The 53,693-nt window shown below is 47.6% G+C and overlaps 2 protein-coding genes across 7 annotated transcripts; one reads left to right on the forward strand and one right to left on the reverse strand.

The window, feature by feature from the left end:
- Nucleotides 1-2,061: 2,061 nt before the first annotated feature.
- UBE3B (ubiquitin protein ligase E3B) lies at nucleotides 2,062-35,684 on the reverse strand. Of its 2 annotated transcripts, none has more exons than XM_044989729.1 (29): nucleotides 35,662-35,684; nucleotides 35,201-35,313; nucleotides 35,009-35,104; nucleotides 33,846-34,014; nucleotides 33,616-33,736; nucleotides 32,402-32,461; nucleotides 31,931-32,035; nucleotides 31,734-31,830; nucleotides 31,403-31,488; nucleotides 29,538-29,620; nucleotides 28,340-28,445; nucleotides 26,729-26,849; nucleotides 25,042-25,219; nucleotides 24,630-24,799; nucleotides 23,663-23,830; nucleotides 21,876-22,047; nucleotides 20,922-21,040; nucleotides 20,463-20,577; nucleotides 19,957-20,056; nucleotides 18,381-18,500; nucleotides 14,431-14,607; nucleotides 14,201-14,311; nucleotides 12,286-12,423; nucleotides 11,416-11,481; nucleotides 8,876-8,934; nucleotides 6,907-7,089; nucleotides 6,333-6,444; nucleotides 5,517-5,609; nucleotides 2,062-4,926 (listed from the first exon to the last, which is right to left on the reverse strand). In XM_044989729.1, the coding sequence occupies exons 3-29, from the start codon at nucleotides 35,049-35,051 to the stop codon at nucleotides 4,735-4,737; spliced, it is 3,264 nt and encodes a 1,087-aa protein (XP_044845664.1). In that variant the 5' UTR covers nucleotides 35,052-35,104; nucleotides 35,201-35,313; nucleotides 35,662-35,684; the 3' UTR covers nucleotides 2,062-4,734. The 2 variants fall into 2 exon arrangements, with proteins under 2 accessions (XP_044845664.1, XP_044845665.1); XM_044989730.1 differs by having other exon boundaries at nucleotides 35,201-35,310; nucleotides 35,662-35,680.
- Nucleotides 33,936-51,092, forward strand: KCTD10 (potassium channel tetramerization domain containing 10). Of its 5 annotated transcripts, none has more exons than XM_044989731.1 (8): nucleotides 33,936-34,322; nucleotides 35,181-35,297; nucleotides 39,983-40,196; nucleotides 46,100-46,269; nucleotides 47,449-47,538; nucleotides 49,123-49,175; nucleotides 49,908-50,103; nucleotides 50,758-51,092. In XM_044989731.1, the coding sequence occupies exons 2-8, from the start codon at nucleotides 35,181-35,183 to the stop codon at nucleotides 50,974-50,976; spliced, it is 1,059 nt and encodes a 352-aa protein (XP_044845666.1). In that variant the 5' UTR covers nucleotides 33,936-34,322; the 3' UTR covers nucleotides 50,977-51,092. The 5 variants fall into 5 exon arrangements, with proteins under 5 accessions (XP_044845666.1, XP_044845667.1, XP_044845670.1 ...); XM_044989732.1 differs by having other exon boundaries at nucleotides 47,452-47,538; XM_044989735.1 differs by lacking the exons at nucleotides 33,936-34,322; nucleotides 35,181-35,297 and adding an exon at nucleotides 37,185-37,282.
- The last annotated feature ends 2,601 nt before the right edge of the window (nucleotides 51,093-53,693 follow it).

Below are 53,693 nucleotides of genomic sequence, written 5' to 3' on the forward strand. Positions count from 1 at the left end.
GCTGGTTGAAAATATTCCAACTGAACAGTATGCTGATTCCATGGCAATATATAGCTTGTCCCTTTTGTCAACAAAATCCCATTGAAACATTTCCTTTAGACGAGTTCCAAGCACTGGGTTTGATTTGATAAGGCAGATAATATACAGGTAAAAGTCGAAACATTAGAACACAGCACTCTGAGGTCCTTTCGATAGTTCCAAAACTCAACTTCTGTTGAAATTTAGTTTGTGGGAAAGTTCAAAGTTCTGATTTTTTGGTCCCTGTGTGGGACGAAATTACATTACAAAGTGTTGGAATTTCACAGCATGGAAATTGTGCTTTTTGACCCACGCTAGCTGGAATACAGTCATGGCAGCAACTCACGCACCCAGGGCGATCAGCTCAGGGAGCAGCTCCCTGGGCCAAGCGTCGGGTATCTGCTTCCCCAGCAAAGCTCAGCTCTGAGAGCACATCCCTGAACCACAATTGGTGCCCCAATGCCGAGCAGCATGGAGCCTGCCAGGGAGTGGGGCAAGCACCAGGAAGGGAAGAGAGGAAGGATGGTTGTACACAGCAGCTGTGGAATTGGAGTCAGGGCACTGGGGTCAGTTCAGTTCCTGGCACTGCCAGAGACTCACTGTGTAACCATCGGCAAGTCACTTCACCGCCACGCCTCAGTTTCCCTGTTCCATGGGGATCGATTGTGAAGTGCCCAGCTATTGGACTGACGAGGGCCAGAGCAGAGTCAAAGGTAAGTGAGTTGAATAAGGGACACTATCAACACGTGGTATTGTGGCCAACAAGGCATGAAACGCTGCACGGGTTGGTGCTGGTGCTCGCAAGCCTGCAGATCTCCGGCCTGCGTGGCAATGACAAGCAATAGTTTTGCTCAAGGCATGGCTGTTTCTTGCCAGCTCTCTGCCTTCGAAGCTACTGGAGCATCTGCTGTGGGCGTCCTTTTTGCAATTTCTTACTGTGCCATATGCCATAATGTCAAAACAATACCATTTGCACACACACTCAGGCCTCTTTCCAATTTCTGCCCTGCCTCGCCCCCCAAACGGAGCAAGTGTTCCCGGGCGCCAGGTTAGCTCAGTGCTTAGCACTGACTGCAGCACAGTTAGCAATAGCCAAGGGGGTTGTATGGCAGTGAAGAGCAAAGGAAAAGGAGCCTTAGAACAGCTCTTGAAGACTCTTGGTAAGGCCCATAAATGAAAAGCTATGTAGCTTTCATACGCTGCCACCTAGTCAGCCAAAAATTATACATCAAACTACTAGTATCCCTCTACCCAGATAGAACACGAATTCGGCTAGAACGCGGTAAAGCAGCGCTGGGGGGGGGGGGCTGCATGCTCCGGCAGATCAAAGCAAGTTTGCTATAACGCAGTAAGATTTTTTGGCTCCCGAGGGCAGCGTTATATCAGGGTAGAGGTGTATATTTAAATATATGGTATGAAACGCGGAGCAGCCATTCTCTCTCTTGGACCAAGGCTGTTCAGAGCCAGGCAAGAGGAATTAGGAAGTGTAAAATAGGGTGACCAGACAACAAGTGTGAAAAATCGGGACGGGATGGGGGGGTAATAGGGGCCTATATAAGAAAAAGCCCCCAAAATCAGGACTGTCCCTATAAAATCAGGACATCTGGTCACCCTAGTGTAAAAGCAATTGGTACCTTTCAAGTATTCCCTGTTGTTCACTGCACCGTGAAGCCTCTTGAAGGCTGTAGGCAACTCCCCATGACACTAGTCTGTTGGGGGAACGATTATATACCTTGAAGCCTCTGAACACACTCTGGTTCCATTCGTTTCTAACAGCACATGATCTGAATGGGTCACCTGCCCCAGCAACCACAGACTCCCTGTGTGACCATGGCCATTCCTCTGCCTCTGACCCAGTCTTAACAATGGAGTCAGTGCCTTGATTCTGCCTTCTCCCTCTTGCCCCCGCAACCTCCACCAGCATCAGATCTCACGGCAAGTGTGCCCATGTCTATAAAGCGTCTGCCTTTGCCCCAAGCAGAGCTGGAACACTGCTCTGACACAAGAGAGGTCTGCCCCCAAAGAAAGAAAAGTGCCCAATGGTCTTATTCAACACGTCAGGTTTATTTAATATCTTTCTGCATTTTTGACACATGGGATGTGCCAGGATCTCAGGACCATTAAGTCTTATCTATAGAAAAAATAAACTCATTAATCTCCTATAGCAAAAAACTCTCTCCTCCCCACACAGAACATACATGCAAAGTACAGACATCCAGGGCAGGACCTGTCACATATTCATAGCCTTCTACTCAATACAAATGTAACAGAGCCTCTCAAAGTCATACAGAAATCAGTTACTTATGAGAAATGCTGTTATCCATATAGCCAACAGGGTGTGTGTAGTTTATTACACAATCACAATTGATACAATAGCTACAAAATTATAGATGTAGTGTCTTGTATAGTGCAATATTTCCAAACTTTTCAAGGAAACTTAAAGGGGAGCAGAGATTTGTTGTTTAACAAACAATTTCAGGCTTGTGATCTAACTGGACACTGTGTTTATCTAAGAAAAAAGATACTGTGTCATATCTGAAGCTACAATAATCTGTTACAGGTCAGTGTCATGGCCTTTCAGTCTATAGGATGGTTAACAAGTGTTAAGTGATCACTTACACAAATCAAAAACGGTATTTACTGCTCTCTATAAATTCTCCATATTCACTCAACTTAGCAGACGCTTCTTCCTTCATTAATAGATCAGTTCATTCCTACAGAATAGAGTTCACACAGAAAAAGTCCCTAACATAGGAGGATTTGAGATGCATTTTCCAGCAATAGTTCTCAAGTAGAGGAGGCTTATTCCCTTGAAATTCACTGTCGATTAAAATGAAAGAAGAGAAAACATGACAGGCATTCGGATGCTCTTGTTTGAGGGATTCCAGCTGGGAGCATTTTCTGGTCTGCTTTCTACTTCTTGTCTCTCACCAAGGATTCAGAGGGCCTGCCCAACACCCTGGGGACCATTCCGGTGCTGAGACTTGTGCTATGCAAAACATGCCTGGGTTTGGATCCCCTGCCATTCATACCTATTGAAAAGATCCTGAAGATGAGGTAGCCTTGCATGGTAGCATCTGCTGCTGGGTGACTTGCACAGCGATGCTTTCATTGGATCCGCCTAGGTATTGCAGAGAGTAGGATTTGTTAAAACCACAAACATACACACACACCCCTCATATGCTAAGAGAGGGAAAGGAAGGTGAGGGGGGAAGCTGGCAGCCTCGGCACAAGCTCCTTTTAGCTGGGTTGCAATAGGCAGAGTGAAGAAGTTAAATAAAATAATTATGTTCCTGAACATTAGAGCATACGGTGCTTTCCAGAAATCCATGCAGCACAAGGGAACACCTGAGAGAAAGCAGCGTCCTTTCTTGATGGAACATGGAGAACTGCTGGGCTGAGACAGGATCCACTCTGGCTGTAAAATGTCAGAGGTGCAAAGCAGCAGGCCTAAACCAGGTTTGACAGGACAGTCTCTATATTTTGTCATTAAAAAAGAAGTGGAAATGGCCAGCAGGTGGGAATCTCACACATACACACAAACACACTCCCTCCCTCCTGAAAAAGACCCTTCATAACCACCAGCTAAAAAGCTGAATGCAGCAGGTGAGCAGAAGCTAATAAAATAAGGCCAAAAATATTACAAATAAATAGTTTGGCAAGCAAACATCACTGGGCTTTGGAGAGGCCAAGTCGGGGTTGCAAATGGGCTAAAGCAGAGACCTCCATAAGGGAGAGAGAAGATAAACTGAAATATGAAATTTACATCTCTGAGCAAGAAGTGAACTTCCCAGCTGAGGCGTTTTAAAACGGGCTGTTGGCAGCTTGATGCATTCCAAGCATTAAAGATGACTATGGAAGATGCATTTAATGACACTGACGGAGTCGAATGCTATACAAGTGCCACTGTGCTTCCTGGTCACTTGTAAGATGAAAATAAAATAAAGTTAAATCTTGTTCTAATTTGCTTAAAAGCAGAGTGGTCCCTCTCCTCCAACATGCAGAACTGGCAAGGAGCCAGCAGCAGTGCGACTGCCTCTGCCTTCCAGCCTCTGTGTCGGTTCTTTGAGCTCCTATTCTACAGCATTTTGAAACGGTCTTGGAGAGCGGCGGGTTGATTTTTCTGCCATTATGGCAAGCTGTTTGTTTTCACGGGAGATGAGCACGCCGGCCTTGCCTGGTGCACGGGACCTCAGAACGTCATCACTGCAAAGCTTTGCCAGAGCGAAGGGACTAAGGGAACACGCACAGTCAGTGCAGCTGACTGCCGGCTAGCCCCCTAGTACTTCAGCAACGCTTCCACCGTCGCCTTACTTCGAATGGCGCCACCCAAAGGAACAGCTGGGCCATCTCCTAGGAAAGGAAAAAACCCTCCTGCACGACAGCAGCTAACTTGGATTCCACATCATGGCCCAGGCCCGCGGGCTGCTGGATCCAGACTGGGGTTTTCAATGCTACTTTAATGCTTTCCCCGGGTTTGATTTTAAAAAATAGTTTACATGACGACAAGCGTATTGGATCCGACCCAGCACTGCCCTAGTGCTGCAGGAGAGCTTGGGCAGATCCCGCAGCTGCCTAGCCCAGGAGCTCTCCCTGTGAACCTCTAATACCATTTGCATATATTTGTCTTGGAGCTGACCCACCCGCTTCGCACGAAGGGCCGTGTGTCCTGCATCAGCTAGCGGCTCTTGGAGCCGACCCCAGGCGCCAAAGCAGCTACGAGAGCTCAAAGCCTGTGTTCATGCTGATGGCATAGCGCAGCTTCTCTCGCAAGATGCTCTTCTTGCTGTAGTTAGGAAGCTTGAGCAGGTTAAAACACGTAGAAGAGGTGGGGAGCCGGCCGCCTGGCTCTTTCTTGCGTATGGTGAAGAAGCCCCTTAGCACGCTGCCCAGCGTATCGCCAGTGTCCTGGGAACAGAGGGAGAGGCATGTTACCTCGCACTGCTCTGGCAGAGCACTGTGCAGCCAGGCACAGCATTAAGGAGGGAGGCATTATCCTGACACCAAGGCAGGGAGACTAATACACAGTAAGCCTGTGGCGGAAGCAGGGGGAATCGGAACCCAGTAGAGTCCTGGCTCTCAAGGCCCCATCTAGCACTAAGGGGTAACTTCTCCTTGGTGAAAATTCAACCGTGATTGACCCTGCAGACAACACAAAACCCAACAGTAGCAAAGACTCAGGAGGGAAGCACCAAAGTCAAGTGACCCAGAGCAGCTGCAGACCACAAGGGGAGGTACTAACCTGCAGGCAGGCAACAGGGGCACGGGCACGAGAGGGTGTGGGGGGAGCTGAGTGCACCACGTTAAAGGGCGTGTTTTCATCTTGTCTCCTGAACGCTGTCTGACGGACACTTTCTATGCACTGGTGCTTTCTAGTTGCTGCAGGGAAGGGGTGGAAGCAGGGCAGGGATGGGAGGAGCGCTGGAAAAGGCCTCAGGAGGGGATCTCCAATGCATAAAGGTTGGAGAACCGCTGTTCGGACCATTCTGGCCGCGTACCTGATCGTCTGAGACTTCTACGCAGCGGATGGAGAAAGGAGGCTTGAGGTAGGCAAAGCCCAGAAGCGGAGGCCGGGAGCAGCTGGTAACAAACTAAAACAGACATGGTTAAAGACTGGCAATCATTGATCGTTAGAGCAACGCGGCTTGGAAACTAAAACCAGACGTGTCTTCTAAAGGAACGGTTCGCTCATTGCCCTGCACCATTCGACTGACTGTTCTAATGATAAATCGCATTTAAGCTACTCTGGGAGTTGATGTCTGCAGCATTCACTCCCCACCGCAGGTTACAGTGGCTCCTCATCGATCCTTCTTCCCCTGAGACAAGTGGCGATACCTAAGCAGGGATATTCCCCGCAATACAAAATCATTTAAAGGATCCCTCCTTCCACTGTGTGGGGGAAGAGGAGAGTGTCAGAACTCCAGGGCTCAGGCCTTTCATTGTTCTCTCTGCCACTCAGGCCATGTCTACACTTACTGGTAGATGGCCTGCAAGCGATGCAGCGGGTGTCGATATAGCAGGTCTAATGAAGATCTGCTCTATCGACAGCAGAGCGCTCTCCAGCTGACTCCGGTACTCCACCCGTACGAGAAGAGTAAGGGAAGTCGACGGGAGAGCATCTCTATTCCTGTAACTGGAGTAGCGTAACTTAAGTCGACTTACCGCGGTCGTGTACACAAGGCCCCAGGAGAAGGGGTTTATGAGCACAAAGCAGTTTTGCTTGTCTAGATGATAATGGAAAGATGACCAGCGCCCCCACTACAAGGCGCCAGGTCGGGTGCACTCTACCAGGAGGGGAGCTAGGAGACATTTACCTTTAGAAACATCGCTCTCTCCTCGGGGCTGAAGTCATTGGCTAGGATGTCCCAGAGCCAGATAATGACCCTGTGACTCCCATGGAAGCCGCCATAGTACACAGTGTGTTTCCTGAGGAAGGACAGAATGCAACATGCTTACGCTTCACTGCACCAAACATATCACAGCTTCCTGCTTAATGAATGGCTGCATCTCGCTCTAGACAGAGCTTTAATCCACAGCTTAATCACAAAGGGGGCTTGAATTGCTAGCGTTCCCTGAAGCCTACATCCACCATTTACTGCAAACTTCTTCAAAAGCATTGGAGAGGATAGAATGAAAGTCTTTCTAATCCTACGGTCCTGTACTGGCTCCTGGGAAAGACTCTTCCCTTGCTCTATTTGCTAGTACTTCCTCCAGTCGTCTCTGAAATGACATCCATCCAGTTTGTCCCTCGCCTTTTAATTTGAAGAAGTTAATAAAAGGCTGGAATGGAGCTAATTTCCATGCACCAAACCTCAGAATAACATTGCTCTCTAACAGCATAACTGGCCTGTTGGATAGCAGAACCAGGTGACTGAATCGCTCACTTACTTTAAGTCCTCTAGGTCAATTTCAGCATTGTCACCAGATATGAGCCGCTGTAACTCAGGTGCAGAAAACATCCGAATCCATTCGGGCTTAATTATCGACCTGAAGCCGCTAATGAGCGCAGCCGTCTGACTTTTTATCTGCGTGTGCATCCGAAAATGAGCCATGAGATGGATGTAGCTGATTCTGTCCAAGGTAAGGAGGAAGGAAATCAGAGGCACCAAGCAGCTGAGAACACCCAGCACACTAGCACTGGCCTGGCACTTTTCTAGTTTACAATGCACGCTTAAAAGGAACGCGGGACCTGATCCAGGGCTCACTGAAGTCGATGGAAAGACTCATGACCTTTGACTTCAATGGGTGGTCGGTCAGGTTCCTGGAGCACATATCACTCCTATGGGTGAGCAGCAACACAAAGACAGAGACTTCTTCCAACTCAGCTTTTGTGCAGAACTCTCCACAATTTTTTCAGCCAAATGACTGACACCCCAAATCATTTAATCCGTGTGTCTGTGCAAACCCTGCAGAAGCAGGGTATTTGTAAGGTTTTACAGCAGCTGTTTTCCCCATCCTGTCGGGGTCTGACAGCCCCTCTCAACACTGACACAGGGCTTTCAATAATGCTGAGCACTTACAATATGCACATGGTCAAAGCACTGGCCATATATCATCTAGTTGCTGTTGAACAGCTCCTTAGAACGACTGGGTTTATTTTTCATAAAAACAATTTTCCTCCAAGCATTGTAGATGCCACAAGAGACTCATAAGACAAATATAGCCTGCTTTGGAGAGCCCTCATCTGGAGTCCAAGGGATCCAGATTTAGCAATATCTTGAAACAGAAGTTTTCCGAGATGCAGTAGTTAGTGAAAGGGGGGAGGGGGGTCTATCTGAACCCACCAGAACCACAATCTCTGCAGATATCCAGCCAGCCAGCTATTTTACTGACATTCCCTCCCCCGCCCACGTTAGACACCAACCCTCCTAACCTGGCTACCTTGCTAACCCAAGCTAACTCAAAGACTATGACAAGAACAGTCCTGGATTGCCTCCACTAGTGCATTTTTTTTTTTCAGTTTTCTTTCCCCAGCTGCCTCTGTGTGTTTGTTCAAAATTACGTGCGTAGTGAGCAGAGTGACACACAGGACTTTCGACTTTCTTCCTGACCAGCCTTCTGACAAGCAAAAAGATATTCCTTTCAAATGGGGACTCGCTGATCTGATCTCAGAGGGAGATAAAGATTGGGGACACTCAATTGTGAAGTGCAGCTGAGGCAGATGAGTCTTCAGGTTGAACACAGCCCCGACTTGCTGTTACAAAGAGCACGCTGCAGATTAAGAGTTTAGACACACATCTGCATAATAGAGATTTAATCGGTGAAGGGGGATGGGGATTGGGGAACAAAAGAGCTGGAGGGGGGCTTGGTTTTTAGGCTTTCACAGCTGACGTTTATGATAACTATCTAAAGCTGGTTATCTGTGAAAATAGCTCCAGGGCTCTGGTCTCCTCTGATTTCCTGTGTCTAAGCACCACTGTCTACTGCATTTGAATTCATCACTGTGTCTTCTGAAGAACAGCGTTTTATACAACTGCCATATGCTATCATTCTGAGAGAATCTGCCTGCTCCAAGGTGTCTTTGAGCATCTGTGCCCTCTGTGCTCAAGACCGTGTGCCTGAATTGCTTTGAATCCATCTGTCTGTATCTATAACCATCAGTAAATCCCTACGAATATCACGGACTGTGTGTCTTTGACCTCAGAAGTGCTGTTTCAAAAACTAAATAGTCAATTCTTATTTTGCAAATCGAATTGAATACAATTTCTGCCGATGAAGTGTAACCAGTAAATTCTATTAAGATATTTATGGGCGCTTTCTACTCCAATCCATCTCAATCTATTCCAGATGCAAGCCCAAGGAACCAGAATGAAGTATTTTACAGTGATGACCTTACAAATCTAATTGCCATACTTACTTATTTTCATTGGTAACAGGAATGGTCTTCCCTCCAGGAATAAGTTCATGGCAAACAAGCTGAGGGAAGAAATCATTATATTGCTAATTACTGCCTGAAAACTTCACTGGACGGAGAAGCCTTTCAGAAGCTGGGACTTACCATAAAATAATTACTTACTTTTACAATAAAACATTAGGATTTAAATGTTAAACAATAATCCCGTTTCTACTCCCAATCAGCATTTCATTTCAATACGAGCACAGCACCTGAACAGTAGGGAATCTGCCGATGGAGCCAGCTTGTCACCTTTCCTCCATTACCATCTACCATGAGCATTCCATACAAAACACATTCAAAGAACCATAAGGTGAAAAGCGAAGCCATCAAAAGCCAGGAAATGGGCCAGCTTAATTCTGTCTCCTTCCAGTCCAGTCTGTAATCATGATCACAAATTCTTCTGCAGGTCCCTCCTCTCATTCAGGCCCTGATCCAAAACCCAGGGAAGTTAATAAAAAGTCTCCCATTGAGTTTGATGGGCTTTGGATTGGGCCCTCAAGGGACAGGATGAAAAGGGTTCCATGATCAAGGCTGCCAGTCAGCATTTTTTACCGTCCATAGTCACTGCATGGTCCAATGCCTGGTTTGCCACACACCGGGCAGAGGAGAAAAGAGGGACACTCCTCTCTCTTTAGGCCCATCACCGTAGCATCTGGGAGCTTCACACACTCTAAAGAATTTATCTTGGCCACACCCCTGGGAGCTAGGGGAGTATTAATCCTATAGTACAGATGGGGAATGCAGGCAGAGAGTGAATAAGGGACTTGCCCAATGTCACACCGGGAGGGTGGCAAAAGGAAAGAATCAGATCCTCCTGGCTCCCAGCCCAGGGCTTTAACTTCAAGAACATTGTCCCTCTTCCAGCAGACACCAGTCTCATTCACAACACATCACACAACGGCAGAGAACGAGGCCAAGATGCTCAGGACCCCAGATGGATTCATGAAACACACTGCCTTGTTCTCTGTCCAACGTGCAAAATGAATGAGGCCTGGGTCCGGTGGAAAAAAACATGGTAAAAGATCATACAATAAAACTTTACTATAATGCATTCAAACAAAGGGGCAGCGTTAAGGTTAAGGTTGTTGTTTCTGACTTCCAAATACTTTACTTTGCAACCTTAGGTTCATTTAATGTAGGGATTTTGTATGGCATTTCCTATTTTTTAAAATAAGAAAAAACAAATTAAAAAATTAAATCATGTTTAAATATTTGCTAGGCAGCAGCAGAGCACTCAGCAGCAGAGCAACAGGAACACAGGGCCTCCTGCCATGCATACCTTTCCATAGCAGGTGGAAGGAACAGCGCCCACCTCCTTCCGCATGCACCCATCTACCTCCTCTCACACCAAAGGAGCAAGACTGCTTTGCAGTCCTGCTTCCTCTCCATTCCCCTTGACTAATCTTAGGGCAAGGCAAAGTATTGTCAATGAATGTTACTAAGCTAAACATGGCGGGCAGCATCACTGCACCACTGGCAGTCCAGTAAGAAGCCGCATTACAAAATCCAGTGCACAGGTTCAAAGTCATAAAAAAAACCCAAAACTTGTAACAACTGATATTATAACCAGTTTTCAACAAACCACCAAAAGGCATAGGTGCAACCTAGTGACCACCATCTCCCTGCCAAATTTCAACTTTCCACCAAAAACTTGCTAAATAAAAAAGTATACAAAGGAAAAAAAGTCTCTCTTTTTCCACTCGCTTGTTTCTTCAAACTGGGGGAATCCTTCTGGATCACACTTTCCAAATAATTCACTTTCAGACCGGGAACAAGCCTGCCATATTTCAGCCATAAAAGTACCAGGCTAACAAATTTAGAAGCAACTGAAAGTGACTCCTTTGGAGGATCTGCGTCACAGATCTGAAACGGCCTGTAAGAATCCAAAGGAGAAGTATAACAGAATAAAGTGCACCTCATGTCATCAAGCTGCTATGCAAACAAAACTTGGAAAAAGTGGTTGATTCTAAACAACCACAGACACCTCTTGGGAAAACACTGAGAATATTCCATGTAGAGTGTATTCTGCCAGCAGGTCAGCTTGCACATGGGTTTCCTTCCTCTGTCCTGCACAAGACACTATCAGTAAAATAAGAACATAACTCCTCAGGAGCCAGTCTGACCCACACTGAGGAATGCCTGAATTCACAATCCTCTATTTGGGGCACCCGAGGATTTCCCACAGTAATGGACAGTGATGTGTTTGGATCTCCAGAACTGGTTCCAATTGAAACCTCTCCCTGGAAACATCAGACAGGCAGGATGAACACACCAGGTGAGCTGGAGTCACTCACTCAGGAGAGCTGCTAGAAATTTACAACCAAAGGCTTGAAATCTCCTATCCCAGTCACCAAGGAAACAGGCTGCCTGGGCACAGAAGCCTGCTTGTAACTCTGTGCAGGTCTGAGGAAATTAATAGAAAAAGAGAGAGAGAGAGAGAGAGGAGCGGAAAGGAGGCTAAATATGAAGGGGAAACTAGCACAAAGACGTGTATGGCCTACCTGACCCATCACATCTTCGTCATAGGAGAGCGTTAAGCCCAAGTCGCTGATATCTCCATCGTAGCGCTAGTGGAATGACAGAGGGGATGAACGGGGGTCAATGCACAATCACTGAGAACAGCAGCTTGGCACTTACAGACCACTCCCCGGGAAGGGATCCTCGCAGGTGCTCTACACTGAGGCAGAGACTGTCTCAAGGTAACAGAGGGCGTCAGCGCATGAGCTGGGACTAGAAGGCAGGAATTCCTGGCTCCCGATCCTGTGTTTAGATCACTAGAGCACCTTCCCCTCCCTGCTTTACATGGAGCAAGAAATCCCACACCCTCCACTGCCACCTACTTTTAGACTCAACATTCACTCCTACAAGCGCAAGTATTTTCATAGCTAACATGAGCATTGGCTCACAGGAAGGGGGCATTTATTAGACACAGCAAGCCCAATATTTCTAACAGCAGCCAGACAGAGAAATACCTCTCCTGAACACAGGAGGAACCAAGTGTTTTCGTGTCTGTGGACATTATTAATACTCAGCTCCTATATAAGTGCTGCTCATTCACAGATCTCAATATGCTTTACAAAGGAAGTCACTCATCATCCCCAGTTTACTGACGGGGAAACTGAGGCACAGAGCAGGGCTGTGACTTGCCCAAGGTCACCCAGCAGGCTGTGGCAGAACTGGGAACAGAATGCAGCTTTCCCAAGTCCCAGTCCAGGGCTCTAGCCATTAGGACACACTACCTCATTTAAAAGGGCTTTTGGAATTAACCTGGCAGGCAAAAAGTTTACATCCACGCCTGCTGGCATCACCATTTAGACCTCTGAGCAGCACGTTACAGTCAAGTGGGGACGTGGGGAACATATTGTGCAAACCTTAATCGAGGTGAGGTTTTTGTAGAACTCAGAGTCCAGAGAGGGAAGTTCATCCACAGAGCTGTAGAAGCTACTGTGACGGTGCCCAAGCAGCTGACTCAAGAAGAAGGAAGCAAAGGGAACATCCACAACTATCCCCTGCAATTAACAGGAGAGAGAAGATGTGAGCACCCCACTTGCACTAGCTCTGTGCAACGTCTCGAGTCGCCAGTCCTCCAGGACAAACGACAAGCTTCTGGCTTGTACACAGGCACAAAGTACAGCTGGCCACCCAAACAGCTCACATCCTCTTCAGAGACCCATCACTCTGCAGCCCCTTCCCTAAGGGGTATCTCTGGGATTTGGAACATCATCTCATGGGGGGAAGGTCATGTTCTGCCTCTCTATAAGCTCCTGGCATGGGAAGTTCTCAAAACACTTTACAAATATTAACGAACCCTCAACAACAGCCCCTTGTGATAAGCAGCAGAGACTGCCCTACTTTCCAGATCAGGAAGTGAGCAGGGAAGCAACATGCTGATGGTGAGCCAGTGAGACTCTGGTGTAGAAGGGAAGAGAACCCAGGAATCCTGACTCCCACTGTCTTGCTCTGAACACTGGCCTGGATACACTACTCCAAGCATGGATACAGATTCAGAGAAGCTCTGCTCACACCAACGCCGCTTCTCAAGCAGGTTATGGGGACTTCTCTATGAGTAGAGTGGCTACAGACTACCAGCCCCATGGGATGTACCTATCCCTATTCCTCCCTACACCCATGAGCTCCTGGAGAACATGAATCCATCCTGTTCAAAGAGATGGCACTGTGGGTATGGAGATAACGGATGGCTACAACGGATGCGTTGGCATTAATGCAGCAGCTTGAGCTGTTGCCACTCACCATGCACAGAAATGAAGAGCGTCAGAGCAGTGCGTGTGCAGAGGGGCGAGAGACCAGGACATGGCTAAGTGCTCTTCTAGAGCTGCAGACATTAGAAGTGGCTTGCACCAGTCATCTAACCCTTCCCTCAGCGCCCAGCAATCACCTCCCATCTAGTCCCACGTCATTTAGGTGCTTCCACCACTTCGTTTGGGAGATGATTCATTCTCCTTATATTTAGCTCAAGTTGTCCCTTTAATTCCACCTCTTGGCATTCACTTTTAAACACACTCGCTTTTGGAAGTTAGAAAGCAAAATTTGTTTCCCTCATGGCTCCATCCTTTTCCAGCTGGCAAACACCATGGTCTGGCCTGTCTTTGGAAAGCAGTGCCACATTACTACTCCTCGGCAGTAGATCCACCAGCAGCAGCAACAGTGGCAGCAGAGGGAGCCCACGTACTCTGACTCTAGCCATTTCTTTTATGTTTTGTAGCTACAGAGTGAATTTTTCAGTTGGATATTTAGGCATATTTCACCTACTCACCCCCTTGCCATTGCAGGGGCCTCGGGCACTGGTGGCACCTGTCTCCCCTGATCTCTGCCTGGGGCACACAACAGTTCAGAGTCCCTTGAAGACTAAAATGCCTTGGTTTAACTAAAGTCATTGGGCTCAATCTCGGGGTACCTGGGTGAAATCCAATGGCCTGAGACATATGGGAGGTCGGATCTCCTGGTCTCCTCTGGCTCTAAACTGCACGAAGCAAGGCCATCAAAGCTGGCATTTTCAAAGGAGGCCAAGAGAGCTGAATGTCAGTAGGATTTGGGCACCTAATTCCCTTTGAGAGTCCCAGCCCAACCGGTCTATTGCAAGACAGCATTCCTCGTACACGTCATTCCTCTAGGCCATTCTGCCCTCCTCACCCTGCCAGAGCACACCAACAGAACGCAATGCCCTCCTCCACTTTGCCTGCACATCCCCAGGGCTGGGACGAGGTGTGTGTGAGCAACGCTACCCCAAAGTGCGAGACATCCACGTGCTGGCCTCCTTCGGCTTACCTCATACACAGCCTTCCCGAGCATTTCTCCCACAAACTCAAAGAGCTGGAGATAGTTCTCGTGGATGTAGGATGTCGGGGATGGATACAGCCTCTCGTCGCCGCTGGTCGTCTACACAAACAAAATGATGAGACAAGACATCAGTATTGTGAACAACCAGAGCCAGTTTTCACTCGTCATTTCAGACTGGGGAGTGGTCAGAGCCTATTTCTTCAGCTCAGCATCAGTACCTTAAAGAGGTTGAGCGCAGGGTCAAACACCTTCTTTATGATCTCCTCCAAGAACTCTTTGAAAACACCATCTTGATCAATACCAGCTTCATCGACACCCAGGTCATTCACAAACTTCACTCGGATAACTCCCTTCATGAGGTTCTGGGTCAGCGGCCTTAGTTGTTCGTATCCATCCTGCCCAGGTGAGAATTGCCACACATTAGCCATGCAGAAGGACACACATGTCTTCACAAACATGCAACACTGACAGGTGGTCGCACTGGGATATAAATGGTATACCGGCATGTTACGTGGGAGTTCACATTCACAAAGACAGTGACAAACTCTTGTGTTAATGCCACAGATTTGGGGTCAGAACAGCAACGTGCTAAGTTTCCTGAACATATTGTTTCATACAAAGACCTTCTCTTTGAAGCAGCATTTCAGGCCTGGTCTATACTACGACTTTAGGTCGAATTTAGCAGCGTTACCTCGATTTAACCCTGGACCCGTCCACATGACGAAGCCCTTTTTTTCGACTTAAAGGGCTCTTTAAAATCAATTTCTTTACTCCACCTCTGACGAGGGGATTAGTGCTGAAATCGGCCTTGCCAGGTCAAATTTGGGGTAGGGGGACGCAATTCGACGGGATTGGCCTCCAGGAGCTATCCTAGAGTGCTCCATTGTGACCGCTCTGGACAGTGCTCTCAACTCAGATGCACTGGCCAGGTAGACAGGGAAAGGCCCACGAACTTTTGAATTTCATTTCCTGTTTGGCCAGCGTGGCGAGCTGATCAGCACAGGTGACCATGCAGAGCTCATCAGCATGATGTGCACATTGCCGGGGCACATTGCCTGGCCCATACTTTGTGAGAAGTCTATGACCATATCTATGTCCTCATCACTCTTGTCACCGCGCTGCCGTTGCCTCCTCACCTGGTTTTGCGTAAAAGAATTGTCTGCTGTTGCTCTGACGGAGGGAGGGGCGACTGACGACATGGCTTACAGGGAATTAAAATCAACAAAAGGGGTGGCTTTGCATCAAGGAGAAACACAAACAACTGTCACACAGAATGGCCCCCTCAAGGATTGAACTCAAAACTCTGGGTTTAGCAGGCCGTTGATTTCACAAAACAAATCGGGTCAATTTCTTGTTTTGATCCACTCCATCTATCTTTTACATCTTAGGCTGGCAGCAGACGGTGCAGTACGACTGCTAGCCATTGTCTTCTCCTGGGTGCTCAGCAGAAGATGGGAATGACCTGGCTGAGTCACTCCCATGTCTACCCAGGCGCCCCTAACCAACCTCACCGAGGTCGGCTAAAAGAGCACCCAGGAATATGACGACGATGGCTATCAATCGTAATGCACCGTCTGCTGCCAAAAGGCAATGAGCTGCTGCTGTGTAGCAATGCAGTCCCACATCTGCCAGCACCCAGGAGACGTACGGTGACGCTGAGCTCAGCGGGCTCCATGCTTGCCGTGGTATGGCATCTGTCCAGATAACCCAGGAAAAAAGGCACAAAATGTTTGTCTGCCGTTGCTTTCACGGAGGGAAGGAAGGAGAGGGGGGTCTGACGACATGTACCCAGAACCACCCGTGACACTGCTTTTCCCCCATCAGGCTTTGGGATCTCAACCCAGAATCCCAATGGGCAGTGGAGACTGCGGGAACTGTGGGATAGCTACCCACAGTGCAGCGCTCCGGATGTCGACGCTAGCCTCGGTACTGTGGACACAGTCCGCCAACTTAAGGCACTTAGAGCATTTTGGGGGGGGGGGGGGGGGGAGACACACAAATCGACTGTATAAAAACGATTTCTGAAAAACTGACTTCTATAAATTCGACCTAATTTCGTAGTGTAGACATACCCTCAGAGATGGGACAACTCATTGTGTGGAAAGGGAAACCACCACAGCTAGTGCATTATGGTGTATATCTACAATTACAGCTGTACACAGCCCACACTACAGTTACCTATAGAGGCAACAAGAGGGTAAAGGGACAAAGGAATAAAGCAGGAGGCAAGAGAACTGACATGATTATTCAGCAGCTTTGCTAAAACTCTTGTTTGACAAATGCAGAGAGTTTTTTAGTGTAGCACAGAATCAGTTACACGTTATCTTATTGTCCATGTGCTCACTAACAGACAAATAAGAGACCTGTGCCTTAGAGAAGACAGCAAATCCTACAGTTAGTGAGATTCTAGCACAAATGTGAATTCAAGGGAGCATGAAGTAAAGAACCAAAGCAACTGAGTGGGACCAACTGGTCTTGTATGCACGCCCTAGGCCCCTCCCTCCGGGTCTCTGCTCCAGCACATGAGAACATGGCACATTTGAACAGACCCTGACTCAGGGGAGATAAACGTGGGGACACAGCTACGTCACTAATAAATATGTGAGAAAATCGCAATTGAAATTGTTAAAAAAAAAAAAAAAATCTGTCGGATGAGGCGATCCCGAGCCAAGTGCTCTGTCTGTTACTGCAGGTGAAGGCAAGAGATACCACCCACCCCAGAATCTAGCAGGTTCTGCTGACCCCCACGCTCCAAAGGGGGTATGCGCTGCTGCCTGACTACGCAGGCATGTTTTCTCTCTAGCAGCGATCGGAGTTTGACATCGAGCTGCAAGCCCGTCACTATGCACTGGATCACTCAGCAAGGAGCAGTGCGTGTACAGAACACAGATGGATGTCAAGTCCCGGGTCTGATCAAGGCAGAAAAGGGAAACTTTCACAGTTTGTTACGGTTTAGTGGAAAAATGGGCAGCACTACCAGAGTCTCCACTGGGGAAGGAAGAGTTTTTGGTGCCTAAAAGAGCTTTCTACATATGATGCATCCATGACAGCAGAGAATGAGCCCTAATCTATTTAAAATGGAAATGAGCATAAACAATGCTGATTCCACCTTTCAATCCTTTCATCTTCTGTGAGTTGTACAAAGCATGTGTCTGGGACGCAGTACAGCCTTGGCCTGAGCTCACCATTTCACCCATGGTTGGATATTCTGAGGCACTTATTAGTTAACCTTCAACCCAGTAAGGAACAGGACGCCCCACGCTAGATTCCACCCTATCAAACACTAGGGCGACCAGATTGGAGAGAGAAAATATCAGGACACAGGGGAGAGGAGCGAGTGCTGCCGGCAGAGCGAAATATCAGGACAAACACCTAAATATCGGGACGTCTGGTCACCCTATCAAACACACAGCACCAGCCAGCCCAGAGCCTAGCCTCCTCAGCACCTAGATGAAGAGCAGCTGGCTAAGCGAACCCACGCAAGTCTGAGGTGCTGCTGAGAGGACAGAGGAAGCACTTTGAAGAACTTGCCTCCTCCCCCCAGCATCTGTTCTCATTGCTACGTCAGCCCGGCGCGGCATTGGGACTCCCCACTACTACTGGATGCCCAAACACCCAGGGTGGCAAAATATGTCCACTCCCATTGGCAACTGGCCAGAAAGTGGTGCTCTACCAGGCCCAGACCCAGGCAAGGTGATCCACGCGTTCAGGAATCGCCCCACTCAGTCACTGCAGCTCTTCATACCTAGAATGAGCTCCATGCTCACGCCCTTCCCCGACCGTTACAGTAGGAGGCTCAGGAGTGCACGAAACAGAACTTCCCAGGAGCAGGGCCTAGGCAGTGGAACTCTCAGCCACAAGAACGATCAGGAACCTGACTGCGATCAGAACTGGATACCAACTCATTCCTTGGCCTTAGCTGTCCCTTCAAACACAGGCAGGCACAACACAAACACACTCAAAATGCTCCTGCAGGCTGGCAAAGAACAGACAGACAGACACTGTTGCTATTTCTATTGTTAAACATGTCCAGAGGCGATGGCAAGGGCCCCACAGAGGTACCTCGATCAAGACCCGGGCAAGCACTGAACCACACACTCACAACATAGTCACCAACAAAACCAGGTTTCTGGCTGGCAGATTTGCTTCTGAGGGCTGAGCCACTCACCTCCAGCATGCGTGAGCGGCGGATAGTTATGTGTGTGACGTGAGGTGACGCAGAGCTTGTTTCAACCAGCCCAAGCTTCTCCTTCTCCTTCGTCACCATGTTTCGGAAAAGAAGAACCCTCTAAAAATAAATAAATAAATCCAAGAGAGACCAACAGCGTCAGGGTAATAAATCTCCGCACTGCACCTCGTGAAAGTTACACATGCTGCTCACCCACCTGGATGGATATTCAGTACTAGACAAAGACAAACGGAGCAGATAAATACTGCTGCTTTCACAACCATCTGCAGTGTAAAGGGGGAAAAATTAGCTAAAGAAAATTATACCCAGGCCTGAATCCTACTTGCCCTACTCATGTGAACAGACCCACTGAAGTCAGCAACACCTACCCACATAAGGCGAGTGGGATCTAGCCCATGATACCTTTTTTGACATTACGCCCCATGTAATTAAGCGACAACCTTCTGTGTTTTATTCAGGAAGGTTCCCACTTAGCGTACGTAACGGCTGCGCAGAGAAAAGCCCTCCCTTGAATGCCAGATCCAGCGTGATGCAGTCTAGAAAGGGACAGCTTGGTAGGCCTGCATATACCCTGCCCATTGGGCTGACTCCTGCAGCCAAATGGGGCATTGCTACCAGCTTGAAGCAGCAGGGATGAAGGACCTTCCTTCACAAACAAGACCCTCTCTAATGGTAAAGAAGAGACGTTTAACACAATGGAGCTACAGTGGATGCTGGTTATTAGCGATCCTGATATTGACAAATTTTGGTTATTAACAACATTTTGCTGAGAACTGATCCCATTCCACTGACTTTAATGTTAATGGGATTTGGATATTAGCAACTGTCATGCCTCTTACCGACACCTTCCTTTTTCTTGCTGTGAGGCCTCGAGGGCCCCCGGCTCCCCCAGTCGCAGTGAAAAGCCCCAGCTGCAGGGAAAGCAGCCCCTGGATATGCAGAGCTTGGCCCGAGCTGCAGCTGGGGCTTTGCTGGGGGCTCTCCCTGTGCTCTCTGGGCTGCACCCTACCCTGGCACATTCCAGAGCCCCCAATCCCATGGAGAGTCCCGTATATGGGCAGGCTTGTGTGAGTGCAGCCAGGGATTGAAGCACTGGGATGTGCCAAGCCTGGGCTCCCGGTGCCAGGGCAGGGAGCAGCACAGAGAGTGCAGGGAGAAATACCATACAGCCCTGTGGGCCCCCCAGCACCTTCACTCCCCGGGCAAAGCCTCAGCATCCAGGCTGCAGCCTCCCCTCCCACTCTGCAGCACTGGGATTCCTGCATTACCTCCTGTTGGGCAGCCAGTCCCTGGCCACGGGCTGCCCCACGCTGCTGTCTCAGGCATGGGCCTTTCGCCTATGGCCAACTTTTGGTTACTAGCAAGTTTTTGCTGGGAAATGAGAGATTGCTAATAAGCTGCATCCCCTGTATTTTTAAATGGGCTTTTGGGGTGTGAATTCAGCACTGGAAAACCTTGGAGACTCAAGTCCCTTTCATTCACCCACAGGATGGGCAGTAGCAACCACTCTCCTGGCATACAGCACTCAAAGCCCTCCTGCCCAGGTCTCACTCACGTTCTTATGGGGGATGACATGCGGGATGTACTGCAAGAGCAGCTGAGCTCGCTTCTTGTCTTTGTCCAGCTCTTGGAAGAGCACACTGGGTTTGAGGTCCCTGAAAAAGCAAGACACGTATTCAGAGCTCCCTGAGAAACACACAGAGAAAACAGAGCTTCGCAAAATCAGTGGGGAATCACATTTTTAAAAGCACCTAAGAGATTTAGGAGCTTAAATCTCTTCTGAAAATGGGACGTAGGTGCTTTTGAAATGTGTACCCTGTACAAGTAATACTGAGAATAATCGCTCTACAGAAGAGAGGGAAGCGCCATCACCAGGGACTTTAAATTAAACAAGGTAAACGGAGCATAGGGAACAACCCTGGCAGGGGGCTGGCAGAGAGGAACAATAAGGAAGTTCCATGTCTAACAAAGTGACAACGTCCAAAATGGTCAAGACAAGAGCCGCTGTGCTGAGAAAGCCACACGATCGTACACGGCCCAGCGCGAGGATCCAGCACTCACTTCCGCAACCAGTGGTCCTCAGGAGCAAAGCGCCGGCGGCAGTCTCTTTCATACAAGATCATCAGCCAGCCATGAACAGAATGGAACAACTCCAGCGTCTCTCCTTTGGCATTCTCTACAAGACAAACACGGAAGCAGCGTTCAGGGCCTCCTATATACTAGTGGCCGACACGAAGCAGAGAGCCGCTCCTTTCCCCAGCACAAACAAAGGGGGCTAAGCGTTCTCCACTTCCACTGGCTTTAGGGGAATTAAAGGGTCTCAGCCTCTCTCACAAGAAGTGCCCAACATCTGCCAGGATCCAGGCTTGAATCCCTCGGCCCTAAGAATTTGTAACACTTTCTGTGCACAGCATTCAAGTCATACTAGCAAACTGGCTGAAGCCTCTGGATGAATCGATTCACTACTACTTTTTAAAATAATTATCATGGTCCCCTCAATGAAGCTGCTGACGCGCTTACCCACAATTCCATCCCAGATCATCTTAAACACAAAGGAATTCAGGAAAGAGGAGATGGTAACTAGCTCTTCCAGTTTGAATGAGATCTGTTCTTCATAGACTTCAATTTCGTCGAGAATTCTGGAAGAGGAAAACACAGGTTGGTTATTTCCCTTTTGAGAGGGCTTGCAGAGCATGCATTTTGCCTGGCACAGCTAGTGGGAGTTCTCATTTCCTGTGACGACTAAAGCAGGAGCTAAACCCCTAAACCAACAGTATGTATTTACTGATTCTGATCAATATCTGAGTTTAACATAAGACAGCACAAAAAGTCTGAGAAATAAACTACACCCAATACAGTATCGCATTTAGAACATAAGAATGGCCATACTGGGCAAGAACAAAGGTCCATCCAGACCAGTATCCCATCTACTGACAGTGATCAATGCCAGGTGTCCCAGAGGGAGTGAACCTCTCCCTGCCATCCATCTCCACCCTCTGACAATTTAAAGGGCTTTTTACTGGTAGATTGCAAAGCACTTGAACAAGGTGGGTAAGTAGAATTATCTTCATTTTACAGATGGGAAGACTTTCTACATAGGCAAGGAAGTGGCACAGGGTCACATAGCGAGTGGGCAGTGGAGCTGGGAATAGTCCTGCCAGCCAGCCAATGCCCCTTCTTATAGCATGATATGTACCTTTGAAGAATTTGCCCTGTGTTAAGACACAGCTGTTGCACACAAGCATTAAGAAAAATTATTCCTAGAGCACCCATTGCTGTAATATCTAGTTACGTCTCCTGTCACATGTCCATCCCTTACACAACACACTCTTTGCAAAGCATGCCCTTTTGCTCTTGCATTTTAGTTATTTATATGTAATTGCAGCAGCATTTCGGCTCTCCACCCTGGCACTCAAAGAACATTCGATCTGTATATTTGAATTCCGTAGGAAGAGCCATCTGCTAGTAACCTACGTGATAAGGTGTCGAGAACAGTCACAAAACAGCATCAGCATAGCCAGCAGCCTCTTGGATTCCTCTGTGTCATTGTTCAGGCATTCCAAGAAGAGTTTTAATCCGCCCTGGGGTCCCAGCTCACAGATAAATGCCCACAATTTGGGCAACAGGTCATCAAGATAAGTGAGGCCTACAGGAGGGAAAACAGAAGAAAGCAAGCCTTAATGCAGCTCTTTTCCCTGCATGCAGGGGAAGATGACTATGACCTGTTGCAGATAACAGTTCATTTTGCAAACCTATCTGCTGGTGAAGAGGAAAGTCACACAGTGGGCATGGGTGCAATTCACGTGAACAAGTATTCTACAATCACAATGAGACCAGAAGGAAGCCTCTTAGCTAGCTAATAATACTTTGCACACCTACAGCACCTTTCAGTTCAAGATTTCACAGCACTGCACAAGCATCAGTTAATGAAGCCTCTTGTGATGCAGTCATTATGATCCCCATTGTACAGACCAGGAAGCAAGGCACGAAGGGCAAGGTCATGCAAGTTGCTCAAGGTTGCACAGAGTCAACGGCAGAGCCAGGAACAGAACCCAGGAGTCTGGACTCCCAGTTTCCTGTCCTTGCCACTAGACCAGTGATGGCTTACCTCCTCCTCCCTCCTTTCTAGTAAGAGGGATCATTTGTTCTTAATATAACCTAAGATCCCTGTAAAGTGCGTGGCTGGGTGGCCGCCCAGCAGGCTATCAGGTGTCCCTCCTCCCACTGCTGTGTGCTGCCCCTGCCCTCTGCCTTAGAGCTGCTCCCAAGAGCCTCCTGCTTACTGTGCAGAGTGTGTGTGCGTGTGTGTGCGCGCTCTGATGTCAAGGTGTCCCCCTCCCTCCGTCCCACACCCCATCTCCACAGAGCAGGGGAGAAGACACACAACAGGGCTTAGGACAGAGGGAGCTTGCTGGCAGCTGCTGCTGTGTCTGAACTTGCTGATCTACTTAAAAGGGCAGCACACTTAAAGTGGGGTCAGGGTACTGAAAGGGACAACGCGCGTCTCTGTCACACACACACATGCTGTGTGTGTCTCACACACACACACACACACACACACACACACACACAGTATTTCACACTCACCTCCCAACACATACTTGTATTGTTGTTACTTCTTGATACTTCTTTCAAAGTGTGTTATTTTAGTTTTTTGACTGGTCTATGCATTTCATAATTTTTATTTCTCTTTTGTACTTAAATTTAATTCTTTGAGTAGTGAGTTCTAAAATGCCTAACCTGTACTGCCTGGAGTAATTATCCCTATAGTAACTTTTTAAAAAATATACATTATATCTAGGTTTTTGGTTTCTACTGGTGGTGCACATCTGCACATTACCTCGATATGATGCCCATAACAAAATTCATTCCACACATAGATGGAAAAAATTAGAGGGAACACGGAATATAACGGAAGCATCCAACGGGCTCACCACATAAAGACTGGTATTACTGGGTATTACTCAAAGACACTGGGCCAGATTCAGTCAATAAGAAGTGAGCAGGTTTCAATGGAGCAGAACTTGCTTTCATTTGTATTCTAGAGAGCTAACATTTGATAAAGCAGTGATGAATGCTATTGATCAGACGTATGATCCAGGATAGAACAAGCTTTGCATCCAGCTGGTCAATAAACAGCCCTGTGTAGTACAACTACCAGCAGAGTCAAAGGAATCAGTGAGAGGCACAAATTTAGATCTTTAGAAGATTCCTCCCCAATTTTAAAAGGTGCTTTGAAGAAAAGACAAAAACCAACTGACCTGTGAGTATCTGCAGCCGGATCTGCGTCAGAGTCGTCAGTGTGGTTTGGTACAGCACACAGATGCTGCAAACCTTCTGCACCTCTGCTGAATCCACCCGCTTGCCTCCAACTGGCTTGAGGATGTTGCGAACAGAGGCAGACTTCTGGAAGGCTCGCTTGAAAAGATCTGGTGGGAGATAAAGGGAGACACATGCACATGGGTCTTGGAGACTGAGACATTCATCACCAGGTGAAGTCTTATCCTGGGTCACTGTGCAGCCCCATATCAATGGGGGTTTTAGTAAGGACAGTAACCGATTGAGTGGGTCATACCACAGAACTGCAGAATCAGTGAATTCCCCATGGCAGAATGCTTTATAGGAACATTCTCCATTCCATAAACACCAAGCCGTTCTCTGGTGACACAGAGATCATTCACAAGTCATTCTCTAGTTTCAAACGTTATCCAAATGGAATAGGAGTCACTAGTTGTGCTAGAATATCTAGCACATATCTACAGTAGACTGAGTCAGCACAGTTATAGGGGGCTAGAGCAAGAGACTAGAACCTAGAAATTCCAGAGCTATAATCCAGGCTCTGCCAATGATTCCTTGTGAGACCATGGGGAAGTCACTTAACCTTGCTGTGCCACAGTTTCCACCTGTGAAGCTGGGATACTATCCAACCACGGTAAGGTACAGAGACCCCCAGCAACAGACTGTGTGGTAAGGATTACATCATGCTTTTCATCTTCAAACCACTTGAGAAACAATTCAAACCCTGCTTGGAAACAGGCAAGCGTCCCCAAGATATGTGACTTGCCAACATCACAGAGTAATGTGAACGGGGATCAGACCCCAGGAAGAACTTGCCTCTAGCTAGGTAATAGCAGGTGCTGCAAAAAACTACTCAAAGCCTTTGACTAAAGGGAAGAAAGTCAAAGAGAGAAGACACAGAGCCCAGGCCCTGGCCCGTACTGAACTGACTTTTCATAGGAAGGCTGTTCTGGGGGGAAGCAGTTTGCCCCGACGGATAAGTCGGATCCTGAGTCTCCACCAGCTTCTTGCTGAGAACATCACTGAAGAGGATGCGAATTAGGTGGACTCCCCAGAGATGCTGCAACTGCTTTGTGAGCAGAGGCATGGACTCATTTAACCTAGAAAAAAAGTCAGGGGCGAGGGAGAGAGAGAGAGAGAGAGAGACAGGTTGTAACAGTGGCTTTATCGCATCTAACAAGCTGCATATGAATGCAGTGTTAAGGTTGCACAATTAAAATACAATTCAGGAGTTATGGTGGCCACACTGTCCATCCTAACAGTGACAGAAGGTACTGCATGTGTAACCTGGCCAAGTTATAAATCTCAAGAGTTACTTGTCTCAGAGATCATGCTCACTTACCCATAATCCACAGTCTGGGAGAACCAACCAAGGACAGGGTGCCAGTGCGTGAGGTTGGATTTCTTTTGCGACACATACTTCTGGCAGTACGAGAGCATGTGGATAAGCACACTCACAAAGTGAGCAGTCTCGTCCTCTAGCACTTTGTCATTCAAGGAGCCCAGATAAATGAGGTTACCTGAAAAAGAACCAGCAGCAGCCCTTTGAAGAGGAGCGACATTTGTATGAGAATTACTATGACACCTTTACTGGAGACAGAAGGGGGTTGAGATCAGTCTCTCTCCACCACCTCTCCACTCCCCACCAGTGCAGGGCCGTACCCCACCCGTCTGCTCCCCAGTGCTCCGGCCAGTCAGTTCATAATCCCTCCTTGTTTATTTGTTAACGCTACACTGACTCAGTGCCTTCAGCAGGAAAGGGTAACTGTAAAAACCATCAGTATGGGCTGCATCCTGCTCCCACTGAATTCAGTGGCAAAATTCCCCATTGACTTTGATGTTAACTTTGGAGAATCACTGAGGTCCTATGTCTTAAAACGAATTGGGGGACTGAATGGGTTAGAGAAACCAGGCCAAATTCAGGTCTAGCATCAGCAGGTTCAAGTAACAGAGTAATTAACCATTGGAACAATTTTCCAAAGGTTGTGATGGATTCTCCATAACTGACCCTTTTTAAATCAAGACTGGATGGTTTTCTAAAAGATCTGCTCTAGGAATCCTTTTGGGGAGCTCTATGGCCGTACATAAGAGATCCGTCTAGACAACCACAATGGACCCTTCTGGCCTTGGAATCCATAACAATTTTCAAAGTCAATGACGCTCAGTGAATACAGTGTTTTCACTGACACTGCCCTCACTCACACTGGGTTTGGATTAAGCCTGAAGAACAATTCCTTAAAGAGATTCAGATCCAATTCAGTTGTCCAGTGACCAAAATTTGTCTCTTCTCTGATGGTTGTTCACCGACTCTTTTCAGAGCAGTCCCTGGTTTCAGCCCAGTTTCCAGCACACACTTCCCACACCAAGGTGATGCTCTGTGCTAGCGCAGGACATCCTCCCATAGCCATCTCATTTGCTTCCCGCCAACACTTCATGCACAGCAGTATATGAAATAGAGAGCTCCTAACAGTAGCCAGGAGGCCGTTCACGAATTACAACAGTTCCTCTGACTATTTCCACAGAGCTGATGTGAACTCAGCAAGTTTCAGTAGCATATCAACGTAGGCAGGTAATTTTCGTGTTTGCTGTATCAGTGTCCAACTGGAAAGCAAGCTGAGGTTCTGATTTCCTGTTAGATCAAAACACCACATCTGTAGGAAGGGGTCTCTTTTTGAACCGCCCTCCTCTGTTTCGTGGGTCTCTTAGCACGACCCTCTACATTCACTTAGTCCTGCCTCAGCGCAGGGGGCTGAACTGGTTGACCTCTTGATGTCCCTTCCAGCCCTACATTTCTATACCTTACATAAAACCTGAAGTTAAGTGTCCTTCCAAACACATTTGATGCAAGCTATTTTAGAAACCACCCAAATGGTTGTTTCAGAAAAGGTTAGACTGTAAAATCCAGAGTCCTTGACCCCAAGAGAGGAATTCAGATTTCACTCCCACGGGGCCCTCTCCTCAAAGCAAAGAAGGACTCCTAAATTTCTCCTCTGATGTGGAACATGCTCAGACTCCGGACACATGCTTACCCAGTAAACAAAGAGTATGGCTTCCTTCTAAACACACGCAGACATCTCGGCATTGAGCCTCACGACTTAAAAATAAGATGAATTTGCGGAAAAGGTCATGGGATTCTAGCACTGCGAGACGCTGAAAGACAGAATTGTTTTTAAATGATTGTGAAGTTGCAAATTAAACTAACAGAGCATCACACAAAAGCCACCAGACCTGACACCTCATCAGCGATTCAGGGTGTTTGTTCATTCTTGTGAGCAATCACTGCGTTCAGGGGCTGCACAGGCTTCATGCCAAAGAATTACTCTAAAGAAGAGATCTCACAAGAAGATCACAGGCACGTGGGGGGAGATCTGCAGGTGAACTGGGCATATTCTAACCAGTCACAAGGATAACCTTCACCTGTCCTGAGCCTATGGCAGTTAAAAACGCCTGCATTCCCTGGAATTCACCGGCAATCGGCCCATGCTGTGAAAGGGAGCAGACAAACCACATGGTATTAGTGGGCAGTATATCACGGCTCAGTGAAGATCCTGCTCTATGTGATAGATGATTTTCCATCTCTTTGTTCATTCGCTCCCCTGTCAGAAATCACCATGGGGATGGAAGGACAAGGACACAAAAAAATAAAATGTCCAGCCTAAAAACAAAGAGAAGCAGAGTAGCCTCAGATCACACACACAGCTGAATACGTTAAGTAATAATTTACACCCAAAACTGTGCCACTTGCAGTTTCTCTAAACCATAGAGATGTCCAGAGTTGAGCGGATAAATCTCCATAACAATGTCCTATTCATTTGCATGCCCAGCTGAGCGGGGAGGAGGCTCTGCATTTATCAGCTGTTGCCACAGTATCTTATCTGGTAAGAAATGTGCACAGCACTCTAAATACCAACACAAAGCAAACCACTCTAACGGCTACTAAAACAAAGACTCAAACCAGTTTTGAAAAACCAGCACAAACAACATTCGGGCTTGCTGCTATTTAATATTTCTCTGATGAGAGGGCCTAGCAGTACCATGAGGTGTGGTGGCTGAGTGGCTAAGGTGCATAACTACAATCAGGAAGGTCGTGGGCTCAAGTCTTGTTCGATCTCACACCAAAAGGCCACCTTCAGTTCACCCAGCTGCAGAATGGGTACCTGATCCATCCGGTTAGGGCTGTCAAGGTGGTTGGATGTGATGCTGGTCATGTCACACCCTTGTGTACCACAGGCTATGAAATGATGTGCCTTAAGAGCATCAGCCCAATTAGCCATTGGCATGGTGGGAAGATTGACAAGAGGCTCCAATAGAAATCATGGCTTGGGTGTGCTAGGCACTCTGTAAGAGTCTCTGTCCCAAAGAGTACATGGTATACACACAAAAAGACATTTTACAAATGGGGAAACTGAGGCATGAAACAATTAAGTCAGCTTCCACAGCATTAGAAACCCAGGCTATGAAGGATGGGGGAGGAACATGTGTTTCCATTAGAAAAGGATTACATTTTGCTGTCAACTTTTAAGAGGCTGATCCAACTCTTTACTCGCCATTATTTGTAACTGTAGAGTCGCTGATGACTAATTACAGCATATTTGATATGCCAAAGGGCTCAGGATTCTGTGATGGAGTAGCCCACGTACCTCAGGTGTTAGGGTAGCAAGGTGAGTCACGATAGCAGGCACTGACATGATATGGATCAGGAATGATCTCAAGAGATTGTCAGAAAACTGAGCAGCAATCACAGGGCTGAAGAGAGAGAGAAAAAAAAATACGTCAAACCTCACACTTTGTGTTTCCTAAGAAATGCAGCCCATCTATCAGAGAGTTTCAGAACTGGCTGCTGCTTCTGTTCTCATTACAGAGGCCAGTTTAAAAAGAATCAGCCCCCTATGGCTTCTGCTATCATGGCGATTTAACAACATCCATCATGACCCCAGGGAATCAAAGCCAGAGGCAGGAGGCAACATGGAGTCTTATTCCATAATACACAGCACCTCCCATGTTAGCGTTTATGGAGCTCTTTAGAGACTAGATTAAACCTCACAACACTCCCATGAAGTAGATAAATAAATAGTTCCCATTTACTCAGGAAAAGCTTAAGTGACTGATTCAAAACCAGTTTGAGTCTGGGGCAGGGTGAGAAATCACTCTACTCTTGCTGGAATGATCATCAGAAAATCAGACCTGAGCCTGTCCCATGATCCCAGAAATGACACTTATGGAAGGAAACTGGTTCAGAGTTCGCTCATGAAAGTCTTTAGGGATGCTACTTGGGCACCGTGGTCTGACACCAAGTGAATTTCCCGTGAAGAGATCAGGGCTTTGCAGATCTGAGTTTGGATTGTGCCTGGACTTTATTTTGAAACGTAGGGGGGTGTTTCTAGCTAGTCCCTCTTTGGGTACACAATTTACACATGCAAATTGAACTGTGAGCACAGATCTGATCATCTGCACCTCTACCTGACATGCATCCATAATTATGTAGTTAGAGGCGCACTGGCAGTTCATTGTGAGATGCGAATCACACTTGCAGAAAGAGGGCCCGTTCCTTCAGACTATTTACCCAACACACAGAAATCCAGCATTCCAAGTTTAACCCCACAACTGAGCTTTACAGCTGATTTATAAACACTTGATTTTAGGGGTACCGAGTAGAAAAAAAAATCAAGCTCTCCACCTAAATTAGCATCATGCACTAATACTAATACACTAATACTAACTCACAGACAGATACAACGAGAGAAACACAATGAGAAACTGGCAGGGCAAGAGGTCTTCAGACAGACACTGAAAGCAGCTTTGGCTACATATCACCCCAAGCGGCTTTTGCTGCCTTACCGCAATGCAAGAGAAAAGACTGCAGTTAAAGTGCCTTTGGACAGGGATGGTCTGGATCTTGCCAAGCCATTTGTTAGCAAAATCTGAAAAGAAAATTGAAACTCTTGTTAGAGGAAGAATCCAGCTGTGTTCTTGAAGGACACGGTCACTTTCAAGAGATATAAAAAGAAATCAGAGAGAGTGTTGCTTTAATGAGGTTGTTACAAGTCACTGGCCTGGATCAGAGCGTTTCTGTTCCAGGTACTGGGAGCACAGAGAAACTGCATTCAAAGAGGTATACTGTGATCACACTTGCTATTTTTATAGGGCTTTTCTTCAGAGGGTATCAAGGCCCTTTATAATCCATAAACAAGCCTCGCAACAACCCTGTGAAAGATGGACACCCCCATTTTACAGATGGAAAAAAAGTGAGGCACAGAACGGTGAAGAAACCTGCCTAAAATCACACACAAATTCAATGGCAGGGCTGGGAACAGAATTCAAGACTCCTGACTCCTAGTTCTGTATTTTAACCAACTGCACTGCACTGCTGCCTTCCATCTCCTAATGAGATTATGAAATGGTAGTTAGATTAACTATTGCTCACGGAAAGGAGGGGAGGGCGAGTTTTTTGGTTTACCAACTGTGACACTCTGTACCTTGGTGGAACACCCAGCACCCCCATGTTCATCCTTGTAAAATGACTGTGTGGCATCCAATGCAAAGTTTGTCGTGTCAGTCGTCTTCAGAAGGCTCATGATGCACTGAGCATTGTTGTTACAGTAAGGCTATAGGTTATAATTTCATGTATGTAGTTATGAGGCTGAAAATGTATCCTCATAGCTTAAAATAAGCCCAGGCAAAAACTCTCCAAGAGCAGAGAGGCAGTTCACACCTCATCAGGGCAGGTATGGGACAAACCCAGCCCAGTCTCACAGGAACAAAGGACGCTGGCCTAGACAGCAACAATAAATTCTGTTAGACTCTCGAGGGAGTTACCCCCCTTCCTTTGGTCAGTTTGGGACTGCGATGAGGTGCTGCTCACCTGACTCTCAGGGCGGGGGGAGGCAAAGCCAAGAGGGAAGAAGGGACTTGATAAAAGGGAGAGACATTTGCCAGGCTCTTCCTCTCTCTTCCACCTCCATCTACAGACACTACACCAAGCAACTTAAGCACTGATCAAAGGGGAGAGCCTGGCTGAAGAGCAACCAGCCAGCCTGTGGTGAGAAGCATCTAAGTTTGTAAGGACATTGAAAGTGTTAAGATCAGCTTAGAATGCATCTTCTTTTATTTCGTTTGACAAAATCTGACTTGTTATGTTTTGACTTATAAATCACCTAAAATCTATCTTTATAGTTAATAAATCTGTTTGTTTATTCTGCCTGAAGCAGTGCGTTTGGTTTGAAGCATGTCAGAGGCTCCCCTGGGATAACAAGCCTGGTACATATCAATTTCTTTCTTAAATTGACTAATACAAGCTTGCAGCATCCAGCGGGCATAACTGGACACTACAAGACGGAGGTTCCTAGGGTTGTGTCTGGGACCGGAGATATTGGCTAGTGTAATTTGGTTGCAAGTAGCTGGGAGCAGCTTACATGCCAGAGGCTGTTCGTGAACAGCCCAGGAGTGGGGGTTCTCACAGCAGAGCAGGGTAAGGCTGACTCCCAGAGTCAAGTATTGGAGTGACCTAGCAGATCACCGGTCCAGATAACACCAGATGGGAACGTCACACCGACCATAAGCAAAGTATTCTCAGAGAGAATCACTGCCAATACCTATCCAACCCAAACATGAAACAACACGTCCAGAGAATCTTAGAACTTAGTTAAGGCAGAAAACACTTCAGGGTTTGCAAAGCATATCAACTATTATAATCACGAACAAACCTGCAGCACAGAATAAAATCCCTTCTGATTGAGATGTCCCATGATATTTGCACAGATGTGGTTCATGGCAGGTCGCAGGGTTTCTCCTGCGAGGGCAAAATAATGACATTTCTGAGAATTATTTGTGTGTCATATAATCTATATGAACTGTAGTCAGACACTGTAAATTATGACAAACTTCTATTATCATAATCATACAGCTTGGCAGCGCATACAAGAGAAGAAAAATATTCCCTTTCTGCAGCTCAAGCCGGAAGACTTTAAAACAAAGAGAGAGAAGAAAGGTCTGGATGGGTGGCTACAACAGGGTTTTGGAAAGAGCCACACAGACCTTTTCCCCGAAGTATTTTCCATGTGGAAGTGTCTGTGAAGGTAACAAGCATCGTGAGGTGCAAATTGACCAGTTTAGAGTCTTGTAGGATGTCAGGCTGGAATAACAAGAACATCAACATTAATAAACCAAGTCTACAACACTAAAGTGTGAAACTACAAGACACACAGAGCTAAAACCAAAGGGAGATCTTTTACCTTAAGCTGTTTGAGAAACTCACAGCAAAACCACAAGATGTCCTTGATCTGTTTGATCCACAAGAGTGTAAGATCCTTAGAAAGTGCTAATGACACATACCACACCTACAGGCAAAGAGCAGAAGAAATTTGTGGTACCTTTTTCTGCTCTGTTGCTTATCCAGCAAACAAGCCCAGAAGTGGTGTAATAAAACTACCTCCACAGGCCATGCAGATCCCAGCACTGGACCAAAATTGCCCCACCCACGTAATAACCAGGTCAGTTGTAAATCGTACCATGCGGGAAATGCCCTTTTGATCTTATGAGTCCATGTAGCTTTCCTGGGTTTTATTATGGGGTTTATCAACATATCAAAACAATCCACCATGGAATATAAGTGACACCTGAGTGTCTCTCACTCTTGATATTTCAGATTAGTGAACTTTAAAAAAAATAAACCTAAATCCCCCTAACAAAGTTGACCTGCTGACCTTGGGCTCATTCTCAACATCCATACTATTCAGGATACAGTGACACAACTTTTCAAACCTCTGTAAAGAAAGAGAGACACGTTAGTGTACTTCCCCACAAGTACAGTCAGTTACTTGGGAAAAACTGTTAAAAATGGCAGATTACAGGAAGCAAAGGCCTTCCACACTAGAAGCAACTGAAGCTCCACTGAGACCAGCATCTTGTCTTTGGCAGTGGCTAATACCGGTGTCCTAAGAGGAAGGAAAAACCCATTGATATATATAATTGCTCCCTTTTAGATTACAGATTGATTTTGATTACATTTGCCTTGCTTGCAAGTTACACAGTAAGACTTCAAACCACTCTAGGCTCTATGACATCACTCCCAAGATTCTCAGGAAGCAGAATGGAAAAGAATCCAGATTACTCCTTGGCCTGAGAAGGAATCAGTTTACTCCTAGGGGTAACACTTCAATGAGGTAATTAGTTACAGTAACACAGGGGCCAACCAACACTGTGGCACCAAGGGCTGACGGGGGAGGAGAGAGAACATGGCTGGAGTTCAGGGAACTGTACGTCACACTAAGTATACATTTAAAATCAGATATAAGTACAACAACAACATTTGATGTACTTGTATTTCTCCTGACAGAACAGAAATTGCTTGGGAAAGAGGCAACTGGGAACAACATACAGCCAAACGGATTTAATACAACTTAATATGGCCACTCATCCTTAGCGTGCTTTCTCCCTGACCGGTCTTCACAACTCCCCTGGGAGGCAAGTATTAATATTAGCTCAATTTTACAGATGGAAAAACGGAGGCTGGGCTATTAGGGCTCTGTCTTCACTGCAAAGTTAACTCGGGTTCTTATTTGAGTGTTGCCCCAACCAGAGACCCAGGAACACACAAAACCCTCTTGCTTGAGTGTGGTGGTGCTTTACACTGGAGCTAGCTGGCCCATTGGGTGTATTAGTAAATGACTTGCTCAAATGAACCAAGTGTCAGAGCCAGGATTAGAACTCAGGAGTTCTCGGTTCTCAGTCCTGCTGCCTCCCCACTGTCCTCACCATGGCATTAAAAGACAAAAGGAGCCGCAGGCCACTCTCTGAACCCTCCATGCTGTAACAACCCATTTGACAAGCCAAGTAACAGCTCATACATATTAAACATATAGAATACATTACACATTTTTAATCTGAGGGGGGAAATGTGTCAGAGGAGCAGCTTTACCTCTTTGTCCTCTTTAATTCTGAAAACGAACAGCAGTTTCCTGGAAATTTTGAAGATGGAAAGTGCACTTCTTTTACTGGAAGCAGATTCATTTATTTCAAAGAAATCCTCCACTTCTCTCCTGGGAAGGAGGAGGAATCAAACGTTGAGCATTTTAAAAAGCCAGTAGTCTACAGAAAGAGCTCAGTTCACAACACGCAACAAAGCCCGGGGGGTGGAATTTCACACACCTGATCTCCCTCTGCAGCCAGCATCGACAAAGAAACCTCCTGACCAGGGCTTGGATCTGAATAGCAGCTCTCTCTCTCTCTTTCAGCTCTCTCCGCTCCTCACGGGCCTGACGCGCTTTATCGAGGAACTGAGCTTTGGATGACTGTGCTGTACCGAACATTTTGCAACCTTCCACAAAGATGAGATCGGGGGAGGGAAAGGAAGGAGTTACCTGGATGTTAGAATACATGCAACAAGTGTGTTTAGGGAGCTGGGAGTGATATGGACACAACCTATAGCCCCAGGGCAGGTGTGCATGGAAGGACAATTCCCTGCATCGCTCCAAGAGACCTGCTTTGGTTGGTTTGGACAGACTGTGTCCACCTTCAGACAGAGGAAATGAGATGTCCACAGAACACAGAGCATGAGATGGGGCGCCAAAGTACAACGCACACAAGGGCGCCAAAAGCACAATGTGTCAGCAGCACAGTTAACAGGTCTGGTACCAGAACCCCCATCAGCCAGCACATTTGCCTCTCCTACTTCCAAACCTCCATCATCCCCACCAGCTCGTCATGTTCCCACATCAACTTTAATTAGTGTTTATAGAAAATTCTGAAGGGCAGGGGAACAAGGGTGGATAACAACAAAACTGTCTGAAATAAAGGAGGTGATGGAAGGGCCCAGTTTATCCAAGTGGAATCACCCCAGTTTAGACCATGAAACAGCTGTCAAGCATGTTGGGAACCTCCCAGTGTCCCCTTTGGTAAATGGGGACTATATATCATCTTTCTTTGTAAGAAACTTCCCTATACTTCATCTCCCTGCAGTTGATTGACCTGTCCCTCTAGTGAGGGAAGGCTGGAGGCTAGTCCTTCCAGAAAGCCACTTTTGGTGGGGATGAGGTCACCATGCTCCCAGCCACGGAAGAAAGAGGCTGAAACTGGTCTTGAACTCAGCTTCCTCAATGTGATAGCACATTGCTCTGCCCCTAAGTCATCTAGACTGGCCCACTCTATTGCATCTGTAACAGGTGAATTGCTCGGTAAATATTTAGAGACAGTTTCAATATTTATGAAGCAACAATCACAGCCCCAGAGCCTTCAAAGCTCAGATGAATACATTTCTACGGTGTGACTATTAAAGGCAAAGAATTTTTATAAAAACTTTACATAAAACTCACCTGAGGATTTGCTTCTGCAGATGAAATACTGATACTCATCCATATACAAACATGATCCACATCTGCTCTGACTTCAAATAGAGTCTCCCTTTGTTTCTGTAGAGATAAACCAATCAATTCTATATCCGGGGGTGGGGTGGGGGTCATCTATTAATTTCATTTGTTGTTCTAGATGTCTTTGGCTGTACTCACCTACCCAAATCACCCAGCAGCCACACAGAGACAAATGTTGGACAAACCTCAAAACACAGAAAGGTGCATCATGGTTTTGGTCCACCTGCTGCAAGTGGTATGTCTCAAACCTGCTTCGGGGAAGTAAAAAAAAAGTTTCTCTCTCATGTAAAACTCTTCTGCCAGAATTTCCTCATCATTACATTTCATAGCAGAGCTTGACAAATACCATAACAAGAACAAAACACCAGGATTAAGATTATTATGAATATTAACTAATTTATTTCACTAAATCTCCCTGTATACATCTAATCCACCTATCATCATATCTGGCTACCCTGAACCTCAGTTTAACAAGCCTTTTAACAGAGTTTCCAGCTAAGAGAATATGTCACACAGAATCAAGTGCCCCTCCTCCCAGACATACCAGCTTTTGACCCCTCATGTTCTTAGCATCAAGTACCCCCAGATTCTCTACTCACATATGCTCCAACACACAAGGTACCTCCCTGCCTCCAAACATAGCTTCCACCCAAATGTTACAACTCTACCCCCGGGTCACCTCTTTCGCCCAGCACCAGGTCACCCTGCCCCCCGGATCCCCCAGCACCAGATCACCCAACAGAACTCCCCAGACCAGGTCAACCCTCCCTCCCCCACATCCCCCAGCACACTCCTTTCCCTCCCAGAATCCTGCAGAACACACCAGTCCCAGCACACCACTTTCCTCGCCCCCGCCGGGATCCCCCAGCATGCCCCTTCCCCCCACCCCCGGCCAGGATCCCCCAGCGCACCGCCTCCCCCCCCCCGCCAGGATCCCCCAGCGCACCGCCTCCCCCCCCCCCGCCCCCGGGATCCCCCAGCACGCCCCTTCCCCCCCCCCGCCAGGATCCCCCAGCGCACCGCCTTCCCCCCCGCCCCCGCGATCCCCCAGCACACCGCCTTCCCCCCCGCCCCCGCGATCCCCCAGCGCACCGCCTCCCCGCCCCGCCAGGATCCCCCAGCCCACCGCCTTCCCCCCCCCCCCCGGCCAGGACCCCCCCGCGCCCCGCCTCCCCCCCCCCCCGCCAGGATCCCCCAGCACACCGCCTCCCCCCCCGCCCCCGGGTTCCCCCAGCGCACCGCCTCCCCCCCCCCGCCCCCGGGATCCCCCAGCACGCCCCTTCCCCCCCCCCGCCAGGATCCCCCAGCGCACCGCCTTCCCCCCCCCCCGCCCGGTTCCCCCAGCCCTCCCCCTTCCCCCCCGCCCCCGGGAGCCCCCAGCGCACCGCCTTCCCCCCGCCGCCGGGATACCCCAGCGCACCGCCCTCCCCCCCCGCCCCCGCGATCCCCCAGCACACCGCCTTCCCCCCCCCCCGCCCCCGGGATCCCCCAGCGCACCGCCTTCCCCCCCCCCCCGCCGGGACCCCCCAGCGATTCCCCAGCGCACCGCCTCCCCCTACCCCCCCCCCGCCCCCGGGACCCCCCAGCGCACCCCCGCCAGGATCCCCCAGCGCACCGCCTCCCCCTACCCCCCCCCCGCCCCCGGGATCCCCCTTTCCCCCAGGATCCCCCGGGACACGCCCCCCCCGCACTGTCCGACACCCGCTGCACCCTGGCCCAGGGCCCCCCAGACCCCGGTGAGCAGCCGCCTCACATGCCCGCCCCTCAGCGCAGCCGGGGCCGCCTCCGCGAACGCCCGGGGGGGGCAGCACCACCCCCGCCGAGTCCCAGGCCGGGGCAGCAGCCGAGCGCCGTCTGTGCGCCGCGCTTAGTCCCCCGCCCGGGAACGCAGGCCCGGCTCAGCCGGGGCCCCGCTAACCGCTCCCGGGGGCGCCGGGGCCCCGCCAGCCATTGCACGCGGGCACGCCGCCTCCCGTGCCCCCGCGGGCGGGCGGGGGGGCCGGCCGAGGGGAGCGGGCGGGCCCGCGGGCCCCGCGCTTTGCGAGGGCCGAGGGGACATCGGACGGGTTTGGGCGGAGCGCGCTGCGGGGCGGAAGTGAGGTGACCCTGGGACGGAAAATAGGCCGCGAGCGAGGGGCGGAAGTTGCCCTTCCCGCCCCGCCCCGGGTGCTTCCGGTTTCTCCGCGGAGCTGCCTCGGGGACTCGCTTGGGCTTTTCATGGTGAGCGCCGGGGCCGGGTCTCCGCGCAGCGTCGGACACCAGTCGGCCCAGCCCCCTGGGGCGGGAGGGGGCTCCCCGGCGGGCTGCGACTGGCGCTGGGCTGGGCGCGAGGCCCCGAAGAGCGCGGGGGCTGGGCTGGGAGGTCGGGGACGAGGGTCGGGGCGAGGCCCGGGGGACGAGGGTCGGGGCCCGGGCTGCAGTGGGGGGCGGGGCCCGGGCTGCGGTGGGGGGGTGAGGCCTGGGGGGGGGGGAGTCCGGGGGTGAGGCCCGGGGGGGGAGGTCGGGGCCCGGGCTGCGGTGCGGGGGGGGGAGGCCTGGGGGGGGGGGAGTCCGGGGGTGAGGCCCGGGGGGGGAGGTCGGGGCCCGGGCTGGCGCTGCTGGGCAGCGTGGGGCCAGTCGCTGTCTCAGCGCCCCGCGGGGGGGGGGTGCTGCCCCTGCCCCCCCCCAGGCTGGTGCGGAGGCGGGCAGTGCAGTACAGGGGCTGGGTCTATTGTCACTGTCACTCTAGCTGGGGTGGGGGGGTCTCTGCCGGCCCCGCCTCTCTCCTCTGCTACCAGTAGCAAGGAGACACCTCGCTATGCAAAATGGTCCCCTCGTGCCCTGCTGAGCTGCCGGACAGCCTCTGCCCAGGTCCTGCCTGCCAGCTGCAGCCAGCTGCCTCACAGGTCTCGGCACGGCAGCGGAACATGGCGGATTTAAGAGGTGGCTTCTAGCCATGTGTGCAGAAGACTATTTGCCCCAAAGGCTGTAGGACCTCGATGGGTCTGAGGTGACTGTACTTTAGTCATCCCATCCTGGTGCCTTGTAGGAGCCTGAGGCTAACCACAAAGAGGTGATTTGACAGAGGCCTGGTCATGAGTGAGTCAGAGAGCGATATATATATTATGTGACTAACATCTCCTTTTCAGAAGCAGCAAAGAATCCTGTGGCACCTTATAGACTAACAGACGTTTTGCAGCATGAGCTTTCGTGGGTGAATACCCACTTCTTCGCATATAAATTGCACTGCTGCAAAAGGATGCATCTGACGAAGTGGGTATTCACCCACGAAAGCTCATGCTGCAAAACGTCTGTTAGTCTATAAGGTGCCACAGGATTCTTTGCTGCTTCTACAGAACCAGACTAACACGGCTACCCCTCTGATACCTGATCTCCTTTTCAGTCTTTTGACATACAAAAATGCAACTGTATTCAGGTACCTGGAGCAGCTGTCATTTAGCATGTGAGCCCTTCTGCTCTAGAGCTCACAGTCTGAGTCTTATTAGATGATTGATGGGGAAGCTTCTTATCTTAGTTCTCACATATCCACATTTTAAAATGATCTCACAATGTTGCCTCTGCTCAGGAGGGTTCATGATACAGCCTGGATGCTACAGGTTAGGAGAGAGAGGTAGCTCAATGGAACAGTGTGTGGAAAATCTCAAGGCAAGAATAGTAAGAGATTACACTCCATCCTAAATGCATTGAAAGCACTGTGAGTGTAGGGAGATGGGAAGGCTGCAGTCACAAACGCACACACCCTCTCAATTTCAGGAGCACTAAATTCACTTACTAAAGATTTTTTTTCTTGCTGAAATCACAGCCAGTGAGATTTGTAATAGTTTTATGGATCATCCAGTCTGACTCCCTATACGGGTGTGAATGTACTCAAATGCCAGATGATGCCAGAACTAAGCCACTTCCTAGAAGAATTTAAATCGTGTGAGTTTTGAGGTGGAGAGATGAATGCACTTTTTCATCCTTCTACTCAGTTTAGCCACAGTAGATAACTTACAGTTGTAAAATGCTGCCCAGAGTTCACAAAACTCTGCATTGGTTTAGTGTATTTACATTCTTTAGTTGGCTTGTCTAACCCTCAGGAGATTGTATGCAGGGTTTCTTTGTGACTTTAAGTAAAATATTTAAAGCTAGCGAAGAGGAGGAGCTGAGACTGAAATAACACCCACTATGGAAAGTTAAACAGTGGAACCCATGTATAGTGAATTCAGATCAGCTGAAATTGTTTATAGTGAAATAGCATGAAAGTCCAGAATCTTCCATGCACAAGATTTTGTCTCTGGTGCTGTGAATTGAGAGTAGCTGTTTAGTGTGGAAAAAATGTTGGTTTTAAATGCTTCCATTGGGTACAAAGCCATTGTAAACTTGAAGTTAGTTCAGAAAGGGGAAGTAACCTGCTGCATTTAAAAAAAAAAAAAAAAGGTTAAGCATTGGACAGGCAGAGTGAATGCTAATAGGCAATGCTCTGGATTTCAGTTTAGCTTAACTTTGTTCTGTTTGCCATAGGTGCAGGAAACTGGTCAACATGGCATTAAACTACTTACAGGGCAGGTCTCTAGTAAAAAGTCCTGAAACCGTTCCTTAGAGTTTTCCATCTTTTATTACAGAGACAGGCCTAGGAGAAGCAGTTTTCATTCAATGGGAGGGTGTAGGGCAGGGGAGTGGGAGCCAAAACTCCTGGCTTTATTTCCAGCCCTGCCCCTCTCATGTTGTGAGTTTGGGCAAAACATTTCACCTAGGTTCCACCAGCTGCAAAATGGAGATAAGCCTGACAGGATATCGGGAGGCACTGTGAGTTTCCCCGCTGGGGCTATAGAACAGCAGGGGATTAGTATTACCTACATAAAATGTTACAAGGGAGCAGTACATTGTGTGGTACGCAGTGCAAAAGCAGGCCTAATTGGCAACCTCCTTTGTTTTCAGGAAGAGATGTCAGGAGAAAGCGTGGTGAGCTCAGCAGTGCCGGCAGCTGCGACTCGCACCACCTCCTTCAAAGGGACCAGCCCGAGCTCCAAGTATGTCAAACTGAATATTGGTGGAGCCCTCTACTACACCACAATGCAGACCCTGACCAAGCAGGACACCATGCTTAAGGCCATGTTCAGCGGCCGCATGGAGGTTCTCACGGACAGTGAAGGTAAAGAGACACTGTTCACATCACTTAGAGACTCGTGGCAGGGAAAAAAATAACCCTTCAGTCAAGATTGATCAACACATTAGAAAACTGACCGTTGTAGTGAACAAGCTTATCCTAGCCCCAGGCTTCTCTAAGGCATTTGTTGTTGTTTTGTTACTATGGCTAGCAAACTATACAGCTGAGAAAAGCCACGAAACAGGAAAGATTTGAATCTTACTTCTCTGAAGCCATGACCCTCCTCTCGTTAGATTACGGTAAAGTCAAAGGCTCCGGTCAGACCCAGTTGAATAAACTTTTGCTTCCTTCTGAAACACTGAGATGAAAAGTACTCTGTTAGAGGGACTGAGTAGTGTGGTTAGCACAAGGCTTAGGAGTCAGAACCTGCTTTTTGACCTTGAGGCTGAAAGGTTAATTGACGTGTTTGATTTCTCTGTCTGTAATATAGAACTAAAACTTACCTTATGAGGGTTGTGAGCCTTAGTGTATTAAGTGCTTTGGGGATCCTTGGATGAAAGGGGCTATAACTTCATTTTTCATGTGAGGTTACATATTGTTGAATTCTAGAAAACAAACCAATTATGAAATGTAAAGAAGCCACCTGTACTGAGGTTACTGACACCTATTTATGAATTTCTTGCATCTGAATAATTGTGATGTTAGTAATTTACTAGGACATATATGAGACAAGCAAAAAACTACAAATCTGTAAAAGCAGCTAGCAAATGGATCTCTTTAGTCAAGTCCATCTGCAAAGGGATAATTCAGAATGTAATGGGAGAAAATTTGATCTTTTTACATGTACTAATTGTGTGAAGATGCAAGAGAAGTTTCTTCATCTGAGGGCTGTTCAAAACTTTTAGCCCAGTTAAATATCAACATTCCCACCGTGTGGGAGTACCACTGACTTTAATTCCAGGCACAGCTTTCTATTTGTGCTTTGGCATTTTGCCCATTATCTGACCGCTCCCATGTTTGCAGATTTATACACACATTGTCTTTAACAATAGTTCATTAGTAGACTGATCTTAGAGGTTGAAAACTCTTTTCTGTTGATTAGCTTGTTAGTGTATTGAATGTTTGAACTTGTCTTGAGGATGGATTGTGTATTGCTCCTCAACTGGAGCAACTGAACTTAGTTTTCAGTGCCATAGTACGTCTAGTGTGTGTCTAGCGCTGGGGGGAAATAAGTTATGGTTTAAATAAGGCCCTCCGGACGGTTTTCTTGTGAGAGCAGGAAGTGGATTCCCAGCCAATCTGTTTGAAATACAGCACAATTCAATATTTCAGTATTACCATTTTAGCTAGAGTCCCATCTCTAAACAGTTGGGGAAAATAGTCGAGTTTGGTACAGTTTTTGTAGTGGCTTTTGTAAGTATCCAAGTACTATACAGAATTCTAAATTCTTAAGGGATCAGTCTCTTCATCACAAAAAAGTCAGGGATCTCTGCAGTTGGACATTACAGCTATTTAACAGTGCACAACTACTCTACCTAACAGTTTAGGGTAGGAAGCAGAGAGAGTCCCTCTTGTATGGAAAATACAGGGGGAATTATAGGTAGGTAAGCAAGAATATAATTATCCAAGTTGGCCATGATTACTTTTGAAAAAGTCTCATGGGATCATTACTAACCATAGGCTGTTCTATTACATTTCATCTAACACTCTGTACATCCAGTGTCACAGCCCATAATGCCAGTGGAACATTGATTCAGTGCTGATCAAGAGGGAAACGTGCCAGCTACTCAATCATCATTTACTTCCTGTTTAATGACAGCACTAGAATGCAACCTACTGAACGTAATTCATCACCCTGGTTCTTTTGCAGTGGTTTCAGAATTTCAGCCGTGGCACTGAATCAGAAGAATGCTTATAGTGTTAGACAAACATTAATCCTCCCACTATCCCTAGGAGTAGGGAGAGCCCCTTAACTTCTGTTTCCTCATCTGTAACATAGGTGAGTTATTTATCCAAGGCCACACAGCAAGTGAGTTAGAACTGTCATTAAAACTATGCCCTTGCACTGTCCACTCACTACTAAACAAATGCTGCCCAATGCACGGTCTCAGAGCTTCACCCAGAATGCTCTGGGTCGATACAGTACAAGTGCTATTACAATGTGTCCTTAAAATAGGAAATCCACTTTTCTATGTGTGGACAGATTCTCTGCCCTGCCAGCAGGGAAAAGTTGAAGGTACTACTGCCAAGGGTATAAGGCCATCTGGATCTGACCCTGTTAAACACCATGTTTGCTTTGCTGTGACTGTCACAGTTTGTGGTGTAGGAATGCCTCATTTGCCCGTTTGTGCTGGTGTTTCGGGGGATTTTAGCATTTCTTGCACGTTGAAATGAGATCCTCCTGCTGCAGTAGCTAATGTTTTATCTTCCACTGCCTGGTTTTACTTGGAAGTGTTAATGGAAACCAGGACAATAGCATCATGGTGTTTAAAGGAAACTACCCTTATCTCAAAGCCTTCAAATACTGTGTTCTTCAGTCACACCCAAAATCTGGCACAAAATAGGAAGTGTTTTTCAGGAAAAGCAACTAGATTCTTTGAGGAAAATTACAGAGTAAAGTTTTTAAACTTGTGGAGCATTTCACACTGAGAATCCTGTTCTAAGTAAATGATCATATGGCTTCTGTCACCATAGTATGACACCCCTCCCCCAATTTACAATAGAAATAATATACATCTTCTCATCCTGGAGGAGAAATAGCTACAGTGTAGATTCTTTTCAGTTTCCAGATTTAATCTGGAAGCTAAAGCAACTTGTATATTTCAAAATCTACATTTTACTGGAGTAGCAGGATAGAGGTTGGGGAAAGACACTAGTCTCCCACAAAAGCCCCCGGAATTCTCTGTGCAACATGAATTCCTAGTCTCCCCAGCTGTTCTAAAATATGTTTTTAGATTTTAACGAGAGACCAGATTTCATTAGTATGCTTTACACAAGAGCCTCGTGAATACCCCCAAGTAATCTAATGCCAAGATATGATGTTATTTGTTAAGACTTGGCTAGAAGGAGCTGCTTGCTTTAGTATTGGTGTTTGGGAGCTATCACTTCAATTCTTTGTGTAACAAAAGTTAAACTCCCATGCTTCCCGTTGTGTCTATTTATGGTTCCTGAGGATATTTATTCCTGCCTGATTAGTGGATCCCAAAACATTTTGTAAAACAACAATTATTAAAATAAAGCTTTATAAGACTGCAGACTACAGATGAAACCTGCTTTCTTAGCTCTGCAGCAGCCAAGCTGCGGGGGTGGCAGTGGGGCTCACTTTCCTGGTAAATCTCTCCTTTTTGCAGCACATTTCAGCTGATTAGTAAGAACAAAAGCACCTGTAAGTCAGTGATGGAGTTGTTAAATGTGGTGTTTAGCAACCCAGCACCATTTTGCACTTTAAAGCATTTTCTCATCCTTGCTACAGCTGCCTGGGCCATTAGGAAGGTAGCATTCCTACAGGTTTACGGCTAGGGAAACCAAAGCAGAAGTTAACTTTTCCAAGTCCAGAGAAGGCATCACAGCTGGGATGAGAACCGAGGAGTTATTGACTGCCAGTCCTGTGCCCAGAATGCATCTGTTCTCCCTATACCATCCCCCCTACGCAATTCCAATTCATCAAGTCACTGGCTCCATTTGGTCTGTGATAGCTCTCGGGTTTTGGGAGGATGGCGTTTTCTGTGCCCTCTCCCCCTTACAGCGGAGTGCAGCCGTTCCCAAGACAATGCCAGTGGCCAGTGGTCCTCATTTCTGCCGTGGCCCCTATATATGTTGTACTAGGCCCAGTAATTTGGGACAATGGTAGTTTGATTCCTTTGTCAATTTGCAACAAGCATCTGTAAATCAGGTCTGTGTAATCACCCTAACTTCCTAGTACATTCCTCCCACGCCCTCTGACGCTGCAGTCCTAACCACGCAGCACCCCAGTGTAAGGGGGGGAACAGAGAAACGTGCAGAGTAGAGGGCTAGTGACTCTCTTGCTAATTAGGCCATCAGGAGGAAAGGCCTACATTCAGCTCGGGCTGGAGAATTAACCACGTCATCAGAGTTTTAGCAGTAATTTCATTAATTGAAGCCATGTGGTACATGCTTTACCCTACTTTTCCCTTATTTGTCTAAAATATGAGTCCTTCCCCACAAGCGTTTCCTGAGTACATTCTTGAGTCAAAGCCCATAAAAATGGCCGCCTGTTTATGGAAACTTGAGCTGGACATTGCATAATGCCTTTCTGGGCCCTTTGGTCGGCTTCAGGAGATGCACTGCTGTTGCGTGGAGATGAAATATGAACTTCTTATTCAGATTACGGGTGCCGTATAGTCTATTCTAAATTCTGCTGAAGCTTTGTTTCCCTTTCTCTCTGGTATCCCTATTCAGTACTGGTGAGTAATGTGCCTTTTAGCAGGTGGTCTTGTAAAGGAAATGCTACAATGTGTAGGACGATCTCACGCGTCACTCGTACTGCTCACATACTCCCGTTACATCTTCAAAGCACTTTAAAAACATTCATCTGCTAATCAATTTGCTGTTCCCATTGAATGTCAGTTGGGAATAAGGAAGATGAAATGGGACTTGCAAGGATTCTGCTGAACTCCGTAGTATCCGTGTCTTACTCATCTCTTAGCTTCTTTCTCACCCTTCTTGCATGAATGCTGCTTGGGGGCAGCAGGATTATTTCCAATGCAAATCTGCCATTGTTTTTAAAAAATAAAGCATCTGAAGGGGCAGGCACTCCCAAGCCCCCCTTCCGTACCAGTGTGCGGGATGCGGAGGGGAAAGCATTTCATCAGGGTCCTGCAGGGGATGGGAGAAAATAAATGTTCTTTAAAACAACACCAGTCTTTCCTGCATGCTGGGAGGAGTGGTCTGTCCCAGAACAACCACTAAATACCAGCGTGATGGGGATTTTGCTTAGGTTCACCATTCTCTTGTTTGTGCACAGTAAGGGCTCTAAGGCATGAGAGAGCCAGCTGTAACAGGTGGGACTCCTGGGTTCTGTCCCTGGCTCTGCCCTTGACTGACTGTAGGTCCCTCAGGGTAAAACGCCCAGGGCTGGCCTGGGTCAGCTGACTTAGGCCGGGACTGTGGGGCTATAAAACTGCTTCCTTAGATGTTTGGGCTAAGGGACCCTCCCCGCAGGATCTCAGAGCCTGGGCCCCAGCCAAAACCCAAACATCTCCACTGCAGTGTTATAGCCTCACAATCTGAGCCCCACCGGACCGAGTCCGCTGCCTGGGCCAGCCGCCGATGGCTTAGTGCAGTGTAGACATACCGCTAGACTCCAGTTAGCTACCTGGGAATCCTTGGTTTTGCCCTATTTGGCTGTCTCTTAGCTGTAGTTATAGAAAATCTGCCCTGGTGGGGGTGTGGGTGGGGTTGGGTGTTTGAGGGCAGCAGGGGCAGTCCAGGGTTGAAGTATGCTAGCAGGTCCAACAGAGCAGACAGGATTCCAGGAAAAGAAGTTGCGGGGGGGGGGGAGGGAAGAGAAAAACTAAGTTTAATTTGATGGTGGGAATTTTGTTTTGCTACCACTTCAGCTAACTGATGGTCAGTGGCTTGGGAGTTGAAAGATAGAGTGAGCTTCCTCCCTCCACCTCCCCCGCACCCGCTTGAAGACATGTTGGGGGAGATAGAGACGCACAGAGAATTCCCTGTAGAAGTACAGCCTGCTGCTGTTCCAGCTGCCAACTCAAGCAGAGAGATGGGGGATTTTGGAGCCTCTCAGCAGGATGTGCTCAGTGCACCAGCATGAGGCAATGTTCTGGGGAGAGGCTCCTCTGCGCAGAGCTGCAGCGTGTTGCACCACGTTCTGGCCAGCTGGGGTTGGGAAGAGGGAGGGTGGTGGACTCTTTGCCTAAGTCTTTCCCTTCCCGCTGTTCAGCTGTACTCTGCTTTATCCCTTCCAGGCTGGATTCTGATTGACCGCTGTGGCAAACACTTCGGGACAATATTAAATTACCTGCGTGATGGGGCCGTGCCTCTTCCCGAGAGCCGGAGAGAGATTGAAGAGCTGCTGGCTGAGGCAAAGTATTACCTGGTTCAGGGTCTGGTGGATGAGTGCCAGGCAGCTCTACAGGTAGGTGTGCAGTCTTTAGCATGGAGCTAGTGAGACGCCTGGTCACCAGCCAGTGCCAGTGGCTTGAGCTTGTTCCATCAGCCAGCCTTTCCTTACGCCCTCCGAGTATTTCCTCTGATTAATCCCACTTCCTGCCCTGTCCGCAGGAAGCAGTGAAAAATGAGTCCCTGCTCCTTTGCTTGATGTGGATTGTTCAGGCTGTAAGGGGTTAGGAAAGAGCAAGTATTTTTCTGGACAAATAATTCCTTTCTCTGTGTCTAGTGAACTTTAAACATGGCATCATGGGGTTCCAGGTGTATGTACTTGTCAGATCAGATCAGCTTACAAATAAAGATTGTTAAAACTGCCAGCACCACGAACACCCTTGGGATCCCACTGTCAAGCTGGGCTCTTTCCTGCTTGCTCATCACCAGTATAAGATTCTACAGGCCTGTTCTGTGACCCTAACACCCTCGTGGAGTGCTGATGGCAGAGAAGTGTAGTCAAAGGCATAAGGTGCTTTGCTCCCCCAGGAGCAGCAGCAGCTGGGGGGGACCCCAGCAGCCATTGCATGGTTGCTTAGGGTCTTCTGCACGCATCTCTTCCTGCCCAAAGTCTTTGGCAGGGGTGGAGTAGGCCTGTCAAAGCAGTGGGTCTTGGAGTTAACAACCTGTTGAGATGCATTAGACAGTTAACTCCTCTGAGCCATTGTTTGTTTCAGGCTCTCTGCAGACTCAGGCAGGCATCATTACATCAGTTATGCTCAGATCACATTTTTCCATAAATGAGTTAGGAACCTTTTTAAATGAAGAAGTTGGGCATCTAGAGTCACATGACCCCAGAAGGCAGGGCCTTAGGCACAGGCCTATGGCGCATTAATGCGGTCCTGGGGATGGAGCCCAGGCTCCCCAGAGCACCTCAGCAGCTGTTCATGTACCTCTTCCCCTCATGGGGGAGTATCTAATGCCCCTGTTCCCAGCATGCCTACACAAAGGAACATAGCTATCTCATCCGGTCAGCTCACTGCTCCATCAAGTCCTCTTCGCTCAGACAATGGTGAGTCACCACTCCATCTGCATCGCAGTAGCTAACCCCAGGCTTCAATATGAGAGAAGGCTCGATGGTCCCCTGCATTTTGTTCAAAGGCCCTACCGTAGATTTCCATTCACCTGCTGCATTTGACAGACTGTCTTGTTTCAGCAGAACAAAGATGCATACGAGCCATTCTGCAAAGTGCCAGTCATCACTTCTTCTAAGGAAGAGCAAAAACTTATAGCAACATCCAATAAGGTAAGGAGGAGCAGGCTGTGCTTGGTCCTTGGGGGAAGTTTGCACACATCCCGATTACAGCTAGGCAGAGCTCACCAGCCAGAGTGACAGAGATCTTGGAGTCATCGTGGATAGTTCTCTGAAGACAACCATGCAGTGTGCAGAGTCAGTCAAAAAAGCAAACAGGATATTAGGAATCATTAAAAAAGGGATCGAAAATAAGACAGAGTATCTTAGTGCCCTTATATAAATCCATGGTACGCCCACAGCTTGAATACTGCATACAGATGTGGTGGTCTCATCTCAAAAAAGATACACTGGCATTAGAAAAGGTTCAGAGAAGGGCAACGAAAATGATTAGGGGGTTGGAACAGGTCCCATATGAGGAGAGATTAAAGAGGCTTGGACTTTTCAGCTTGGAAAAGAAGAGACTAAGGGGGGATATGATAGAGGTATATAAAATCATGAGTGGTGTGGAGAAAGTGAATAAGGAAAAGTTACTTATTTGTTCCCATAATATAAGGACTAGGGGCCACCAAATGAAATTAATGGGCAGCAGGTTTAAAACATAAGAGGAAGAAGTTCTTCACACAGTGCACTGTCAACTTGTGGAACTCCTAGCCTGAGGAGGTTATGAAGGCTAGGACTATAACAGGGTTTAAAGGAGAACTAGATAAATTCATGGAGGTTAAGTCCATGAATGGCTATTAGCCAGGATGGATAAGGAATGGTGTCCCTAGCCTCTGCTTGTCAGAGGGTGGAGATGGATGACAGGAGAGAGATCACTTGATCATTACCTGTTAGGTCCACTCCCTCTGGGGCACCTGGCAGTGGCCACTGTCGGCAGACAGATACTGGGCTGGATGGACCTTTGTTCTGACCCGGTACGGCCGTTCTTATGTCAGCTGACTCTTTGGAATGTGGCCCACTAGTTTGCAGAATTGTGCATGCTCAGGAACCCATCTGTTAACTTGTGAGTCTGAAAGCTGGTACTTGGTCTCTCTGCAGCCTAGTTATTCCGTCTGAATTAGAAGTGAAACAGCTTTTCAGCTAGGTCTTTAAATGGGTCTGTATTTAAAAAAAAATGCATCTTACAGTGTGGGCCTTCCCTGCCTCACGTATTCAGATCAAGTCGGTAGGGAGGACAGGTTGACTTAGGGCATCAGTAGTGGGCTACAGAGCCTTTCACCTGTCTCACCAGCCCAATAGTCACTGATAGCTGCCTGCCATGAAATGTTAGTGGCTCCTGTTCCCATTAGACACGTGTGCACTCTCCTGCCTGCTATTCCTTCTCCCCCCCCCCCAAAAAAAGCCACCACAGCAGGCATTAATTGGGGGTCTCAGCAGAGGCATAAAGGACTGATCTGGTCACCGCAGCCCAGGGACATCAGGGTTAAGGCACGCTGTGGGGGAAGCTTGTGCTGTACCTGTCCTGGGGACACAGGGCTGCCACGCTAGCACCAGGCAGCAGCCTCAGCGTCACTTCCACAAATGGTGGGTGTACGCACAGTACTATCACTTCATATGACCCCTTCTCTGCTACCGGGGCGTGCAGCTGTACTACAGCCAGTAAATTGTGCTTCCTGTATGTTTGTTTTCTTCCAGCCAGCAGTAAAGTTGCTGTATAACAGAAGTAATAACAAATATTCCTACACCAGGTAAAAACTTCCATTATCAGTTATTAATTTCCAGTTGAAACTGTACATTTAAGTCTGAAATCAGATTCCAGGAGAAGGGGCTTTTCCCTTTACTGAGTGTGTGTCGTTGACATATGCAGTAAGCACTTTTCCTGCGTAGTTTGTGGAGTCCCTGCTAACAGGGGTTAGCTTTCCACGGGAGAAGTTTCCATTTCTAAGTGCACACTTGCAGCAATAAAGAGCTTTCTCTTTAATACCCAGCTGTGACCTGCAGGGGTTCCATGGCAAAATGATGCCCTGTCTTCTGCATGGCCTGCAGCATTCTTACCTACAGAGTTGGCAGTTGGCCAGGAGACAGAGGGCTGTGCCTATGTGGCTCTCAGTTGGGCAGGCGTGGCTCTCATCCTCATATGTGACAGTATCTAACTCATCACAGCACTGGCCCAATCCAGCTAATGCTAAACTTTAGCAGATAGACTAGGTTAGTTGAGGGATGGATCCTAAAGCGGTTACTCCCAGCACTGATGCTGTATTACACTCTGCACCTTCAGCTGCAGGCTCTCTCCCCTAATACGGTGAGTGATTCTAAGTGGGATGAAGCAGCCCCAGAGCTCAAGTCTAAACACAACCTTGATGGTTGGTACAGTAAATAAAGGGAGGCAGGACATCTAGACCTCCAGCGGCCTGAATCTCCTTAGTTATTTCCTCTGCATGGCATTAACTCTGTTTGACTGATGCCCTGTTCTCTTGCAGTAATTCTGATGACAACATGCTGAAGAACATCGAGCTGTTTGATAAGCTGTCACTGCGGTTTAACGGGAGAGTCCTCTTTATTAAGGATGTGATAGGAGATGAGATTTGCTGCTGGTCTTTCTATGGACAGGGGCGTAAGATTGCTGAGGTCTGCTGCACCTCCATTGTCTATGCTACTGAGAAGAAACAGACAAAGGTAGGGATAAAACTCATTCATGCAACCTAGTAGCTGCTGTAAGAGTAATGTCCTGACTTCTGTTTTGAAGCCTCCCTTTAATAGCTCTCCCCTCCCTAGAGCATCCACTATACCTTAAAGAGGAGAGGGCAGAGAACAAATCAAACTAATAAGTTCTGTGGGACAGGGATAATCTTGTGCTTGTGCATAGCACAATAGGGTACTAACTTCCAGGTGCTATCACAATACAAATAAATGCAAGCTCTGATCTTTAAACCCACTCATGCACTCACCCAGGTTCACTTATTTAACATATAAAGATACTTCATGAAAACCAGTATATTCTGTTCACATACAATCTTACCTTGTGCAGAAAGAATCTGCCTTTTTGTGGTAATGCTCATGTCTGAGAACACTGGACGTTGGACATCTGAGGCTGAAAGCCAGTAGGTGGAGCACAGAAACATAGATCATGAAGAGTTCCTCTTAATAGCTTGTAACGTTTTTGCAAGATTTCACACTTCCTGCAGAGTACCACCACCCAAGAATAATGGAGAGGATTTCTTAACTACCAAAGGGTACATAAAAACTGTAGGGCTAGGCTGACATTTAAGCCAGCCTGGAATGAGTAAGATTGATTTTGCTTCTCCTAAACTAGCTGTTTTGGGCACTCAGGTGGAGTTCCCAGAAGCCCGAATTTATGAAGAGACACTGAACATTTTGCTTTACGAGGCTCAGGATGGACGAGGACCTGACAATGCGCTTCTGGAGGCTACAGGAGGGGCAGCGGGCCGCTCTCATCACCTGGATGAGGATGAGGAGCGGGAGCGCATTGAACGTGTGCGAAGGATTCATATTAAGCGTCCAGATGACAGGGCACATCTTCATCAGTGAGGAGTGACAGCTGCAGACTGCACAGCCCTCTTGGGAAAGCTGTGGCCTGGCCTGCTCCATTATTTACAGTTGATGACCAGTCAATTTATTTATGTTCAGTGAAGTCTACCAGACTAGATTTTGGGGTATTTAACGTGAAGTAGAGCTATTAGAGGAATAAAGAAGGTATCAAGGGTCAGATCAATGCATTTGGTGTAATGTCTCTGAATTTTCAGCACTCCTTTTGCTGCTGTTTTGTGGTTAGAGGGGAAGAGTGTTCTCTTCCTTCTGCCTTTTAGTATTTATTCTGCACTTTCTCTAGGATTTTCAAAGAGCTGTCCACCTTCCCTACATCCCCTCTGAACCTACTGTACATGAGAGATGCTATGCTGTGCCACAGCGATGCTAAAGAAACTAACCCCATCTGCTTCAGCACTTTCTCCACTGTCCTCCCTGCTGGACCTTTAAGGGGGAAGGCACCTTAGATAGAAGTGCTTCAGCCTCGCTTTCAGAAGATGAGGTTCTAGGGACTCTAGCTTCCCGCCAGAATCGAGTTGCTTTGCGTGGTTTGAAATAGCAGTGATACTGTTTCAGAACCAGACCTGCTCTGGGGCTAGGTCTTGCTGGTTGGCAGAGACTATTTTTTGTTGTTTAGTGCTGGCAGCTACTCAGACTCAAGTTCAAAATTCAGGCAGTATGTTAAAATGAGCTGGTTATGGCATCCCCTGCTTGAGCTTTGTGGTAATGGTTCAGTGAAAGTGATATGCTAGGGCCTAGTGGAGAACCCTCAGCTTTTTTATGGCGGGGTTCAAGGGTGGGAGATTTATGCTTTATGTAAATGGAGGGATAGGAATCAGACTTTAGGGGTTTAGAGAGGGTCCCATACGAGGAAAGATTAAAGAGGCTAGGACTCTTCAGCTTGGAAAAGAGAAGACTAAGTGGGGATATGATAGAGGTATATAAAATCATGAGTGATGTTGAGGAGAAAGTGGATAAGGAAAAGTTATTTACTTATTCCCATAATACAAGGACTAGGGGTCACCAAATTAATAGGCAGCAGGTTTAAAACAAATAAAAGGAAGTTCTTCTTCACGCAGCGCAGTGTCAACTTGTGGAACTCCTTACCTGAGGAGGTTGTGAAGGCTAGGACTATAACAATGTTTGGTTAAAAGGGGACTAGATAAATTCATGGTGGCTAAGTCGATAAATGGCTATTAGCCAGGATGGGTAAGAATGGTGTCCCTAGCCTCTGTTCGTCAGAGGATGGAGATGGATGGCAGGAGAGAGATCACTTGATCATTGCCTGTTAGGTTCACTCCCTCTGGGGCACCTGGCATTGGCCATTGTCGGTAGACAGATACTGGGCTAGATGGACCTTTGGTCTGACCCGGTACGGCCATTCTTATGTTATGTTCTTATGACTTGCATAACACTTTACCTAAGGTATCCAGGATTTCTACTGTAGTCAGTCACCATTTAACATTTACTCTTAAATGCACAATGTAATTTGAAGTTCATGCTAGATGACTGTTTTTCCACTTTCTCCTGAATCAATAGGGATGTTTTCTTTACAGCTGCCCTAGATAACTCCCTCATGGGCTACTACTAACACCATGTAATCCTAGTCTAAATATGGAGCTAATTACACATTTGCTCATAGTTGGAGTTCTATAAGGGATACCAGAAGCTTTACCTCTAGTGCTGATATACTGGTGCCTACTGGGGAGAAACGGGTGGCCATCCCTTTGTGTTAATATCTCCAGCTATTCTTCACTGTCTATCACAGCATATTCTAGGCCATCTGGAAGAAAATTGCTATAATAATCTCTAGAATACTATATAGACCTTTACACTTTCTAAGATTGCTCTTCTGTTGCAAATAATGTTTTATCTACCTCCTAGTCTCTTGTTGCATAGTAGAGAGTCAAGTAGAAGTGATGGTGGAGGTTCATATATTATTCAGAGGGAGTGGATGTTATTAAAAATAGCCAGAGTTAGTTCGTTCTAAGTTTTGGAAGGAATATAAAGCCTCATGCTTCAGGGATTTGAATGAGACCTTCACACAGGGCAGATTGTCCGTCGTCTTCTGTTGTAGTTTCTTGCAGCTTCTGCTGATGCAGAATGGTATTGGCCTCTCTTGGAGTTTGGATGATGGACTAGCTGGAGCACCTGTCTGGCGATTCCTGTTTTCCAGTAATGTGGCTAGCGGGAAGTCTGACAAAAGTAACGGTTATACCGTAAAATTAGTATAGACCTGATATCACTTAGCATTTGTCAGAGGAATATTAGTTTTAAAGGCATCGCTATCTTGGTTAGTGTCACTAGCTGTTGCTCCTCTAAAGTAATGGCTGGTAGGAATGGTATAAAGCCATACATACACCTGCTTGTAGGGATTACTGGACAATCAATATTTTGACTTGTTTATTCAAGGGTACATCATGCCTAGGAAAGTGAGCGTGGAGACTGCTTTTCAGAGGCAACTGTCTTTCAGCCAAAGATGATTTTCATGGTACAGCTCTGTTTCTAGTGCCTGTCTTCTAGACCCTCAAACATTAACTTTCTAGTAGTAAAGTTTTCTGTAAAGAGGTCACTGTGGTAAAGCTAGTTTCAAACCAAACAGTCAGTGTAGCATCTTGAACTGTGTGTAACTGACAGATGTGGGCTTAAAGTGCAATCAGATCAGTGTTTTGTATGTAGATACCGTAATACCCACCCACCCCCCTCCACTTGTCTAAGAT

This window comes from Mauremys mutica, chromosome 16 (genome assembly GCF_020497125.1).
Source record: "Mauremys mutica isolate MM-2020 ecotype Southern chromosome 16, ASM2049712v1, whole genome shotgun sequence".
Lineage (NCBI taxonomy): Eukaryota > Metazoa > Chordata > Testudines > Geoemydidae > Mauremys > Mauremys mutica.

Coding starts and splice junctions, on each gene's coding strand:
- UBE3B (XM_044989729.1), bottom strand. CDS start 35,051: ATGGATGAGTATCAGTATTTCATCTGCAGAAGCAAATCCTCAG. Junction 31,831..31,930: donor AGTTTCTCAAACAGCTTAAG/GTAAAAGATCTC, acceptor TTGTTATTCCAG/CCTGACATCCTACAAGACTC. Junction 31,489..31,733: donor GAAAATACTTCGGGGAAAAG/GTCTGTGTGGCT, acceptor TTGCCCTCGCAG/GAGAAACCCTGCGACCTGCC.
- KCTD10 (XM_044989731.1), top strand. CDS start 35,181: ATGTCTTTGGCTGTACTCACCTACCCAAATCACCCAGCAGCCACACAG. Junction 46,270..47,448: donor AGTGCCAGGCAGCTCTACAG/GTAGGTGTGCAG, acceptor GTCTTGTTTCAG/CAGAACAAAGATGCATACGA. Junction 49,176..49,907: donor AACAAATATTCCTACACCAG/GTAAAAACTTCC, acceptor GTTCTCTTGCAG/TAATTCTGATGACAACATGC.